Raw genomic sequence first — 71,653 nt, forward strand, 5'->3', positions numbered from 1 at the left:
TTTATTTAAGACTCCTAATCCTAATCTAATACGAGATTAAGGCCTATAAAAGGCCTGTGCCTGAACAGTGAATTGAGGTGTGGCTTGGTTTTATCTCACGAAAATCCGTGAGATCTGTGGTTGCGCGGAAACCAATCCGAGAGAAGAGAGAGAGCATGACGCTATAGAGAGAAGGAGCAGGAGGCTCCTAGACAGCGAACGTCGGTCGCTTCAGGGGTTCAAGGGGGTTTTTCAAAGAAGAGAGCTTTTATGAGGGGAACTTTCTGTGAGAGAAAATTTAATATATGGAGATTGAGGGTGAGATCTTCTCTTGTAAAATTTCTTTTTCATAGTGAAGTTTGCATGTTCCGTAGAGACGAGCCCTTTTGTGACTGATCCACATATTTTTGATTGTTTTTATTTTATTTTTTCTTTCTTTCTACTGCATCGTGCAGTACCGAAAAGATCTCGAAAGATGATATCCTAATCAGACATCCACCCAACAATCTGTATATATCTTTGTTGCCTTACCTGTTGATTGAGGGTGTTCAATCTTAATGCTAGATGATACTGTGGTGTTTCTCTGTGTTGCAAAGAGTTTTTGTGCAGCTTTGAAGGTGGTTCTCTACTTCTTTGAATTAATTTAAAAACTATCCACAAACTTTGAAAGGAGCTCTGTCTTCTCAATTGGATGCAGATTGGAAGCCGAGCTGAAATGTACAGTGTGGCTTAATTTGCCCGCTTCCCCCCTTCCAAAATCAAATGTACAGGCCTTCTTCTAAGTGGTTGTAAACCTACAAAGACAGATTGGATGGTGCTTTAATAAAGATTTGAAAACAAATTTGCAGCATCTTTACCTTAGTGTGAGGCTTGCTTTGATTAATTTGGTCCTCACATCTCTTCCACTCTACTTCATATCTCTGTTCAAGCTTCCAGCTTGGGTTAGGGGGAGAATTAATTGGCATTGGAGGTCCTCCCTTTAGAATCTAAAGGTTCATGGAATCTCTATAGGCTCTCTTACAAGGTAAATTGGAAGATTGTTTGCTTGCAGAAGGAAGAAGGATTAGGTGTCAAAGATATCAACCAGTTCAACGATTCCGTTCTTGCTAAATGGGGTTGGCGATTCTTCACAAAAGACCCGGATATTTGGAGAAGACAAATTGAGCTAGCTTATCATAGAAAAATTAAATTGCCCATATCTTTGAAGCCTCCGTGGAGAGGCTCTTCTCTTTGGAAAAATTGCTTATGTCTGGAAAGCCTCTAAGGAGATGCTCTTCTTTATGGAAAGATTTGATCAAGGCACTTCCGGCTTTTTGGGATAGAATGCACTTTAAGATTGGTACCGATCTAGGACCAAGACTTGGAAGATCAGATCGCCACAAAATCCCTCAGCGGATATACCACAATCTCAATTCTCTCTTCCTTCATCTCTGCTTGCTTTGGTTTCTCTAAACTGGGAGGCAGATCGAGTTGTCTGGAAATTGGGCAGCAAGGGAACATTCGCCACGGCTTCCTTCTATCAGTTCCTCAACACTCGAGGGATCGAATGTAGATTTGCATCATCCCTTTGGAACCTCAGCACACCTTCATCTGGTTGTGTTGGAAGAAAAGTTGGAACTCTCGGGACGTTCTGGGGGGGAGAAATCCGGGTGGATGTGTTCGTTGCCATCATACCTATGAATCTGTAGATCACCTGTTCTCAAGCTGCAATTTCTTTGCAGCCATTTGGATGAAGATCTGTGTCTTACCTGGAGTTTTGCCCAGTCATTCTTCTATTGATGGCCTTTGTATGGCTCTGGCCAAGGAGGAACTTCTCCAAATCAACCCAGCTAATTGTCCTTATGCTGATTGGGCAATGGCATGGGTGACCTGGAAGGAACTAAAGAAGGATCTTCTTGAGCAATCAATCATCTGTCTTCAATTGCAACTAAAGGTCTCCATATTTATAATGAATGGTCTATCCTTTGTAGGAGCCAGCTCCTTCTTGAGAATGGAGGGATTTCGTACAAAATTAAAAGGTTATCCGAGCACTTCGCCAATACCTGATGCTTCTATGTTGATTAGCCAGGCACCGGGGTCTTCGATCTGGTCCCCTCTTTTCTGAAGAGAACAATGTTTTAGAGATTAGTTTTAATCTCCAGTCTTCAAAATGTTTCAGAGCTCTGCATGTGGATTTATGGCAGTGAAGTTTCAGAGCTCTGCTCATTACTGTTGTGAGCTCATCCAGCTAACTCATCAGCCTTTCTTTTTGTGCTGTGCTCTCTATCGTCTTTCAAAACTTCTATTTTCCGACCAGTTTGTAGTGAACTAGTTATTCCTCAAGGGTGCTGACTAACTTTCCTAGGCAGCATCTCTGATACAGTCTCTGTAATTCTTTCATTTTAATAAAAGCCGGGTGGTGTTCCCACCCTGATCCCTTCACATCAAAAAACAAAAGAAGAAGAAGAAGAAGAAGCTGGATGGTATTTCATATCTCCATAATAAGTTTGGGAGGCTCACATGTACCGAGATCGAGTAACAGTTAACTGGGAATTATGCAGCCTAGTTTCCATATGTCGATACTCAACATGTCCCAAGCTCATCCACCACAAGCATAAACTCTGCAAGTAGGACTAGAGGAAGAAAGTTTCTATTAACTCTTAATGGTGTCCACACCAATAGCAGAATCTTGTAGTTAATTAAAAAAATATGTTGACTCATGAATTAATTAGGAATGATGCTCCAGCCTGGTTAATGGACTAAGTAGAATTGTGAATTACACAACATTTGTACTCGTTTGAGCATGTTCTGAAATTACCAGAAACCAAGTTGGAATTCAACAAGTCATCTTGCTTCTGTACATCATGGCACAGCAAACATAAATAAGAAGGTTCAAGAAACTGAACCAAGATAGGAGGCAGGAGAAGTAATCAAGAGGCCCTCCATTTAAGTTATCAGGAATCCATACAAGACGTAACAATTGTCAGAATTAAAGAACTTCTGCTGCTCCTACCAAGAAATACAGAGGTATCTGCCACAATATGCTCAATGGAACTGCCACCTTTTAGTGTTCCAAATGCTCAACCTTTGCAATGTTCAAACACTCCCTCTCCAGCAGTGCTGCCGCCGCCATTGCTCATAGAGATATATGTAGGCCAATACCCATTCTCTGTAGTTCTAAAAAGTTCGAAGATCGGAACCCACATGATAGCACTGATCACATCAAAGGTAGCTAGAAATGCTGGAGGAATGGTGAATGAACCAATGGTTGTGTTGAAATCATTCCATCATTCCCGGAAAAAGCACTTAATGATGGTCCCTCCACCCAAAAACCCCAAACAAACATGGCTTCATTATGACAAACAAATTTCAACGATCTACTAGTAGTCCCCTCATGTTAGTTTCCTCCACCAGACATCTGCTTTATTTAATCTTCCCCTGCCTGATATCTCTCAATACTAGCAACAGATTAACTAATCTAGGAGCATTTTGTTTTCTATAAAGTGGGGCAAATTGACCAATATACTGGGCAACTGAGAAGAATTATATCCAGAGGAGTTGAGTGACTCCTTTCCTTCCTACAAATAAAACCTACTTGCATGGAGCAACTGTAAATCCAATCACATCATGCATTATTCATATAATACTCTAGATATTATCCCCATGCAGAATTGCAAGCCATTGTGTTTAGAAAACCAACCTCGAATTAGTAGTTCTTATTTTCAGAGAGGCCAACAGAGGATGACATCCAAGGAACTCTATAACTTGCTACAGGCTGTTGGTTCTATAAATATAGGGTTTCATTTTTGAGGTCATATATAACTTCTGCTGCTTCTTAGATAAGGTTGTCAATGCCCTCAACATAACCACTCTGACGGATATACTTGGTACTAGTTGATAAAATTGGAAGTTGATGACAGAAAGGTGGATAGGAATCTTTGTTAATGGACTTTGATTTCATGACAACTATGCTGAGCTCCTTAACATGGATAGATTACATCATATATACTGTTTGATTGACCCCTTAATTGTTATTTGTGTGATGTCATACACCACTAGAAAATAAAGGTTTTTGCTCAAAAAAATTAACAATGGTTCAGTTCACCATTTTGCTTACAATAAATAAATAAAAACATTTTCTATCAAAATTTTATTTGCTAGAGTTGTTTTGCCCAACAAGCTGAACTGACCCAAGTTGTTATAAACCAATTGTTCATTCATCACAACAGTACTAGTGTGTGTGCATTGTGGGGGGGGGGGAGGGGGGGTGGAGGGGGGCATGCAGTTTTTGAACACATTTTGTAAGAGAAGTCAATCTTTAGTGATTAGGTGGCAATGAAGATGGAACCAGAAGCTACAAGATCAACGCCTCACTGAGCCAAAAAACTGAAAGACAATAAAAAGAAGTATTCAAATAGCAAAAGGAAAGCAGGAGTGCAATGAATTATGGTAGGAGTGAAGAGATAGTTGAATTATACAGTTTATGGAATAGATTAGGAAGAATATGGTAGGTCAATTAATTGTTGGTAGTTGATGTGTGGCTTATGAAGACCAAAGGCAGCACTGGTATAGAGCAAAGAAACCTGTGAATTCATATGGATAGCCAGCATGAGATCTTGAGTACCAAAGTATATTTCAAGAAATAGCAGGTAGTTTACCAAGAAAAAAAAAAAGAAGCGGGTTAGTTGATCCTAGGCTAATCAAATTTTGGAAAAAAAAATGAAAAAAAGATTGTCAGGATCTTGCAAACTCTTTTCAAACATAAATTCTTTCTGAGCCATGGACTCTACTACCATGTAAAAGCAATGGAATCATGAAGCCTGACATATGGAGGTTCTGTTTGTCAACAGATTACCCTTTGGTGTTGTGCAGCATGTATACACTAAGAATTTAATAATTGCTTGGCTACTTAAACATGAAAAGTGAACAAGGGAGTGTGATGCTGATGGTTGAGGGTGTTGAGAATGGTTTTGTGGTCGATACATTGGATCAGAATTGGCATCAATGATGGCGATCACTAAGATTTAACAATTCAATGTCTGAAATACTGACAATTGGACTGATCTCATCTAGCGTCATACTCGCAATATGTAATGCATAGTAAGTTTGATCATTCTGACTAACTTACTAATGGCGCAGCCTCATCGTTTTTTTCTTACTATATTATATTTTGGACAATAGATCATCGGCTTTTGTGCTTCTCCGATGTGGATTTTCCTTTGATTACACGCATACCATATTTATAAAGTACCCGTGATTCATTGTTTTTTCATGGAATTGGATTATGAATTGGTGCGATAAGCGTCAGCAACCACTAACTTTTGCAACATATTGCTCTATTGAGTAGTCTGCAAGAATTCATTTTTTCTTCTTGTTCTTTCTAGTGAAGACTGTTATCAGTCTATACTTGTTGCTTTCGATATGATTGTGAAAGATTTTTCTAATCACCTTTACTTCTCGAATTCCATCATGTTTATCAGCATTTCTGCCAAACAAAATGGTTTCCTTTCCAAGGATTATTGAATTGAATTGCTTAGTATCTATAAACATAAGTATAGGCATCTTCTCTTTATTTGTAAATCTACTCTGATTACAAAAGGGTTCTTATATTGTCATTTAGTATGAAACATGATGCAACCACAAACACTACATTATCTCCAGTGATCATAAAAACTGGTCAAAAAGCTTGGTTATGTTAATATAATCTAATGCAAACAACTCTTCATCTTTGATGGGGCCTGATAGAATGCCAAATGAGACATGGTGATGGCTAAAATAGTCGTCATGGTTTGCAACTCATCAAACGAAAGACAAAGGCAAAATTAATTGGATGGGAAGTGCAAGATGATATATATATATATATATAGGTGTTGGATTCCATCAATCTTAGTATAGAATGAATTTGAAAGCATGTATCCCTTTCGTCTGAGATATTGAGCCCTTTTCTCTGTACCTAATACCTGAAAAAAAAATTGTGAGAACTCAAAAGGTGCAGCATGAGACTTGCGTAATTTTCACATCCTCTTAAGGCGTATGACCGTCTTTAATATCTTAAATAGCATTCTTCCACCTGACATTTAGTTTTTCTTCTTCTTTTTTTTTTTTTTTTTTGTTTGATGACTAATTAAGAGTAGTTGTTACCAGATCCATTAGAATGGAGAAACAGGGTATGATTAGTTTTATAGAAGTTTTATTGTAATAACTGCAGGAAGCCCTTTTTGATACAGACATGATCTTGCTTCTTTGGGCTTGTCATTATAGCTGCCAGCTTCTCAATTACAAACATAAGCCCTTTCATATGGTATGCTGTTCCCTAAAAAGAAATGGTCTTAAGAGGCAAAACGTAGGCGAACTAAAGTATGTGGTTAGGTATGGTGGGTATTCTGTTGGAATGAACTCAGAAACATGATCATTTTCAGTGGGTCGGACGTAGGCCTCCCAGCTCTCATCAGGCTGAAAGTATAAGATGGCTTCTACATCCAGAAACCCCAACCCTATATCTTAGCCCTAACCCTAGAGATTCGCCTCAAACCTATCTTTTATAGAAAAGCAAAGTGTCTTGGACCGTAGATGTTGCCCACAAATGAAAGGAGCCACTTTTAAGTCTTGAAATTATGATAATGATTTCTTCCCACGGCGTAATACGCCACCAGTATTAATCCTCAAGCCATAAGTTCAGCTACCATGCTTCATGAGGTACAAAATATATACTTGGAAAAAAATATATACATATATTTTTCATGTATTAATTATAATTTAGCGTTTGGTGTCTCGTCCTACCAAATGCATCATCCCGTATATGCATGTTGATTGGGAATTGAGAAGCCTATAGGTTCAAATTTGCATGGGTTGTTGAACTTTAGCTTACCGCCCCAAAACAAGGTGGATAAGAAATTTGGGTGCTGTTTCAAACAAAAGAACATTGATTTGGTGGTCTATATTTCAACCTCTCCCTTAAGAAAAGATGTTCCTGTGATAAATCATTGTCTATGCATGCATGATAGGACTATAACACATATCTTTCAAACAACGTGAAGAGAAAATAACTATTCTCTATTTTACTTTAACAATGAAAAAAAACTATTTATCCCTTTTTGAGCTCACATGTTTTCCCGTTTTCATAAACAATACACAAAAAAGAATAGCTTATATCATTATTTATGTGGGTATGAGAGAGACAGCGAGATCTATGTTCCACCTGTTTGAAAACAATGTATGGCGACAGTTACCAGTCTCATGTACGCCTCTCTTCTCCTTGAATGCATGGAAGGAAGCTAACTGTATATTGCTTTGTTTGCAAGAATTTATTTCCTTCTATGGAGGAGGGTGTTACGTCAATAGTTAAAGTAGACTTTGTACCCATATACCTACAACCAGTTCCTTTGTTGTTGACCATAAATCTAGAATGCCTCGAGCTTAACCATTAATATTTGAAGGGAACGGATAACAGAACCATAGTTCAGTTCCACAGCTGCCGTATCAGGCTGTACTCTAATAAAATGGAAATTATTCACCCTTTGATAAGCCAAAACCGCCACCACCTGTCACCGTCTTGGTGGGAATGCCATAATCTAGGTTTGAAGTTAGGACCTCTGCCCAGCAGCAGATAGGTGCCAGGCTGCTGACCTAAATTCCATCGGCCTTGCAATTAATCTTTGAAACTACTTTTGAACTAATAATAAGAATAATCTCTCCCTCTCTCTCTCTCTCTATATATATATATATATATGTGTGTGTGTGTGTGTGTGTCATATGGGTCAGCATCAAGTTACAGTGATATAACCTGATTATATGTGCATATGTACGTATATGGTCCTTTGAGATAAACAAACTTATCTTCCAGATATGTATACGGTCCCTATTTGCTGCAAGGAGCCAGCACATATCTCGAAGCAGTTTTATATGGCATGCACAATGTTTCCTAATATGTTGTTTCTATAGCTTACTGGGCATGCCTAATCCATTTTTAATTACATTTGAAATGATTCGGTGCTGCACTTGCCACATTCATTGTTGATTCTTCATGTGTATGTATTGGGGGAGGAGGGTGTGGTGGTTGTATCTTTTCCAGTAGACTAGTTAATTTAGACTAAAGCAACCTAGATAACTTTCTCAAATTTCCTTTATTGGCAATATTCCAAACCCTATTTTTTCTTTTTTCAAGAAAGTATATATTCCTGAACTTAATCTAACATACTAGCATAGAAATCTTTGGTACTATGTGCTATGATATTTATTGTTATCCTACGACTACCTACGTAAATCATTTGAATAAATAGTTAGATACAATCACGGTAGGTGAATGTAGAGAAATTTGATTACAGCTAACTATGAAACCCTAGATCCTTAAAGGCTTGACCATAACTTAATTAAGAGAAACATGGAAGTCCTTTTTTTTTCTTGAATGCATCTATAAAATGCCATTCAAGTAATAAAAACGCAAGCATGGGGTGTTTTGTAATCCTAAGCAACAAATTCCCAAACATGTATCCATAACAGCAACAAATCACCTTACACTTGACCATAGACCACATATTAATTGGCTCCAAACTTGAACATGCAGTCATCAACATTCTAGGGCAATTGTTGGTTTCAGTTAGGTCAGCAAAACTAGGAATGGGAAACATCTGATTATACTATTATTATCTAGAACTTAAGCAACTATTATATATAGCACATACCCTACACACACACACACACACACCTTACATAACCCATTGCAAACATTCATTTTAGCTTAAATATGGCGATCTAAGTGTAGAAAAGAAAAGAAGAACATGAGCCCTCCAGGTTCATCTGATCACTTTAATTTGTGATAATTGAAGGAATACTGCAAAATAACTTACATATATATAGACCACCATTTGTGTATCAGACTTTCATATGGTGACTTAAATATCGTTTTATTTATGAATATGTGAGATGAAGGGATCATAGTTGTATCCTTCGTGCGAAAGAAGATCCACCTTCCTTCCAACAATTCACCCCAGGTGGATGCATGATCGAGGTAGGAGTGCTTTCAGAGCTGTCAAATCGGTAATCCAACGGTGCATGGGCGCGAAGGAAAGTGGATCCTTCTTTCACCCAAGTATACAACCGCGTTCCGAGGAGTGAGATTTCCATTTTTTTTTTTTTTTTGTGAGAAAAGAGATGGAATGGTTTTAAGTAGTTGTAGGTTAGAAACATTGCAGAGATGTTGAAACCGGAACCGGAAGAAGGGTATCGACCCCACCAAGCAATCCCATCCTTCTCTCTCTCTCTCTCTCTCCCCCACCTTATGTATAATATAATAAAAATACTATTTGTTAGCCCACACGTACCATCGGTCTCTGGTGTGACAATCTCCTAACCCTCCGTCTTCTCCCTCACTAACGAGAAAAGCTCTTTCTTTAAATACCTCCTCGGATATCCTTGCACTAACCTATGCGTTTGTCTTCTTCTTCTCAATATATATTCCGACACCTGGATCTATGCCCATATCTTCACCAATAGAGATTCTTAAGAGCAGCTAACAAAAAGAACTCCCACCACCTGTTACAATAAATTTTTCCTTTAGCTTCTTGGTCTCTCTTGGCACTTCTCACAGCTGAAGAAAATCTATCAAAACTAAAGAAAGAGAAGCTTTATCAATAGATTGAGGTGTTTTCTTTATCTTCCTTCCTAGCTAGCTCTTCTATATATTCTTCAGATAAGATGTGCAGCAGAGGCCATTGGAGGCCAGCGGAGGATGAGAAGCTCAAGGAATTGGTTGCCCGATATGGCCCTCATAACTGGAACGCGATCGCTGAGAAGCTTCAAGGGAGATCAGGTGCAATTTAGTTCCTTTGTAACTATTTCTTTTTTTCTCTTTTTTTTTTCTTGACAGAGAGAACTACTTCTAACATATTTAATTTCCTCCTAATGTTTCTTCTTCGGGGGAAAAGAAATTAAGAACATATTGTGTAAACTTGAAGATTTGTTGTTTAATTGTTTGCATGTGTTCAAAGTTTTGAGTTCGCTTTTGAAAGTTGGTAACATATTAAGTAAATCTTAAACCAGGGAAGAGTTGCAGGCTTAGATGGTTCAATCAGTTGGACCCAAGGATCAATCGCAGCCCCTTCACCCCAGAGGAAGAAGAACGGCTCCTTGCTTCACACCGAATTCATGGAAACCGATGGGCCATCATCGCAAGGCTTTTCCCAGGTCGTACTGACAACGCGGTCAAGAATCATTGGCATGTGATCATGGCACGAAGGTGTAGAGAGAGGTCGAGACTTTACTCCAAGAGAGCTTACCGCTCTGCAGTCAAAGAAGAGAAATACAAAGAAGGCAAAGAGATCAGGAAATCCGAGGCTAGAAATATTGTTACATTGGTGGAGAAATATTGTAGAGGATGCGGTGACTCCATAGCTAATAATCATCAAAATCACAAAGAGTTTTACTCTGAGATCCATGGTTATTATCCCAGCATGGTTGCAGGTAACTAAATTTGTAAACTTTAGTTTTATTGCATGGTGAATACATTAAAACATATATAGTCCTTATACTATGTTTGGTATGCTAATCATTGCAGATGGAGATAGACATAGAGAGCACTCAATCGAGTTCTATGATTTTCTCCAAGTAAACACTGACTCTACTGATACTACGTGTTGCTCGAGCATAGAGGAACAAGAGGAGACCAAGAAGAATTGCAGCGAGGCTGCTGTTCCTTTCATAGATTTCTTGGCAGTTGGAAGTTCCTCTTAACGATGGGTATTAGCAAAGACAAGCAGACACATTTGATATCTGTGTATGGTTTTAGTGCACATAAACCCTAACATCGTAGAACTTACTATACATAAATCTGTAAATTCTGCATAAGATACCAGAACTTATTTATATAAGTTGCATCAGTGGTGTGTGCAAAACGATCTCTTAATGTAAATGAGGATCCGCTCCCTAATTATGTACTTGGTCTTCTTGGAAAATGGTGATAGGTAATTTGCCAATCAATTGGACCATCTTCTTATGTGCATACAAGCTAGGTTTCGTGAAAGTATGCTCATGATTGGAATATATCTTAAACAAAGAGTATTTCCATATGTACAATTATGATTGTAATTCATGAATACCTTTATGAATTCTTTTTTTCTTTTTCTTTTTGAGAAGAATATCTTCATGATTTGTAAAGCGTGCAACATTTGCATTGGTGTTCAAATCTTCTGAAATGGACTCACAGCGGAGTAACTGCAACAAAACCCAGTTGAACTCAATTTCTCTTCTTCCTTGCAATAACCCAAGAGGACATGTGTGTGTATGTAAAATTTCTCTGCAAAAATCCTATTTGTGCTGTTTTCTTCACAAAGTGGGCACCCCTTTATTCCTTTTTGTGCAGTTTTCTTCACAAAGCCGGTCATGGTCGGCACCCTTTTTTTGGGTAGTAATTGTGCTACTACTTATTCAGCATGTGATTACTCAGTGTGCAAGCAATTATGCAATGTCCAAATTGGTCACTATCTTCTATAGTTATTGGCACCTGTTTTTTGTTGTGGAGATTTTTGATATACTAGGTCTCACATCAAAAGAATTTTTTTCATTATCGTCCTTACTGTAATGGAGGCTAAAGAGTACTGGTCCTCTATTGGATGATAAGCACAAGCAAAAAAGATAATATTCTGAGTGGTAGTTGGTAGTTTGCAGCAATCCTTTGAGCAAGTGGAATGTTCCTTGTTTCTTGTAAAGTTTTAAGCTTTATCGAGCATTTCGGGCACACATCATCTGAGACTTTCAACAAATTAGTAGTAAGCAAGCAATGATGCCATGATATGACATCTAACAACCTCGGCCAGTTATCTCCATATTAATATAGCAAAGCCACTATCAGTGGGAATATTCCCACTTAGTCATCCCTTAGAGATGATGGCCACCTTTTGACATGGGTTTCCATGGATTATCCACGGCCTCAATTACATCTTATTTAAATTCTATCGTTCATTCATTTAGTAACAATCATGAGTTTATGAATTTTGAAATTTGGACTCACCCATATAATCTTATAACACCGTACTGAGTCCTTCCCTAGGGAGTGACAATATTGGATGGTCATTAGCAACTCGATATGCAATTTTCTGAGGTAGGATGTATTTATCCATGTCTTAGTAGATCCTTATATTTTTGATAGATAGTATCCAATCTCTCCAGTTAAAGTGCTTCGCCGAGATTTTTGTTTTCAACTTTGCTAGAACTTCCATCATTACAATTTTTTTTTTATCTTTGAAGTATCAAATGTATGAAATCCTCCCAAATGCTCATGCTTTCATGGGTACTTTCAAGAAATCTAATGATTGCGGCATACACTAGCAAGAGGGGATTATTGAAGATTTATCACAGTGGACATCTACTCTATAGACATCCACCCATCCCTATCAATATAAGAAGCTTTAGAGTCTATAAATATCCTAGTCTTATATACTCAATTTTTCCACTTCAATAAAATCTTGCTTGTCTATATGTCATTGACTCGTGTTTGATCTACTTTCTTTTAGGTGGTAGATTTTATGTCATCCCTAGTGGATCTCAAAGCAAAAACTGGTGGATTTTGGGGATCAACAGCAGTGAGTTGGTGGATGTGATGGATCATGGTCATCTTCAATGAAGCTTGGTGGGTTCCGGTGATGTCAAGTCCTTCAATAGCAAGGCGAGCTACTAGTTATCTTAGCTAGCCTATAGTTTTGCCCAGTAATCTCTTTACCTTTAGCTTTAAAATCAAGATTTGTAAAATCATTATTGGGAATTGTACTGATATATTACCAGTTTAGTACAGTAGATTTAATATAATACAATATGCATTCCATATTGATATAGGCTCTCCACAAATTTTCACACTTCCAGCTATACCATTGTCTGAAGTTAGGCAGTATGACATGGTTTTACTTGTTTCAAATTGTTAACCAGATGATATAGCTCATGCGCACCAGTTCAGTATTGATACAATATATGGAAGGCATATAAATGCTCAATATGCCAAACCAATCTCATATCGACATAATAACAGGTTGGCAATGGTATAAAACTTGATATTAAGATAGTGAATCTTGATTATAAATTTCAATACCAAAGTAGTACCTCACTAGTACAGTATGGTAAGATTATTCTACATGAAATTTTTAATTTACTGACTTTATATGAACATTGTAAGTTAGATTGGAAATGAAAAGGAGAGTTGAAGACCTTTACTTGTCTAAGGATAAATTGTGTCATTGACATTCACATATCTCCAAGCTATTGGTACTCCATCATTTTATTCAAAAAACAAATCTGTGGAACAGATTTATGAGACAATAACGTTTCATGAATTTTGCTACTTAAGGGCCAAATTAAACTTTAGTTTGTACTTTTTAAGTAGTTATTCTTATTAAATGTTACATATAGAGAGAACTCAATTCAATTGCAGGCATTATAAGGAATTTGGGACCTCAAGACTTGTGAGCTATTACAATTTAGTTAGGAACTTGCATGCAAATAGTTTAATGTCCTCCATCCTCTCTTCTCCCATTTCTACCTTTCCTTCTCCTCCATATTCTTCTGCTTAGAATTAATTCATGGCAACTGCAGCTCTTGAATTCATCCTCTCTCCTCATCCATCATGACCCATCTCATGGTGGTACTTATGTGTAGGGTTGATGATGGACCAGGGCTAGAATATATACATTCATTTTCGATCAAATTTCAGACTGTGCAAATTCATTTGAAATTTGATATTTTATACATTTAAGTCTGGCTCATGACCAGCTCTATTTATACGGAAGCCACATGCTTAAAGAACTGACGAGAAGCTAATGAAAGCACTATCACATTTTTTTTTTTTTTTACTTAGATAAAATTTTTATGATCGGATCAATCATGAAAGGAATTATGATCAGACCGTCATCATTTATCACGTCTCTGAATCACGCTGCACGCATAATACTAAAAAAACAGGAATGATATTTGAATAATTTTAATAAACATCACAAAATCCGTTAGAGTTTATCCATTCTATTTTTTTAGTATTTTAATGACGTACTTCGAAGATGTAGTAGTTGATGACAGTCCAACTATAATTTTTTTCATGGCCGATCCGATCGATATTTTATCCTTTTTACTTCATCACTATTGGAGAAATAATATTTTTTTTTTTTTTTGAAAAGCAAAGAAAAATAAAAAATAAAATTTCACCAGGCTTTCAAAAATATGTCTGCTGCCTATCTTGATGTCCTAAAATTCTTTGCTGACGTAGACATAGATGTTTTCTTCCCCCGTTAGTTAATTACTAAATGCCTTGTCTTGCATTAGCGCCGAAGGAATCAATCCAAGTACAGATTTGTGACACGAAACAACTGAATAGGTTCTTTCACTGTATCTTTGGTGGAACACAGAAGCCCGTGATCTAAAAAATGTCAGCTTTCATGTGAGCCAAAAAAAAAAAAAAAAAAAATCTCCTTAAAATTATATTTCTTTGTTTCTTTTATTTACGTCATTGTCTGTGAGATTTCTGAGTGCATCAAATCACAGGGCCACCAGTCATGGACGGATGGTTGGCTCCTCACCAAAAGAAGTGCATGAAAAGGTGGCTTCTACAGCATGGTCCCCTCCCTTGGCCCTCCTTTGGTTGTTCTTGAAAGCATCACTTTATAACAAGAACAACCTTCCTTTTTCATTAGTTTATTTTATTTTATTTTTGAGTGAACAACCTTTCTTTTTTATTATTTTATTTTATTTTTGAGTGAGAACTTTTACACTCTACACGGGCAACAATAGTACTCATGCACAGAAGCACGGCTTCTACCAATTAGTTAAGAATAATAGAATCCATGGAATCAGAGTTGTGATGCCAGTTTTTGCCGTGGTATCATGCTCGGTCCTACTATTAGCTTTTCCTGACCACTTTTGGAGAAATTACGGTAAGCAGCAGGTTTCCATCAGTCACAAATTTAAGATTACATAACTTGTGGCACATATGTGGTCATAAACATATATTTAACGCATGGTGGTTTACTTTACGCTTGAGTTACCCATGATCTTAAGATTTTAGGAAGCAAACCAAAATAAATTAAAACTATAACTACGCAACTCATCGGGAAGGAAGACACAGAAAAATGACCTGAATAAATAGAAAGGGAGTTGGAGTAACATGAACACTAAAATCCACCTCCTAGTTTTGTTAGCAAGCTTGATACAAGCAGGGAGTCCACCTGCCAAAAGATTGAGATATGTGGGAAGAGCAGTCTGTCTCAAAGTTCTAGACTCCATATCCATTGTTTAAACTAAGCTAAATATCAGGTATCTGGAATTGGATTTCCTGTGAAATATATGTTGAGAAGTGTGTATAACAATCCCATTGCTTGATTACTTAGATCTCGAGTAATAGGATTAAAATTTGTTATTAAATAAGTAGACATACTATTGATGAATATTTTGCATATTCTTCGATCAGGATGAAAATGACGATGCACATTATATTTTGCTCCATTTCTTTCTTACTTCAAAAGGTTGGTCTCTATCTATGGTTGTAACATATGTGGCGACTGCTCTAGGTTGGGTTCCGTCTTTTGTACAACATATGCAAAATATATTTTATGCTTCAAACATGTAAATCACTTGTGCGAGATTTCCATATTCTGTATATATTGGTCAAAATACTTAATACACCTACTTTCCACAATAGCATAAACCAATACTTGAAACCCATTGGCCAACATTGTGGATACAACCATCCTGTAACAAGGTACGCTTCTAATGTCTTCAAGTTTTAGGTGGTGCTGCATCTCTGCATAACTATGTGTTTTTTTTTTGTTTAACCTTTTTCGAAAGTGAACATTGCAACTCTAGTTCTTTGGATGCGAATTGGGTCCCATGCTCATCGAACCAAGTGTAGCATAAAAACCTCACTTTTGTTGGATTTAAATGCCGGATCCTGATCCTATCGAACCGTCAAACAGTCCGAAGAAATCCCCAAATCAAACCTATTTGCATGCTTAATTTGATATCTGGCAATTGAATAACTTGGGCGCTTTCTTGAACGCTAATATTTTGGTCGATGCTTGGTTCCAGAAAGCGCGAGTCCTAATTCCTAAATCCCAACGGGAAAAACAATGACGTCCTGCTCTCGCCTTCTCGCCCCTCGCCTACCCCTACTCCTCCTCCTCCTCCTCCTGCTGCTGCTGCTGCTCCGCTGGTAATGGCGCTGAACTGCGCCGCCCACGGCCGCGCGATCATTTCCGCAGCCGTCCTCGAAGGTCGCCGAGCCTCGCTGAATCTCCGCCCCGAGGGAAACCCGGCTCCCTCGATCCGTAAGCCTTCAATCTCCTCCTCAATCTCTCCGTTCAGAGCCCTGTCTTTTCCTTCGGTTTCTTCCACGATTTCGATCCCCTTAGCTAGGGTTTCGGACCGGTTTCTAAGACGCGCTTGAAGCACCGATCTCGAGGGGAATGGGCGCTCAATTTGCGGCACTCGGGTTCGAGAATCGCCGGTTCTAGGGTTTCTTTCCGGAGAAGGTCAGGTTTTGGATGCTCGGATTAGGCTTTTTCCCCTCGATTATGGATTCTTTTGCCTTTTTTCTTTAGGTTTTAAGTTGATTTGAGAAGAAAGAATTGGAGAGCAAGAAACGGATCGTTGTTTGCTTGATTTGCAGGTGATTCGGCCTACTGACATTTGGGTGGATTCTTTGGGAGATGGCGGACTCGGTGGATGTGGTGTTGGAGTTCTTGAGGAAGAACCGGTTTATGAAAGCTGAGGCTGCTCTGCGAGGGGAGCTTAATAGCCAGCCGGACTTGAATGGGTCTCTTCAGAGACACCTTTCTGATGAGAAAGAAGAAGTGAGGGAAGATAGTGGAGGAGGTAATAAAGCGAGACAGCAAGGTACAGGCATCCGGAGCGGAGAGATGTCCAAGGAGTTTATTGTCAAGGAGATTGAAGTAGGTGGCATTGGTAATGGGTCCGAAAGCAAGAAAGGTTTGAGTGCTAATCAGGGCCGAGAGAGTGGCATGACTGATCTACACCCTTGGAATTTTGGTTCTGCTAATAGTGCTGCCAATTCCATTTCAAGGGTAAGTGATGCTACTGCCAGCAACTTCGCAGAGCTCTTGATATCCGAGGAACCTAAGCATCGCCATGGTTTGTTGGCATTAGAAAAGAGGGACTCTGCTCTTGAAACCGATGCTGATGCATTGGCAGAGCAAAGAATTTCTTCTATCAGGGGTAGAAGTAAAACTGTCATTGAAGTGAAGCCTGAAGTCAATCAAATGAGTGTTTCTAAGGCTGACAATACTTACTCCAAAGACCATTTGCTAGATAGCCTGTGGTTGAAAAGTGAGGAGCCATCAAAGGACTGCTCTATGAAGACAGTTTTTCCATTTCCCATGGACAATGCCTCATCTAGTTATGATGGTGCTTCAGGTCATGATAATGATAGAAAAGAGCTGAACGAGAAAGTGGAAAGCAGTGATAATGGAGAAGTCACAAAGGAACAGATAGATAATGTGGGGAGGCCATGCTTCTCAGGGAAGTCTCAAGAAAGTATAGAGCAAAAGAATACCAAGAGTTTTGATTTGGCTCATATTGGTGAAAACCACAGGGAAGAGCTACCAAGGCTGCCTCCCGTAAGGCTTAAGTCCGAAGACAAGTTATTAAATCTTCATCTGGAGGAAAAGGTTGACCATCAGGCATCTGGAATGAAGCTCTCAGGTCCGGACAACACCTTTATGATCGGGTCTTTTTTTGATGTCCCTATTGGGCAAGATGTCAACCCGTCAGGTAAAGTAGTAGTTAAGCCATTCAGTAACTATAGTTAAGATTCATTATATATAAAACATGACATATATGTTATGATGTTCTTGTGGCACTCAAAAGGGTATATTGACCATCCTCTTGATTCTCACGACTCTTACTTCTTTTCTCTGTTATTCTTTTCTTCTTGTGTGACAGTAAATCTAATTTTATTTTATTATATTGCCTTCTGCCTATTCCTTTTTGTACTGCCTTATACCTATGCCTTTTTGTATTCTCAAACTATAGGTGGGACATTATTTCAGCAATGAATGCATCATGCATGAATATGTCATTGCTTTTCAGGACCATAACTAATTTCTCACTGGCACATGATTTGTTGGATGGGATTATGTCATGCATTTCAGGACCTTTTATCCAACTTGAGAAGCATAATGAGGAGAATCCTGGGTTCAGCTCCATCACACATTTGTAGTTCCCCTTAGCTTTGCATCGGAAGACCTGATCATCTACCCTTTCAATAATTCATTCCTAGCCAAAAAGCATTCCATGCTTCAAAAATCTATATAGAAAGTTCCCCAAGTTCATCTTTCCCTAGAAATTTGGCACTTCTTATTTGATGCTTTTCTCCTATTCCTAGCATATCAAACACTAGCCGTGTCATACAAGAACCCACACAGATCGATTGTTACATTGCCAAGCATTTCATCAAGTACCTGTTTATAATATTGGATTAAAATTACTTGCTAATGACTGATGTTGGATGTATCCTACTAAATATTGGAATATAATGATAAAAAGGTTGTTTTGGGTTAAGATTTTGGAAACAAGAGCATACTGGAGGTTTAGGATCAGTTTAGCGAATCAAGGAATGATCTCATGATGGTTAAATTTCTGGGTCATAATTAAATTGTTGACCTAAGCAGAAGTATTTTTCAGTGTTCATTTGATTTACAGTACTTATAGCTTAAAAGTTAGACCAGGGATTAAGAATCTAGTAGTAGTTTCAAATAGAAATGAGACTAGTACCTATGACAGATACCTTAGAGTTTCATCTTTGATATAGTATCAGAATCTTTATCACTATGTTCCCTCTTCCTATGCTCGCTTCTGAAGAAATCAAAGACAATGCTAGATCTAGGTTTTGATTTCGCAATAAACAAGGAAAGTGAGCCTTTGAACTCATAGCTAAAAGCTTCTGAAGTTCCTACTAGGAGTCTGATGCACTTAAAATCCAATATCAAGTAATTTCTTTAGTTTGACCAGCCAGTCACCTACATTGCAGGGTTTATGAAGATGGGGCGAGGGTCAATGTGGACCTGTGCATTGAAAGGACTAGTGCACTCTAGGTAATCTGGTGGCTAGTTGAAAATTTAAATGGGCATTTTTAAGTCGATAATCATGAAGTAGGTAAATCATATGTTAATGCATTCTACAAAATAAAACACATCCTTGATTGCTATACATCTCAAAAGTAAGAGTTTTTCTCCTTGGAAGAATTGTATCTCCCAAGTGCAATCAGATGTCACTAGATAGTTGAACTGCTGAATGTCCTCATCATATACTCTGGATATAGCTAATCTCACCAAAAGTGCTATAACTGTAGAAGGAATTTTGATGCCTTTTCTCACCCTTAGAGGTCTTCTTCTCTTCCCATCCCCTTCTTCTTTATCTTTAGTTCTTCATGCTTAGGATCTCTGAAAATTTATGATGTTTCTCTTTTGTATATTTTTCGTAGATAAGTAGGTTGCATGATTGTTGTTTCTTACATGCATCACTGCAGATTCATGAGCAGTCACTTTTCTTGTGTTTCTTGGATTTCACTATTGTATTGTTGCATCTCTATGAAATAGATATTCAGTCCTCAGTCTTTCCATGAAGAACCAAGCTGCGTTATAATCATCACAGGAGTGTTCTTGGAAAGCCAGGTTATTTGATTTGTAAATTTTTAAGTATCATATGAGTGCAATTTTCCTCTTAGGGTAGCAGTTGATCACCTGATCAAATTAAATGACCAATTTATCAGATTAGAGAATATTCTAAAAGAGCTGGTGAGTCATAGATCCACATCAGGGAGTCAGCATTATTACCACGATCCAAAAAATAGCAAGGGATGGTATGGCATTTGATTCAGAGTTCCCATTTAAATTTTAGGCCCTATGAATGTGACAGAACTTCCGTCATGAATCATCTGAGTTCTCATATGGCTTCTTGAGGTGCATTTGGCTTACTGTGTCACTATTGGTTCATGTTGTCTTTAATTAATAATATAGATGTCTCTTCTTTATATTATTTTCTAACAGAAATATAATACCAAGTCATAAAGAAGCATTCTTCCCTTCTTTTTTTTCCTGGAAATTAGGAACAAAATAAAGGAAGAGGAATTGTCTGTTGTTTTTTTTTTTCTAGTTTATTCTTCAAAAAGGATGATGATAAATCATTGCATGGTCAAATCATCTATTAGTTTTGGGACCTACAATGCATCCAATAGGTGTTGAAGCCTTTGCTGATCCCATATTTCCTTGAACCTCTGATGCATCCAAATAGGCATATGGCCAGGCAATCAAACCAGATGGATGTGCTAATAGTTAACAATTCATATTCTCTAATCACCAAGTAAGGCACAGATCAAGGGCATATGTGCTTGACAGGAAAGAGAGACAGTAAGTCATTTAAAATTAAGTGGATTGAGATATGGGTTTTGATGCAGTAGTGTCTCTCATTTCAAGAATTCTATGATCCCCATCTTTCTATATTTTTAAACAACATTAGGACCTGTATCCTCCCTCCTTATCTTTATGGTATAGAGAGAAGTGTTGTACTCCTTTTCTTTTTCATTAAAGTGCTGTTTCATGCTCTTTTGGTGCAAGAGTTAGGGTTGAGAGTAACCATAGAGCAATAGTTGGGACCTCCTTAAAGGGGCCTGTGCAAATCTATGCAAGAGAAAGTTGTTGTTGAGGTGAAGATAGATTTGTTCCATCTAGAAGAGTTTATCATTATATGAAAATCAAGATTGTTAGTTAGAAGATAATGATTATTCAAAAGTGGTGAAACTGATTGAAGTTGTTTTTATCGTGAAAATTTTAAGAATGGTTTTCTTTCAAGGTGAGGTAAAGAACCCTTTAAAGTAGAGGATTAGCAAATTGGGTTGGATAAGTATCCAGCATAGATGAAGTGTTGGCCTGAGGTAGAGAGCAGATGTTTACATTGTTCAATAATGTACATGATTCAGTAAAGATGATATTATTTTTTTCTTGATCATTTTGATCACGGAAAGACCACTAGTCATGTATGCACATCTATTTTTATTAGCGCAACTGGCCATTTAGAAAGCTATTCTGGATATCCATGCAGCATGTTCTTACATGTTCTTATATCATTTTTGGAATACAGGTTCAATCTTTTGAGTTATGTAAGTCATTTGACTTGGGATAGAACTTTTAAGAGGTGTCATGAATTTTAGTGGTTCAATTGTCCATTGAATCATTAAGAATTGGCCTAATGATTTCTCTTGTGATCTGGATGGATTTATGCCAGAAAAGAAAACCCTTTAGTTTTGTTCTTTGAGTTTATGAGTTAGCCATAGCATCGGGATTTTTAGTCAATGTTTTTTCTTATTTACTTTTGAGCAGTCCCACTCTTAAAGGCTAAATGTGATCACAAATAGACAAAGTAACCTCTGCCTCCCCCATCCAAAAAAAGGAAGCCCCACTCCTCTCTTCTTCTTTCCCCTTCTTGTTTTTGACTCCAAATCTTGGTAGGTTATCCTGCCTTTTAACCTTCTCTTGGTGTTGTTTTCTCGAGAATTCGAGTAGTATTTGCTTCTTTATGTCTCCTCTGCTTATGATTAATTATTCCATTTAACATAATGATTGAGCCCATATCATTGTGTGTTCTACTAGAATTTATGCCCATTCTGCACTCTGTCAAGAATATTTTCAAGCTTTTCCTTGTTGATCTTTAGTTAGAGAATGAACGGTTCCATGTCTGCTGTCACATTTCTTTTATGGCATATCATCAGTTTATGCATTTATTTTTTATTTATATTATCTTTTTGCTTCAAGCTCACAAAATCATAGTGTGACAACAGGTGGGAAACGAACAGTTGGAAACAGCTGGTTATCAGTAAGTCAAGGAATTGCTGAGGATACTTCTGACTTGGTATCTGGTTTTGCTACCGTTGGTGACGACTCAATTGATTACCCAAATGAGTACTGGGATTCTGATGAATATGATGATGATGATGATGTTGGGTACATGCGACAGCCAATTGAAGATGAAACCTGGTTTCTAGCACATGAGATTGATTATCCAAGTGACAATGAAAAGGGAACAGGTCATGGGAGTGTTCCTGATCAGCAGGAGCGGATTCCAAGAAAGGATGAAGATGATGAGCATTCTTTTGCTGAAGAGGATTCATACTTATCAGGTGAGCAGTATTTACATTCAACAAACATTGAACAAGTTGCTGGTTCAGATAGGCCAATGGGGCTGAGAATGTCTGAAATGTATGAGAGAAGAGATGAAAATGATTTGATAGCTCAGTATGATGGGCAACTGATGGATGTTGAAGAGCTAAATTTCATGCGTGCAGAACCTGTTTGGCAGGGCTTTGTCACCCAGGGTAATGAACTTGTTAGATTAGAAAATGGGAAAGTCCTTAATGAGTCCGAACGAGGTCATCCTAATGATCCTTCCATTGAAGGTGATCCGCATGGTTCGGTTAGGTCAATTGGCATGGGCATAAATAGCGATGCTGCTGAAATTGGCAGTGAAGTCCGTGAAAGCATGGTCGGAGGGAGTAGTGAGGGGGACATTGAATACATTCATGATCATGATGGTGGTATAAGTGGCAAACGGCTCTCTCAATATGATACAGACAAGAGCTATTTGAATAGTTCTAAGAAGGATAAAGTAAGGGGAAATAAACAGGATCCAGATAACTTTATTTTGGCTTTGGGAAAGGGTAGTTGCCCACCAGATGTGAGTTATATGGATGGTGGATTTTCTTTTCCACCCCCTACGAGAACCAGAGATGTGTTGGAGGCTGATTCTGGTAAGTCTTTATGGTCAAGCAGGGGTAATACTGTTGTTGATGATGATGCTGATGAGTGTGCAAATGGCATGGTTACAGAGGATATGCTTGCCACATGGAGGCGAAGAAGCAGCAATTCTTCTCCTGTAAGGAGCCATAGAAATGGGAAAACTTCTGATCCTGCTAGATCATCAAGAAATTCAACGGCATCATCAACCTCGAATTATGCTTATGCTGAAAGAGAGGATATTAATGAAGGAACAGAGTACAAAGCAAATGATGCAAGAGAAGAAGACCCTGGGACAACACTCGAGGATGAAGAAGCTGCTGCATTGCAGGAGCAAGTAAGACAGATAAGAGCTCAGGAGGAGGAATTTGAAACCTTCAATCTTAAGATTGTGCATAGAAAAAACAGGCATGTTTAACCTCATATTCTGCTTAGACCATGCCATATTCTGACTTGATTAAAGATTATATTTGCTGTTTTCATGTATGCCAGTTTACTTTAGGGCCAGTTTTGGTTGTCTGACCATCCCCTATGAGATGCATTGCATTTTAAGTAGGAGTTACAAAGTGGAGATAACGAAAGAAGAGAGCTGCAGGAGGAATAGGTCATTGCTCCCCCAATCCTGATTTTTTTGGGGATACTGGAGTCCATCTAAAAGGTGATTTTGGTATCCCATAATTCTTGGGATTGCCAGATCAATGGCTTCTGCGAACCCCCATCCTAAGCCCCAAACAAAGGGGAAAAAGAAAAAGAAAATCATCCTCCTGCCCTCTCTTCACACCTTCCCAAGATATCACAAGCTGGTTATCCATCTAAACAGGCCTGTGATGCTAATGCTCTCTGGAATTTGTTCAGAGGACAACCCATTTATTTTTTCTTTTTCTCTCTTTTGTTTTCAGAAAATAGCTTGTTCTTATTTGCTTTTCTGAATATTCTTTTTTTTACTTTTGGTCTAACCCTGTTTTTGCTCCTGCTTGACTACAATTTACCAGAACTGGCTTCGAAGAAGATAAAAATTTCCATGTTGTTCTAAATTCAGTTATTGCTGGACGTTATCATGTTACTGAATACCTAGGATCAGCAGCATTCAGCAAAGCTATTCAGGCACATGACTTGCACACAGGCATGGATGTATGCGTGAAAATTATAAAGAATAACAAAGATTTTTTTGATCAGAGCCTTGATGAAATTAAGCTTCTGAAATTTGTTAACAAGAATGATCCTGCTGACAAGTATCACATCTTGCGCTTGTATGATTATTTCTATTACCGGGTGAGTATTCTTTTTTTTTTTTTTTAATGTTCTGATACATGTAAATGTGGTTCCAGTTCAAGTTGCATGTTAGATCTCAATCAGTTTCTTACTCAATATTTGTAACATAATGAGTCTCATTTATCCAATTAAAATAAGTTCCATCTGTTTGTTAATTTGTCATTATTATGCAATACTTAGTTATGCTCCACAAAATTCTGAAAAGAGGCATTTTGTAGGGATTGATTTGTAGGGTGTTCTTTTGTTAATTTGAAGAACTTCATTTGTTTCACATTTTGTCAAATGTAGGTTGTATTACTTGGATATTGACGTCATTCTGACTCATCTTGTTTATTTTATATAATGGACTCTGGCCATGCCTGTGTCTTCTAGGACATTGTCTTAATTATCTTAAGATGAAACATCACAGTCTCCCTTCTATCTTGTTGTAGACTTTTGTTCTTTTGTTACATGGGAAGCCCATCTCTTGCCAGAAGTTTCCATGGTTGTTAATGCTGCACCAACCCATCGAGGGTTAACAACATCTTATCTGGTCATGAAAGTTATGAGAATTTGATGGTCATGCTTTGCTTTGTAAAGTTAGAACCCATTTGGATGGAAGCCTGTCTGGTCAACTTTTATTGAGGTCGTCTATAGGCCTGTCTTACATTATTAATATCTTTAGTGGTATGATCTGCTGGTAAATGAATGAAAAAGCTGGTAGAAAGATATAGATATAATTTCTTTATATGTATCACTATGTGTTTTAGTCAATCAATCGGTACACTACAATATAGGGAGATACCAAGCATATGCTTACCATATGTATTATTCTGCAAGATATAGTCGATTTCATAGTTCAATGCATGTGTTTAGAGTTATCAAAGTGTCCTTGCTGCATGCATCTTAAGTGACCTGCATCTTTAATTTAACTTTAGCTATTAATTGTTCGTATAGTGAGTGAATAATCATTTTTCCTTGCTTGTCAGCTTTCATTGCACTGTCAGCAATTTTACATTATTCATCCTACTTCTCATCATCATGTCTTGAAACTTGATCTTTCACATAAATGCATTTGGACCTTAAATCCATTTTTTTTCTTTCCATTTTTTTTGTTATGTTCGTTGCTGTGTACTTGACATAATTTATCATCATAGCTCATAGACAGCAAAAACATATATAAAAGTATAAAAACACCAACTAGAGACTCATAGCTTCCAGATAAACAACCAAGATTTGCCATACCGGTCGTTACTAGTGCGTACCGATTGTATTGGGATAAAATGATATGTGGTATGGGGGGCTTATCATGCTCACTATGCCGAACCAATCTCCACACTAGGCATATCAATACTGTAATGGGATGGTACCAGTATGGTTTCTAACACCGAAATGGCATACCTTGTAAATAACTCAACCAAAAATAGCACGGAGCACTATTTGGCACTCATTTGCAAAGCAAATGCTTTATGAGTTTAAGAAAATTGTATTGGTTTCCTTAACACAATTATCTACCAAAGTAATTTCAGCTTGCTAGCATGATATGTACATTAGGACATTTTCAAAGCCTCAATCATACATGCCACCGTGCCAAGGTTTAGAATATGTGGATTGTGGAAATATTGGTTCAAGCATCATAATACGATGTACCATGTCATGCCATGTCTATGTAACAAACTGGTAAAACATGTGGATGAGATACTTTATAGACCAATTTAGTTTATCAAAAGTTGTTTGAAAGTGGTAAATAAACATGTTTTAAGCATGTAAACTTCTCCTTTGACTTATTAGAACATTCCAGAGTTTTGAATTAGGTTGAAAAAAGTATATTTGTCTCGGTGTGCATGATTGTTAAACAACAACTATCGAACCGAGTTGAACAGGGTGCTTTGGCCTGTATAGAACCAAACTGATATCAAGTCGGGACAGTTTGGTGATATGGCTCGATTATAAAAGCCCTCCCTCTGCCCTCTCCCTCCGCCAAATGGTCGCTCCCCCCCCCCTCTCGACATGACAATGTCATCAGCCAATAAGTGTTCCCCCTCCTCTCTCTCTCTCTCTCTCTCTCTCCCCTCTCCCTCTCTTCCTCCCTCTTCTCTCTCTGTCTCTCTCTCGCCCCCCCTCTCCTTGTCCCTCTCCTCCCTATGGATCGGTATGCCCCAGCTTGGTATGGTATGTTCTGGTACCATACCTAACCAATCGTGGCTTGTATGAGCTTTGTTACCGATCCGGCTGACCTAGGCTTCTAGATATTATGATTGACATGTTCAACACAATTGCATTACTTATGATTCATTGGAATTCCTTTTCATTTCTGCCTGTGAAATTTGATCTTCTGTCTTGCTGATCTGCATTGGTATTTCACTTTACTAACATTTGATTTGCTGATTCTATGAATGAGCAGGTGACTTTAAGCTGTGAAATGGCATACTTTTGCTACTCCTTTGTTAACTCTTTTCGTGCATATTGACGTCGGTTTAACATTGTGCTTCCTTTTTGCATATTATGCAGCTTGGAATAAGTTTGATTGGTAACGTGTTTGATTATTTTAAGATCCCATAGCTCATTCTCATTGTCAAGGTTGTGCATGCTTAAAGTTGGAAATGTCTTTGCAATCTAAATATGACTCTTTATAGGAGCCTCAATCTCTCTCTCTAGTTTACATCTAATCTGAATTTTGAAGTTCATTTAAATGGACAGTGTTAGCCTCTGTCTCCACTTCTCCATTAAAATATGCTTATGAATTTGTTGTTGCCTTTGAAGTATCTCAAGTAGAATGGTCAATACTTTGATTCAAGTTATCGAAATTCAGTGTGCTATTTGTTTTGTCTTCCTTGGCTATGGTTGTTTTGCTTATTCTCTTGATTTTTGCAGGAACACTTACTGATAGTTTGTGAACTTCTCAAGGCAAACTTGTATGAATTCCACAAGTTTAACAGAGAATCTGGAGGGGAGGTTTATTTTACAATGCCAAGATTGCAGGTTGTATGCCACAAGTTTATTGCTTAAACCTTGAAATTCATTATTTACATTTTTATTTCTTGTAATATGTACTAATACTCTTTTAAATTTTTTTATGCACACAGTCAATAACTATCCAATGCCTGGAGGCACTTCAGTTTTTGCATGGTCTTGGTCTTATTCATTGTGACTTGAAGCCTGAGAATATATTGGTGAAAAGCTACAGTAGGTGTGAAGTTAAGGTTATTGACCTTGGTAGTAGTTGCTTCGAAACGGATCATTTATGTTCTTATGTGCAGTCACGATCCTATCGTGCACCTGAGGTTATTCTGGGCCTCCCTTATGATAAAAAGATAGATGTATGGTCACTTGGATGCATTCTGGCTGAACTTTGCACAGGAAATGTAAGTTTCTAGATTTGTTTACTTTCAGTTTTGTATATATTTCAAACATTCTATTTGATTGTGTACTGTGTAGGTCAAAAAATATGTGTAAACTTTAAATGTGCCATTTTCATATTCTGTCCCATTACTTTTTCATAGTTTGAGGCAAGTATTCAAGCCCGGCAGGACATCTTGCGGGACACCGAGACGGGTACCATCCCATGTGTCGGGATATGACCATCTCTCAAGCATCTTGAATGGCACATCTTGAGACATCCCTTGTCCCAAGTGTTGGGATGGGGTAGAACTTTCGTTTCATAGAAAAATCGGGACAGCCCAATCCCATGGGATTTAAGATCTTACTTTGAGGCACTATGTGAATGTTGCCTTTCGCATTTAACCTTTCTTAGGGCATTAAGAAGATCTTAGCTTTGAGTAAAAAGTTAAACTTCTTGACTTACCCTGTTGTAGCCCACTTGGCTTTGAGTAAAAGGTCACACATCTTGACTTACCCTGTTGTAGCACACTTTTGAGGAAGAAAATGAACTTTTTAGCATGTATGAAATTTTAGCAACCTTATGTTATTTATCTCTGCTTGCTGTCCTTATTCACTTAGCTGAATTTTGCTGCAAATCTGTCTCCTGAAACAATTAACCCTGTGGTTGATGCTGGGAATCTACACCTGGCTTACCATGAACTACTACTATATCATGGTTTTCATCACATACTGTATGAAGCTCTTGACAGCAAAATCAAGGCATTTTGTCAGGAAAAAGTGGTCTCTTTTACTGATGTTTTGTATGGACTTTGACAGTTTGCTTTTTAAAGAGGAGGTCCAAAAAGGAAGGTCTTTATGATGTGACCTCATTTAAAGCTCTCTTTTTCTCAATCCAGCTACCTCTTGAATGCTCTTGTTCATCTTTTTCAAAATTATTCCTTCCATAGAAATCCTGCTTTGAATTGCTCTTAGAGAGTGGAATAGAAAATCTAGCCACATGATGACCTAGATAGTAAAGAAGATGATCTAAATTTTAACCCAAAGAATTATTTTAAAAAATCTTGATTATATCAGACATATTTATGTTTGGTCTCTTAGCAGACCTGTTTATATATTAGTTGTAACTGCGGGTAAAAGAAATTAATTATTCCTTTTTTGATAGGTACTCTTCCAAAATGATTCTCCAGCAACATTACTTGCACGTGTGATGGGAATCATAAGCCCCATCGACCAGGACATGCTTACAAAGGGGCGAGATACATACAAATATTTCACAAAAAACCACATGTTATATGAAAAGAATCAGGTTTGAATTCTTTCTTAATAGGTGATCTCTTTATTTACTAAGAATGGACTGTTGCAAATTATTTTCTTCATGTGTGTCATCTGATTAGCTGCAACAAGAGTGCATTAAAAGTAACGGTTTTAATGCCTGAATAAGTTATTATTAAGCTTCAAAATAGCCTATTGCTTTGTTGTATATACAGTTTCCAAAGACAAAATGCCAGGAGCATCTCTTCCAACAATTTTCATATCATTTCCGAATTGTTTTGACATCACATGGTATATCTAGGGGCTCTAAAAATTGTTGTATACTTGTATAGTTTCTCTAAAAATAGACTAGTGTCGTTGATGAAGCTATTTGCATCTTGTGGAGTGAATTGTTGTCCATCTATGTGTTGTCTCAGAAGTGGCCATCATTTTGTAAAAGCTTTGATGGCTACCACTATTGTCAAAATATGCATATCAGTCACATCAGGAATCTCACTTCATGAATAAAATTCTTTTCCTGTTTCTTGATATTATCTAACAATAGAGTTGTTTGGACTTCTTTTCAGGAAACCAATAGGCTAGAGTATTTGATTCCAAAAAAGACATCCTTGCGGCATCGGCTGCGTATGGGTGATCAAGGTTTCATTGATTTTGTTGCTAATCTTCTTGAAATAAACCCAAAGAAGCGTCCATCGGCATCTGAAGCACTGAAGCATCCATGGCTCTCTTTTCCTTATGAACCAATATCATCGTGAACTGTCTTCACTTGTGAATGCATTATACTGCTGGAGAATGTTTTTGTCTGCCTCATCAGCACATGCTAAATTATGACATTAGGATTGCAGACCTATAGGATTCTACCGTGACTGGATAGGCATATCGGAGAAGCATCAGCTGCCTCAAGAAAAGCTGAGGGTCTTATCTTCTCATGGATTTGCTGCTTCTAAGGTTGTTTGATCACATTGATAGTGGGCGCCGGCAGCCCTGTTGGTTCTGCGGAGCTGTGTTGTAGTCTAACTTTTGTTTGTTGTAACCCAGAACGTAATTGGGCATGCACTGATTTGTGTCTTCGCCTGGAAAAGGACTGTACTGTTGTATATGATGTGATTATTATTTGAGGCCTTTCAGTGTTGGTTGTGCCCCGGTTCTGACCTATGTTTCTTTCGAGGTCTTGTTAACGGTTGTTTTTCGAACGTTGGCATGGAAAAGAATTAAGAGTCAAGTGTACCATCATCCATGCTATTATTTGCTTCTGTGCGACATTTTTAACTGCAACAGTCATAGGATGAGCGCGAGTTTTATACATTTTTAACTGCAAATGGGTTGGGTTAGATTGGATTATAAGTGATTTTGATCCAATTCAGTTTTTTGATTCAATCTTAATATTGGATTCAGATCCAATCTAATAGAAGATTAGATCAGGTCGGATTTATGGTCAAATTTTATTCTATTGAATTATTTTGATCTTTTATCGGATCCATATATAATTTAGTCTCAACTAAAGCTGGAAATGAGCTTGGCCGTCCAATGGGCTTCGAGCTGGCTCGACATGGGATGAGCTAGGTCCGAATAAAATCAGGCCGGTTTTGGGCTTGAATCTATAGTCCATTCTCCTTTTGGGCTGGGTTGGGTATATCATTGGATCAGCTTGGGCTTGAGCCCAAGCCCGATTACAAGTCCGTTCCTTGGTCCACTTGATTCTCCTCTTCCTCTCCCATCCCTTAGATGCCATAGTGCCATCGTCTCCTCCACCCAGTCTGACTGAAATAGGAAGAGGGAATCATGTGCCCCAGATCTTTGCCTAAGTGGTGGGAGACAATAGCTTCACTGACCTGATGGCCATCGCCGTCATTTTATCGATGGCCTTAGGATTCAACTCCTCCAATCGCTAACTGATCTATGTCGGATCTCAGCAATCATCGCTGAAGGCAACGGTGATATTGGAGGAGAAGATCAGGATATAGGAACTCATGGATCAGATGACCCCTGTGGATCTACCAACCTTTCACGGGTTGAGAGGGAGAGCGGGGAGGCTGCCGACAAAAGGGGCATGGAGGAGGAGGTCAATGCAGCAGCAATCATTGGAGAGGGACTTAAGAAGGTAGAGGGCCCTATGATTGTGGATGGAGTTAGGGATGGTGCAAGCGACGAGCTTAGAGTGGAGGTTAGTGAAGGTCGGGGTATCGACAGATCATCCGAAGATGGGGAGCTAGTATTTAATTGACTCGATCATGACAGGTGTGTCAGGGGTGGGGAGGGGGACATGCAGCTAGAAAGGAGGTGGGGCATAGCGAAGGGCTTAGGGGAGGTTGATGGAGGGGTCCCTAGAGGGAGAGGGGGAGTGAGAGGAGAGGAGGCGAAGGATTGGTCTAATCCAGCTCGAGCTGGCCCAATCGGGCTCGAGCTTGGGCTTGGACCGATTTTTTTTTTTCAAAAAAATTAAACCTAAGCCCAACCCAAAGTCCAAAAAATTATTTTAGGCTGGGCTCGGGTAGGGATATGGCCTGACCCAACCCGATCCAGTTCCACCCTAATCTCAATCCAAAAAATTTGGATCCAATTTGAGCCCAAATTTGAGTCGGGCCTGACTGGTATGATAAACCAACGTACGAGAAGTTACGACAAAAAAAATAAATATTACTTTACCTTGACTATTAATTTATAAGTAATTCATAATTTATAACCACAAGAGCTCAATCATTATTTAAGAAAGTTTTAGCACAAAATTTTGCAAATGAATCGATCCATCAAATGTTATAATAACTTTGATGCATTGCCATAAAAAATCAACTATAATATAGCTACAATCCAAAGGAGAAAAATGAATACAGAAACCAACTTGAAGATCATATTCCGTTCTCTACAATATTTCCCTATCTTTTCTTGACAACTAAAATGTTATTTCTAATTTTGATAGTGTTTGTTCGTAATCCATGCAAACAAATCATAATAAACAAATTAATTAATGACCTTCGCCTTGATAGCATGTATAATACAAACACAATATATACTATCAATTGACAAAGACCAACAATCTAAGTATAAATATAATTTCTCAAATCTCACAGTCAAATTGAGAAAAACTATATAACAAATAATAATGCTAATAAGAGCATGTAGAATTCTAATTTTACTCTATTTGCTCTATGGTTTACATGTTGGATCTGATATTAAATTCGGTTCGGATCAGATTGGGTTGGGTTATTAAGAATGAGATCTAACTCAAACCCATAAAACTAAGCAGATTGGATCGGATTGGGTTCGAATTCAATAAATCCAAACCTGACCTAGAAAATTGAATGGATCCAATTTCAGAACTAACCCAGCCCCATTAATCCTTTAAAATGAAGCGGATCGGATCTAAGTGGATCGAGTTGTGTTGGATCATAGGTCAACCCGATCAATTTGCAGCCTAACCAACAACTAGGAGATCTAGTCAATAGCCAGACCCACACAGCTCTCAGACAATGAAACAGGATATGCTCCACCATCTCATCATCTAACCCACAACAAGGAAAGAAAGACAGGAGGTCTATCTCTCGAGCTCTCAACACCAATTTGCTAGAGGTGGCTCCATGCATCTTCCAAACAAACAGGCTAACTCTCGAGTGTCCCTCGGGTCTCCAAATCCAAGCTCCATCTTGTCTCCTAGCTAGCTCCCCCTATACAGGTCATAAAGCTCTCCGACTGCCACCCTCAAAATGCAAGATGATCTTCAAACCCTCGTATCACAGCCCCCATGGATAGGAATCATATGGGTCAACACCCTCTCTATCAGCTGGTCTCCAAAGAGACGGGTCACCAACTCAACATTTCAACCCTCCCTTTAGTTGGAACAGGTGAGAAAACTACATCGACTCTCAAATCTCTATATTGACAAAGGCTGCCACTAACTCAATGAGAGATCAGCAATCAACAGGTTTTGAATAAGGTCCATAGTCTGCCAATCTCCCACCAACCACCTAATGCAAGCCATCATATCTAGAGTGCGGAAGCAGATCTCTTTCCATATGAAGAAACTACTCCAACTAGTATGAATATCAACACTAGAGGTCCAAGAGTCACACTTGGCCTTCATCACTAAGCTCCAAAGACTATCAAGCTAGGGAAAAAATCTCACCGCATATTAGGCAATCAGGGCATCGTGCCTAACCAGCAATGATCGTATATCAAGCCCCCTCATTGATCAATCGACCAACTGCATCCATGCTATAAGATGCACCCCATCTCCTTCTTGGTGCAAGCCCCATAGGAAGCTTCTGAAAAGCTGCTCGACCTCACTAGAGAGATTCTCAATGGGATAATGTTGGATGGCAGATATATATGTATAGAGTTGAGGACTGGTCTCACCAATGTAATTATGCCCACTATAAATAACGATTTTGCCTACTGGTCCGAATCAATGACTCCACTTCAAAGTACTTATCCTTCGAAATCTCTGCCCCATGATGGGAACACCCAAATAGCACCAAACCTACTCTACTCCATAATGCTCGATCGCTCTCAAATCTCCTACCTATGCTGAACCTTGGTGTTCGATTGAACTATACCATTGACTTGAGAAGGTTTACATTTTGCCCTGAGGCTATATGATACTCCTCTAAGATTCTTCTAAAGATAACAGCATTCTAGATAGACATCTAGCCCACCAAAAGACAATAATCTACAAAGAGCAAGATGAAATTAGTTGAGATTTTTGGAGCTGGCACATAGAGGTCTAAGGCCTATCCTAATGTCACTGCTCACAAAATATGGGAGAGAGCATCAACACAAATGAATAGATAGAGGGATAGGGGACAAACCTTGACAAAGACTAACTATATACTAGATGAAATCCATCGGAGCATTATTGATCTGAATAGCAAAAGATGGGGCACAGATATAGCCCATAATCCAACTAATCCATCAACAATAAAACTCAAAGCTCTCTAGGGCATGCTAAAGGAACTCCTAGATCATGCGGTCATAAGCTCTCTTTATGTCAAGTTTGATGGCTATGAGACATCGACAGATCAGAGTTCTCTACAGGTCATGTATAAACTTCTAAGCATTATTATATTGTTAGAGATATTATGGCCACCAAAAAAAGCTTCTTACTTCAAGCTAATCAGATGAGAAAGAACATGCTTCATTCTATCCACCAAGATCTTAGCACAAACCTTATATAAAATAATGCACAAACTGACTGGTCTGTAATAACTCGACTTTGAAGCATTCCACCTATTCAAAAATAGAGCGATGAAGGTCTTCTTTCAAGACATTGGCATCGATCTTATAATAAAGAATTGCTAAGTACCTTCACCACCTCATCCCAGACTATGGTCCAATGCTATCTTAAAAAGAGTGTAGAGAAGCCATCCGAAGCAGATATTTTGTTCTCTACCATGGATCAAATCATCCCCCCCCCACAATCTCATCAGTAGATACCACTCCAATCAATGAGACATTCTCTTGAGCCAAGATATGACTGGCAGATGGGACATGAAAGGACCGTAGCCCCCTAACCTAACCTAAAGATTGAAGAAGGTCAGAGTCCCTTGTTTGACATCCTCTTTGCTATCAATCCAGTGTCCCTCAGCAACCCTCAAAGTCCAAATTCAATTCCTAGGCCTCTTGATAATGGTTGACTGATGAAAGAATTTGATCTTCCTATCCTGATTATGGTTGACTAACGAAAGAATTTGATATTTCTATCACCCTCTCTAACCCATTGGATCTTTAACTTTTGTCGCCACAACACCTCCCGCTACTATAATAGATAGTGGTGCATCGAGAGCTTACCCCAGAGCTTGGCTAAGTTATTATTAGTGAGCCTGCCCTCTCTATCCTTCCTCAATTGAAGCTCAGGGATAGAGGTCTTAGCATTCTCCAATCTCCTGAAGATGTCACCAATCTCAACTTGATTCCTCAATAATAGCTCAATCTTGTTAGTGACCGGATACATTTCTTCACCTCGCAATAACAACCTCCAAACATTATGCACAATGTCTTAAGAGTGGAGATAAGATAGCCAAAATTTTTTGAATCAGAAAGGACATCAATAAGAGAAAGCAGTATCAATGGTGATTAAAACTAGATAGTGATCAGATGCAATTCTTAGGAAGTGAAGCATGTGATGGCTGAAAAATTACTGAATCTAACTGGCCGTGACAAAAGCTTTATCAATCCACTCCCACATCCTGGCTCTATCCAAATAGTCATTGCAAGAAATAAATATAGGCTTGAAGAAGTTAAGATCAACTAGTCCATTCCTCGTAATAAATTTTCTCAACTTCCTAGTCTCAATACTATCAAAGTAGGATCTATTCTCCCCTTCTCCTAGGACCCATCAATATAGTTGAAGTCGCCAGCAACTAAGAAAGGAACATTTTGATCAGCCAATATACAAAACTCATCTCACATTACCCTCCACTGTTTTTACTCAATACTAGTATAGATACCAAACAAAAATCAAGAAGTTTCATTGTTTTCAAAATGACAATGACAACTCACTAATTGCATTACTGGAATATATCCACATTGAAAATCCTGCTCCTCTATACAACAATAATACTATCCGCAAGACCATATGACTCAATGACATAGAAGCCCCAAGAGACTGCAAATTGTTGTCGAACATGAGCTAAACTCATACCTGATAATCAAGTCTCCAAAAGCACATATAGATCTGAGTCGTACTGCTGCATTAATCTCTTAAATGTAGAAGTAAAGGAGGGCTTCCTAGCCATAGGTGTTCCACAACAAAATCTTTATTGGTAAGTGTCAATTTGGATTAGAGGGGCCAACTCCCCCAAACAACTCGCTCGATCTTCCTGCTTCGCCTCTCCCCCCACATTCATGTCATACTAAGAACCACCACCATTCTCCTTCAAAGCTGCCTTCATATGGCCCACAACTACCTTGTTCACATCGCCACATTGACAGGCCGATCCATTTGAGTCCACATCTCCATGCCTATCAACTGATCTCGACTCATAGTGCCTTGGTGAGGAAGGGCAATGGGTATCAAAGGGTGGCCTATTCACCGCTGGTGGACGCTCTCCCCCTAGCATTGGCAAGGGAGGGGGACTAGGCAACCCATTGCCAACACCTTCTAGCTTTTTACACCCACCTCCCTTCAAATTGCGAGGTAGGGATGGCAGCGACCATCATGGCCGTCAATGCTAGGTCCATCCCAAGGAGGACAGTCATTGGCAATTCCTTCCTTGGGCCGATGACACTTTGGACAAGTTTTGTAACTCTCTCCATCACCAGTGATAGTGCCAGGGAAGTGTAATGAAGCTCCAATTGACCAATAGCTCCACTGTGCTCCTCCGATCTGGCCCCGATTTTAGGCATCGGGCTCGAGCATGGGCCCGATAGCCTAGAAGCACTTGGGCCATTGCCTGGTGTTCGAGGCTTTGCCACTGGGCCAAGGCCCTCCATGGGAATAGGGGCCGCATCGCTTGGGCCTGGGCCTAGCCGAACCAACACATCAAACATGAAATTGGGGCATGCCGATTTAACTTGGTGTCCAGGCCATAGGAGAGCTCGAACTCCTGGCCCATTTGAAGTGGGCTAAAATGGGCCTTGCCTCAGGCATAGGCAAGTTCATTGGAGTAATTTCTCCTCACGGCCCACTCTCATATCACTTCCATCTATCCCGAGTCAAGTAGAACATCGAATTATGACCCAATCCGAGTCACAAACTCATCAATCTTCAGAAGACTTAAGTCATGCCGACCATGTCATTTGTCTAGTGATCGCTCGCAAGCAACTTTAATTGGCTTCTACCACCTATCAGAATCAAGTGGAGATCTTGACAATCTTGGTTGTTTCGAAGATGAGTTGGAACCAGACGAGTCAAGCCGAAACTCAAGCACCTTCCTCCCCTTCACTCTGTCCTATTAGCCCTAGATTGTTGCAACTTTGATGTGACCAACTATAGATCAAGCTGGGGACAAGCCATGGTGGCCTGGCCTTCCTCCCCACCGACCTCAATCTCTAAACCACACCTTCATAAACGTGGGTAGAAGGTTGCCCTTCGCCTAGCTCTAATCACCTTGTTCCACCTCCATGAAGTTCTCCAACTGTAGTGGGCAATCACTTCCTTCCAAGTAAAGATCAATCGGTGGAAAATGACAACTATTGTCAGAATGCCCGATCTAGCCACACTAGTAGTAAATTGTCAGTATGCTTTTGTAGACAAAGGGTTACCAAAAAATCCTATTCTTTCCCCTAATTGACACCCACGACTTCAGTAGCTCCATCGAATTAATCTCCATCTTGATCCTGACATACCAAAGATTCTAAAGTTGATCTGTGAAATCATCCATCATGATCAACTTTCCAGCCTCCTCTACTATGCTTAAGATCCTTCTCGTGTTCCAGTATTCAATTGGAAGTCCCTGAAGCCTCATCCATACCACAATTCTTTTAATTACACTCACCTGCAAAACAAAGTCAGACACCCAAGGTTCCATGGCCAGTAGTTGGCCGATGACAAACCAAGGGCCATTATTGAGAATAGTGTCATGTTTTTGCTCTGACCAGAAGTGGAAGGGCTAGTGATCCTCGGTTAAAGAGCAACCCTCAACATCATTCAACAGTTTCTCCCTCTCCTTGAGATCCTTAACGATTCATTAGATCAGACCATATTTTACATATCTTTCAAAGTATGATAAACCCCTTCCATCTATCCGTATTCAAAATTCACATCATGTGTGTAAAATATGATATTGGCGTTGCAAAAGCAGATCAATCATTCATTCGTGTGAATGATACAACATGGTTCATAGGACGTGTCTCCTCCTTTATGAATTAAAACCATGGTTAGTAATAATTTATAAACCTGCATCTAAATTCCCCTCGATTTTCCGCCCAAATCAACAAGCAATGAACTGAAACGGAAAATGATCACACTAATAAAAAATTAACGAGAGAGAACGAGAAAGGCCTACCCAACCCCACCCGGGGTACAGAGGACGAAAAAGAAAGAGAATCCGAGGGCTCCATGCAACCCTGACACGGTTCTTGATTCATTCACCTAGTCCTTTGTTTTCGTTTTGGAACAGCAATGGCAAAAAGAAATCGGCCGTCCCAATTCCCATCGTGTGCGAGGAAGACGTCACAGAAAGAAAACAGAGAAGCGAAGAGAAGATCTTACACATCACGGGCCGTCGTCCAAGAAATCGACGACCTCGGTAGCCACCTCACATTCGACTGAAGCGCCGCACGGCCCCTTCTTGTCTCCACAGATCCCGCCCTTTGCTGCTACCGCAGACGGCTGAACCGGCACATAGAGGTGCGGGAACGGCAGGAAGATGCTATGGACCGCGATCCGGGCGTTGGTCACCACGTCGGGAACCTTGATCGGGACGTAGTTGATCCGGAGGCCTGAGGCGGGGCCCAGTGCCGCGGGGCCGACGGCGACGACGGCGGCGTGCGTCACCACCAGGTGCTGGCCTTGGACCAGCGTCGGCAGGATGGCCCCCGGTGGGAGCCGCAGCAGGTCGGCGTGGGTCAGAAGGCGGTTGGGGACGACGTGGAACCGCACCTCCGTCACGTACCCGTGCCCGCCGGCGAAGATCGAGGGGTCGTCGAGGGCGAACACCGTCATGTTCTGGAGACCCGACAGCTCCGCGTGCTTGACTCGCATCGCCAGGGCGAGTATGCTGAACCCGCTGTCTCGGAGGCGGGCGACGGCGTCGCGCAGCATCAGCTGCACGATCGCCGACCCAGGGCAATCGGAGGCACCGGCGGCAATGGCGGGGTGAGGGTCCCCGTGACTGCAAGAAAGAGGGGACAGCGGGGCGACGAAGCCGCCGATGCCGTGGATCACGAAGCGGCCGTCGTTGAAGAGGTCCGGGCGGGTGACCTCGACGCCGTCGACGAAGATCTTGACGTCGGAGGAGTTGGCTATGGATCGGGGGCGGAGAGCGGCGGCAGCTGAGGAGGTGACGGTGAGGCAGCGGCCAGGGCTGGCGGTCTCGAGCTTGGTGCCGAAGGCGAGCGTGGAGAGGTACGGGAGGGAGAAGAGGCCGGGGACGAGGTGCTCTCGGAGGAGGCGGAGGGGGGAGCAGGAGGGACAGGAGTGGAGGGTGTCGTCGGATGGGGCAAAGAGGGTGAGGGGGCCGGACCAGGCGGAGAGGACCGGCGAGTAGATGGCGGGCACGGCCATGGCGAGCTCCTGGAAGCCGAGGTTGGAGAGGATCGGGGCCAGGAGGAAGGCCTGGTGCGGTTCTTGGGGAGGCGGAGCTGGCGATCCGGAAGCGGTCGACGAGAGGAGGGAGGCGGCGATGAGGGCGAGGAGGCCCATGACGGAGGACGAGGAGGAAGCCATGGCCTCTTCAAGAAAGAATGAGAATGTTGGACGAGCAGTGGAGTGAAGGTATCTATATGCAGGCGAGGGTGGGAGAAAAGAGTAAGAGGGGGGACCGGGTGGGCTGTGGAGGACCAGAGACGGCGATCGAGCCCTCGAGTTTATGAGGTTGGGCTGAAGGACTTGTGGGGCTCCGCCTCCAGGTCTCGTGGAGCGGGCGATTCCATCCTGAAAGGCGTCTTCATCTCATGAACCAGCAATGCATGCCGAGAGGAATAGTGCTGCACATCCGCTGTAAGTTCTTTGCTCGCAGAACAAAACGGAACCCATCGAATAAATTGCGGTGGAAATTTCGGTCATATTGCGTCCCCCGGGGTCAAGATTGTTCCACTGTATTTTCAAACGGAGGATGGTGTGTCTTTTTCCATGAGACCATGAATGCGATGAGCTTATTAGGGCTTCCACAACCGGCAGGTGCAGCTATGAAACCGGCTCCTTTGTGGTGCACGGATGCACCGCAACGTGAGGTGCATCATTCACGTTTACGGCGCGCGTCGTTTGCTGGCCATCCCTCACGCGATGGACGGCTAGCACAATGCACCACATGCTGTGTGTACCGTAGAGGACCCCCGCTCGCTGCTACAGTGCCGGTGCACATTCATTTCAACAGCCACCCGTGATAGCCTGACCCACCAAAAATAGATTATTCAACCCCATAACAAAAATGGGAACCATTGAGGCCATGAGAAAGAGTCAATACACCTGAAACTCCTTGCCATAGTTCTGCACGCACGTTTATAAGCAAAGTATCCTTTGTTAAGTGGCTCTGGCATCTTTATCAAAAAAAAAAAAAAAAAGGTGGCTCTAGCATTGCCAATGTCCATCAATCAATTGCTACTGAAATATTAAAAATAATATGGCGAAAATTGAACCTAAATTAGATGCCATTTCAAATCCTCGATCAAGTAAAATAGCTCAACAAGAGGACATAAAACTTGGAAAAATTGAGAATTCACTTAAATATTGGAGAGGAATGGAAAAAACAAGATAATTTTACAGAACAATCAGAGCTATAAACCATATCAGGATCATTGCTGCCAATTGTACAGAATGTTTTTACTCATTATATACATTGGCTGATGCAGCAACATATACCATAAGTCATTTCACTTTCTCCAGTTAGTGCCTCGGCATTCATTCTCCAGGGCTAATGTCAGCATTTCTGTACAAAACTGGTCATCTGGTTTCAACCATAGAGCCTGAAAACATAGCGAGATTTTGGTGATTACTTAAGCTCAAGCAGACGGAACCAAAAACAGCACAACAAACGGAGAAAGATCCAGCAACTACCAGGGTAAGGACCTAATAAGATGATACAGAAGTGGATGCAGAAAAGTACAAGCCATTCCCTTGGTGCACACGCATTCACGTTGTAGTACAAAAAGATCACATTCCAAATCAGTCATTAACATATTCTGATGACATATTATATGTGGGCGGGATATATAGCCTACGGCCACCGACTAGCTCACTGAGAGCAAGGGAAAATACAAAATTACAGATGTGGACCTCTCAATACAACCACTTCTGGTTAAGTAGATAATGTTTTCAATGGAGTGCTCTTTATCTACTTAAACATTAATACAGTTAATCAATGGTGCAGTCGGACAGTCCAACCTCAGCTCTACCACCATGCACCTACCCCACTGTCCTTGCCATTCCTTTCTCCCTGCATTCCAAGTGATTATCCTTTCTTTATCAATATTATTATGCTCCTGACGAGCATCATAGCAGGGAAATACCCCCTAAAATAATAATTATTCCATGTCCAGGCCCAACAGGCATACCCTCGGTCTACAAAATGCTACTTCCTCACAGATGAATCTCAGTCATATCCATGTAAGATTATTTTTTTACTGACTTCTGTGACATCACAATTATGATCAGAAAGTATTCATGTTACTTTACCTTGTGATAATACGTAATTGCAGCATCAAAGTTATCCTGCAAACAGAAAATAAAAAATTGTGAGTAAACTACCAAATACAGATCTCTCGATAAAAGAAATTGTTCATTTAAGTGTTCAACATTCCAGGGCCTGTTTTGCAGATAAATTCTAAAATCTACTACTGGTGTTTTAGGATGGAGCTTTTGATAGGTTGTGATCATCGTGTTCTCTGGTGCATAAAGTTGGCTGTACAGCAATCACAGTAGCCCCCAGTTTTCCACCCCTGTAACTTCTCTAATTAGCGGATGTCTCAGTACAGCCTTGTTATTCAATTCACAATGCCATGACACGTCCGAGCATGCCACAAGAGATGAGAATGCAGTAACTGATGAAACTTTATAAACCACCGCTGTTCTCTTTCATAAAGCTTCTTTTTCATGACCACTAAGGGGAAAAATATATATAATACAAGGCAAAGTAAAATAAAACAAGAAGCTTTGAAGATACCTGCAGGTGATAAGTGTATGCCAGACCTGCAAATGCACTCAAATTTCGAGTTGAAAGAGTCAGAGCCTTCTCATAATAGAAGATTGCCTTATGGTACCTCCTGTAGAATTATTTATCCAAGTATCAGGTCTTTGCCATAAAATTAATCTCTTTCCTTTTCAAATTTTACAATCAATCTCACAGCATCTTCATATTCATCCTCCATGAGGAGAATTAAGCAACTAATGATGTAAGAGCAAAAAATAAGTTGTACGGGATCCCTAAAGTGTACAACAATTATTCAGAATCTTTAAAGAAGAGAGAAAGAGAGAGAGAGAGAGAGAGAGAGAGAGCATCTTTAATATATTATATTGATTTATCAAGTATTATTCAGCAAATTTTTTGATTGTAAATGATTTTATCATATGACAATCTCACAAATGCACACTTCATATAACAAGCCCGTGATTTTTATCCTAGGATATTATATGGTTCTAAACTTCTATAATGAACTAGGATGATCAGAAATTTCATTACTAGAATTATGCAAAATCTTAAAGCAATAGAATTAGAACATCAGCCATCAAAGAAAATTGAAGCTGTAGCTTCGATGCACGTTTGATGAAAGGTATGACACGATATCCTGCAGAGTCATATGTTGACATACTTTAGCTTCCTCTGTGCATGTGCAAGATTCACCAAAGTTGGTTCCCACAGTCACTTAACGAAAATGCAACATGGTCCAATGTCAGCTCAAACCATTGAACAGCTTTCTGATACCTATAAACACAAGAAAGAGACAAACTTTCAGATGCATGTTATGCTTGAACATCTAGACTAAAAGGCTTCAAAAGGACTAATAAAAAGTATTTTAGCTGCAGACCATCGAAAACAGTCAAGCGATATGACTGAATAAGAAAAGTAATGCATGCACGTCCATAAACAGATGCATGACTGTTTGTATATCTCACTGGGAGATGCTTATCAGACATCGCTATAAATTGTGTGCATCCTCAATAAAAATAAAGTTCTTAGTGGTAACAAGAGCACAACCTCACTAATTCTGAAAAACCTCCTAAACTAAAAGTCATATTAAAATAAATATGTTCATAAGCTAGATGATAAATCAATTACCACAATGCAATGAATTCTTTCAGAAAAAAAAAAAAAAGCATGATGGGAAATTTTCTTACTCTTTCATGTGATAGGCTACAACTCCAAGCTCATTGTAAACAAGTGGATCAAAAGGGCAGACTGCTTTTGCCTGCAGGAAAACCTGAAGAAAAAGCACATAGAAAACTTCAACAAGTAGTTTCTATTGTTAAGTAAAATGAAAAAAGATAGTATCACTTTCTAATTCAATATTTACATGGTCACATATCTGATAAATAAAAAAATTAATTCACATAGAATTTAAAGTTCCCTTGAACAGTTTTAAGGTGACTCATTTGGGAAATACAAGAGTGTTTAACTAATTGAGAAATGGAGAATATGGGTCATCCATCACGCATCATGAAGGAAAAAGTTAAATTAAAAAGAGAACTTACAGAGTTACACCATACAAGTATACAACAACGTGATCTCTGTAAGATGCTAATCCAAACTGAAATAAACATAACAAGGAAGCCTCCTAGGTCCCAACACTCGGTTGCCACCTTCACCATATTATGATGCAATAACTTATATCTTTTAGTCCCCATCTTCAACTTCACCACTCCTTTGATAGTGAAATAGGACAAAACATGATCTAAATTTCTAGCAGTTTTTTCTTCGCATCTTTATTTTAGGAATTACACCCCAAATTGAATTTCTGAAGATTGAAATCACAGCCAATATATTTCTTTGATTTACCTTGGACATAGTTTACTCTCAATTTGATATATTGTTAGCCATGATTTACTGGAGCATTTTTAAAGAGACTCAAAGACAGAATTCTCTCATGTAGATTAGATTTTGCAGGGTAACAACAGAATCATCAACAACAAGCCATAACCCACCGATGTGGAGCAGCTTTATCAATCCTTTTCACCATTTGCTCAAGTCGAGGGCTGAATTCCCTGCAACATATGCTTTCTCAAATCCTAACATTTTATCCAGGTTTATTACTCTCAAAAACATTTTATCCATATTTATTGAGATCTTCTCTCTCCCTTCTGAAAGTCTTGCAAATAGGAGCCCTTCTTACCAGGCACCTCCTCCAATATACCAAATAATCACAGTAACTGAGTAATAAAAAAAGTAACTGAGCAATGAATATCCTAGAACAACAAAATTTCTGATAAACCATCCAGTACAAAAAGTTACATATACCTGTTCTGCAAGTTTGAAATTGTGCGAGTGCATGTATTCCATCCCCATGTATAATGCTGGCAAATGGCACCTGTAATTACAGAACATCAAGAAGTTACCTGCTAAACATAACGGATGCCTATAAAAGATTTTCCTCTCAATCAAAAGCAACAAAGCCATTAAATCCATTATGTGTTAGTTGAAATGCAGCCTATGACCTAACTGTTGCATGCCTTGGAGAATTAAAAGACAAGATTCACCTGCAACAACCATGAGAATTTAGGCTGTACTGTATTAAACAAATGACAAGATATAAAAGGTAATAACAGAGAGACCTACTAAAAATCGTTGGATCACCAATCCTTGTACTGTACCAGATCAAACTTGGTATAGAAAAAAAAAAAAAAAGGAAAATAGAAAATTTTGATTTCACTTCACATGAAACACTAGCAAGCAGAAATCACAACTTATATGTGCAAGAATTTTACCCAGGAAACAAACGAGCAGCAGTGCGAAATGCAGACATTGCTTGATCAGTCTCTTGTAGTGCAGTATGAGCATTACCACTACCTATCCAAGCAGGAGCAAATGTCCCATCTAAACTTGTAGACTTGCTGCACAATGAAATGCCATTGAAGGAATAATTAATAAGATAAAAGTTTCAGCCCCATGACATCCAAACAAGCATTCAGTTTGTTCTGCATTATGAGGTAGCTGGCTTAATGGCAAGAAGCTGAAGTGAATATTAGATATGGGGAAAAAGCATATAAGAAATCATATTGAGTGACTAACAATAAGACCAAAAAAAATCAAAATAAATATTAGAAGATTATATTTACAATATTATAAAGAAACAAATGCTTCATAATTAAATTTTACAATAGAATAATTACATTATCAATAGTCACATGGCATCCAAATAATTAACATACAAATGAGCAAGCCAACTTTGAATTAAATCACCTAGCAGCTGTTGTGGCAAACAAGCAATATTTGCACCATCATCAAAATCAAACATCAACTCTGATTCCAAATTAGTATCTGCAAGTGATATTTGTATGTGTTGTCTTCTCACACATCAATTTTCATCCAACCTATGTTTTGGTGTAACTGCAGGTGTGTCTTCAACAGCCCTTAAGCTATGGCGATGCAGGCTTGGTCAAAGGGTCAAATATCTCAAGCATGATGGTGTCATTAGTTTTGTACCTTATCTTTATATGTGCAAACTAACAAACTGTGAACACTTTTCTTTTCCTAGAGATTGCTTCTATTGGCCTTTATGTAGTTTGATATTTGTAGGCATGCTCCTGTTGTTTCTAAAGAAGATGATAAGTACTATGCTTTCCATGTGGATGTCTATTTGGAGATGATCTTCTTGTATTTCTATTTAGTGCTCTAACTAAAGATATCAGCAATTTACTATATTATATACCCAATTTCAGAAATTCGCTGAGGTCTTGCATTTAGATTCTAGGAGTGAGTCTTTACCAGGCAAGTTTCTAGTATTCCTTAACATATGCAGCATTAGCAGTTATCTCCAAGAGTGCCTTAGCAAAATTAATTTTTAGGTACATTGACAACTAGATGAACTTAACAGGTAGACAGTTTTTTTGTTCAGAAACTTAGGTTTCAATGTTTCATGCTTGTTAATTAGAGGACAAAAGGTCCAAGGTGTGAAACTTTGAGTTTATTCTGTCCAAAATTACAGCAACAACTCTCAGAGAGATGATGTCAAGCTGTCAAACGGTCATAAAAATCTGCTCAAAATGCTTCGGAGCGGGATACTATTTTGATAACTTGCTTGGATGATGAGATATAAAAGCACTAATCAACACTTTACTGCTTTTAGACAATCACATGCCTAACTGATGTTGGCTATCATTTCATCGACCAACATCCTTCCTTAGCCTTTTGACTAATCTCACATGAAACCTTTTGCAAAACAAATAAGCATGAAGCAGAATGGACTGTTTTTGGTAGATGGCAGCATCATGATACAAGTTTTTTTTTTTTTTTCCATTTCTTTCCTTACCAAACAGGGTCAGCTTTTTATCAGAGTTCTTCACCAGTCTCTAGAGTTGCGATTAATTCAAGTTATACAAGCACCTGAAAAAACACAAGCAATGTTTTTCACAGAACACAATATGCAAGACAACTGCATGGAACTGATGGAGATAATTAGACACAACTGGCATTTCACAATCACTTTCAAAAGAAAAAATGGAAGAAGGGAAGGACAAATGAAAAAATGTAAACACACAAATGACAAAATAGTTGCCTTTTGAAAAAAAATGCAATGGAGAAAAAGTAAACAAATTTTATGGATTTCTTTTAAAAAAAAAAATCATCCTAAGAAGCATGCAGTACTTACCAAAAATACCTTCGTGCTTGGTCATATTTCTTGATGCAATAGTAGTAGCATCCCACAGCAAACCAAGATAGAGCTCTAGAAAACAATGGTGAGTTATGATGTCAAGAAAATGTGCATCTCAAGTCAGACAATGTCATTGTGAAAGAACAAAATTTATAAATATACATGCGACAATTTCATCCATATTTAGGCATTTTATTTTCAGCTGAACTAGTTGTTAATGATATATTTTAGAACATCACTGTATACTTGAAAGGCTTCACTCGTGTACGCTAATTTGTTTTCATCAAACTTGAAGGAAACACTGCAATTCCTTCAGTTGAACCTACAACACTAAGAGGCAATCCTCTGAAAAGGCTATTCATAGAAAATCAAATGTGAAAGCTAGACGAACATCACTCTCTTCAGTTTATGGATTACCTGTAGATTGCAACATCTTTCCATTTGCTGAAATGTGAAAATGCCATAGAAAAATCAGAGAATGCAAGATGGAGAATAAAGAAAGATTTTCCCAACCTATTATTACTGAAATGTAGGGCTGAAATCGGATCAGATATGGATTGGATATCAATATATCCATATCTATATTTGTTTTATTTGAGGAATATGAGTCGGATGAAAAAATTCTAGAAGTATGGATATGAATATGGATATACATCAGATAATTAAACTTTATGACCATATAATCAAAGATATAAATAAGTGGATGATAAATCAAGTTAAAAGCATATTAATATAGTTACATATTTTCCTTAAAAGTTCATGGTTCTATATAAAATGGTTACCAGTGGAACGGATAATCAGATACAGTTCGGGTGGTTGTCTATTGATATTAAGATAGCCATTTTTCTTTGACAAATATGGATACGAATATGGATATACGAATATAGTCAGATGCTTAAATTTCCATCCATATCTTGATAGTTTTGGATATAAAAAGGATCCGGACAGATAATATCCAGTCTACTTTCACCCCTAACTGCAATGATGTGTGAGGAAGACCCAAAATGAAAGCAAAAATATATAACAATGGATCCCACTCCAAACACAAGAAGCCACTCATTTCCATCAACCAGCAAATGATAGAGCACATGTCACTCCAAATATCATTTAAGATTCAATCTTTTGCTAGATTCTTCATCCCTCTTGCCACATTTCCCACCAACCTGCACAAGCAATAATGATGCACAGCTGATGGTGTATGTGTGTAGGTAAGATCATTCTTCGTTTTGATGCATGTCCTACATAGGTACATCTAGGTTATTCACAGGAGCAAGTGGCAAATCTATGTATCTCAATCTCTGCCCAGGAATTGGAAACCTGCAGTAGATTGATTTAATTTACAAATAAATGAAATATATGAATTGGTAGTATCTATCAGGCTGTCTTATCATGTAGTTACTAGTCTTAACACATCAGAAGACTTTATTGAGTAACCCACTGGATTCTGGGCAAAATATGGAACAAGGCAACAGGTGAACAAGAACAATGAAACTATAAAGCAGGCAAACACATACTCTTGAGGATAATCCTTGACAAAATTGCATGCCATCAGATAGATATCATTTGAGTGGCCAAGTTCCACAGCAGCTGCCAAATGAATTAAGATGCATTTGGAATGGAAAGGGTCTCTTCCTAGTAACCTGAAATAGATGCAGATTGGAACGAATTTGAAGAACCTCAAATCAGTAAGTTAGTCACAATGGTCAAAAATTATTGACCAACTTACGCAGAAGTGAGTTCAAAACATTTGTGATACTCTCCACATTGATGGTAGTATTCAGCTTTGCAAGCCACTAAGTCAGCATTGTTTCTTAATGTGTGACCAAAAGATGAATCTGAAGAAGCAACAGCAGAAGTTTCTCTGTCAAGCTCCCTGAACTTTTCTTCTACAACCTGTTCTTTGTCATGCTTTAAAAAAATAATAAAAAGTAAGAAACTCATATGTGAAGAATAATAAGCATCAAGTTTTATGGACTATGAAATCTAGTCATCATTCTTTTCATTATCAAATACTATATTCACAGACAGAACACAGTACATTACCTTCTTTATCAAGCATGAATAAAATGTTGATAGCCACCTATCATCTTTCCCAAATTGCAGAGATGACAACAGTCTCGATTCTGAAACACCCACCATGTTCAGGATAATAGGCTTTAAAATTCCAGATTTACACAGCTGCAAATTTTAAGTATAATAAAACCAGCAACTATTAATTAACATATAAGAAAAAAATACAACCATAAAGACAATATTGAACATATTTTCCCATGATGCATTTTAACTAGTATTGCTAGAGATCCCATTGCTTGTTTAGGACAAAAGGTCTGGGCAAGCTACCACCTAATATGGGCCTAACTCTTCAAATTCTCACTCAAAGCTATATTAATTAGAGAAAGTGAAAACCGAAAATGAGGGTACAGGTACTATTTACAAGATGTAAAGATATTAATAAAATGCTATCCTTCTAGAGATTTTTCTTGTAAATCATAATGCACTAGACACATACATGTGGTTATTCATAAAATACATCTTAGCCACACTAGCTAACAGAAACCCTTTTAGCTTGCCAGGTAAGGTGTAGCCAAACAACTCATGTCATCCTCCAACTCAAGCATTTTTTGTCCATGCAAGATTGGAGTTGAGAAAATCAAAATAATTACTCCTACATCTTTTTTAAAATGTCAAGAGAAGTAACTATAAAACAAAAAGATTTCATATAAGTAAGGTTAATTGTGATAATATCATAATATATCAAGTTTCTCATGGAGCAGTGAAAAAAATTGTCAAATTTAAAATTATATTATTAATCTACTTCTTGCAGTGTTTTATTTTTAGTATACATTTTTTTAAACTAGAGTAGGTAAGCCTTGATATGACGGTAAGGTTGCTCCACTGCGACCTGGCAATCATGGGTTCAAAATAGAAAATACCCTCTCCACATGCAAGATAAGGCTACATATATCTAATCCTCCCCATACCTAAGGGTGGCAATCGAGTTAGGTAAGTTTGGTTAAGAAAATATTAAATCTGAACCCGACCTATTTATTAAATACTACAATCCGAATCTGCCATATTTAATAAACAGATAACTCAATCCGACCTGTTTAACCTATTTAACAAATGGATAATCTCAGGGTTCGCCAAATCGGTTCGAACTGGATGGTTCAGAGCGTGACGAACCATACCAGCAAGTAACCGATGTGGTTTAGATGTTCGATTTGGAACACCAGTGAAGACGGAGCGAGGGAGAAGGAAAGAAAGGAAGAGAGAGAGAGGAGGGAAGGGAAGGGAGGGAAAAGTCGGAGGTGGCCGGCGATGGCCTGACGAGGCCGCGAAGACTCTAGACTCGTGGTCCTCTACGAGATGCGAGAAGAGAGAGAGAGAAAAGGGGGAAGAGAGGGAAGAGGTAGGAGGGAAGGTAGCAGAGAGGCCGCCGAAAGGCCACCAGGTGGTTGTTGTGGCCGTCAGGTGGTGGTCATGGCTATTCGGATGGTCAAAAACTCTGCAACCACTACGAAGAGTTTTTAGGCCATCCGATGGCCTCTCAGCTGCCTTCCCTCCTTCCTCTTCCTTCTCTTCCCCCCTCTCTATCTCTCTTCACTCTCAGTTTCTCTTACAATTACTGATGAGTCCGGAAGGCCTCAACGGCCTTCGTGCCCTCTGGTGGCCACCACCAACATCTTCGCTGGCCTCCCTTTTCCTCCCTCCCTCCTCTCTCTTTTTCTCTCCAGTTCAACCCCCATTTCTGTGTTAGCTCAGGCTCAGTACAATCCGATATGGAGATGTACCAACTTATACCACTAGCCAGCTAGCACAAGATCCAATGCCAAGTCAACAATCCTTAGCTAATCTGTTAAGCCAACCCGACCCAATCCGACCTATTTAACTAATATGTTTGTCTCCTCTCTTGTCGCTTCTAAAAACTCCTTCAATAGGTGATCCGGTGTTGCTTGATGAAGTCGAACCGTCAAAGCAAGTACAAGATGGGCTAGAGCTGGCCGGGGATGCTAGAACGAGGCAGAGGCAGTAGACAACAGCTTTCCAAATTTTGACGGAAGGGACAGCAACAGGGCCGAGGAGAAAGACAATGGCATCCTTGTTGCAAATGGAGCATCACTAGGAGGAAGAGGCGAAGGCGAGGCGATAGGCAAGGAACTTGTTGGTGGCAGCGCATATCTCGATGAAGGGTTGAATGTGGGGGTCTCTCGAAGGGGGTCACGAAAGGCAGGGAGGGAAGCGAAGGAGGAGGCCTTGGAGTCGAAGGAGATGGCCCATGAGGAGGATGAGGATGCAGTGGTGCAAGAGATAGCCCACAGCCTCGTAGCCATATCGTCGCCAACGACAGCCGAGGTGGAAAAGAGGATAGTCAGGGAGAGGGGCTGAATTACCGGAGAGGGGTGAATGCAGCACAAGCAAAAGGAGAGGAAGGAAAAGTGAAAAAATCCTAATCATCACAATAGGTTATGGGTATTGCCGTATTGGGTGGGTGGGATTGTGGGAATCAAGATAAGGAACATGACAAGTGGGTGATTTTAAATTTTTATCATGAATTTGTGATGGGAATCGGCAATTAGAATTCGACCATCAACCTAGCCTGTTTAAACATGTCCATTTAATCTAATCTGACCCAACTCAAATATTAAACGGGTTAAATAAGTTAGACTCCTAAAACCTAAATTCGATCCAAATATTAAACAGGTTAAATGGATTGACCTATTTACGATCTGAACCTGTTTAGCCCAAATCCAAACCTGCCTAAGGCGGGTCGAACACAAGTCGGATGGGTAGGTCGGGTCATATTTTGCCACCCCTACTCATACCTGTAATGACGGAGACCTCATGCACTAGGCCGCCCTTCTGGATACATTTTGTTAAACTAGACAAATCAATGGCAAGGTTCAGATGCATGTTTTAGTACAATGGCAGAAGATATTTAAGTACATTTTCTTCTTGTCATTTCAACCAGAATGCACTAAAAGTAAAACATGATAAATTTCAATTAAACACTGCAAGGTAGCAATCTAAGGTATTTTGATGCATCTTAGCATAATCACACTTAATTTCCACATAAGTGACAATGCTAGATAATTTCCACATAAGTGACAATGCTAGATTAATGTATAATGCCATAGTAGTGCTATTATTAAGCAATAAAGATAAATATTTAGAGATGCACAAAACAAATTAAACACCACACTTTGAACATAACCAGTGTAAGATATATACTATGGATAATAACTAAACATCAATTAGGTCATGAAACTTGGTCCAAATTTGAACAATTTAATCACAATAAATCCATTTTTCTTTAAACCCGTGTATTTAGAGGAAATCTGGAGTGCTGGACATGGTCTGTCTGTAAACATGCAAGCAAAGTGTCAAATCACATCCATACACCCTTTAGACTGGTTAGCTAAAAATTAAACATTTTGGACATATTATAAATATCCAAATGTAGTTCCAGAGCACTACAAGTTATATGATGCAACATCCAAACAGAGATAACAATAATAATTCTGTCAAAATAATTTATAAGTCATTATTAATTCATATAATCATAAAGCTCAAATATGCTACAAGCATGGTCAGTTTTCTCATATTACCTTCCTCACAAGTCAGCATGTAATTGTCGACCAAACATTCCAAAGCCTGAGAGACACAATAAAAGGACATAAGCCAGATGTGGTGAAAGAAGACAGCTTTCTTTAGAAAGAAACAATCATATAAACATTTCAAGGTCCCTAGATACAGGTTTCCAAAACAAGCAAATCAGCTTATCTCAAAGTAGATATGGCAGCTCAGACTGACCTTGGCCAGTTAATTGTGATAATTAAATACATTAAAAAAAGTCACTATTGTATAATTATGTGCACTATGGACTACATGCAGATAAACAAAGAGAGTAAGAATTTTGGAGTAAAGTTGAGTGCAAGGTCTGTCATACCAACCCTTATCAACCTATACCAACTATACCATATTGTATCGAAGGTATCGGTATAGTACCGTGGTTTTCGGAATACTTCTTCAACATCATACAACCCAATAGATGCAACTGTATTTGCAGTTTTTGTTTACAAACAACCAAATAGACAGTTTTTTGCAACTACAACTACAATTGTAATATTTAAAGTGCAGCCTGTATCTGATGCATTCAATTGAATTATGGGCAGACAAACAGCCCCATAGTAAAGGACCTAAGCTGTTGGCAAATTCTCAAATGTTGGATTTTTGCTTCTCAAAACTTGCTTAAGATAACTAGAACTAATAGGATCACAGCACACCTACCCATCTATAATCATGTTGGAGAATAACTAATGCTAAAAAAAACTACTAGGTATTTAGCATGTTGGTTCTATGGAAATTATTTTGGCCAGTGAATCATGCTTTCATCTTCTTCTGTCTCCAGACTGAGAGACGGTATCTTTGGTCTATCACCTTCAGCCTTCCTGTTCAATAGATGCTGATTAAAAATATACTTCCACAAAAGCCAACATCTCAGCATACCTCATAGCATAGGGGATCTGCCTTAACGGCCGCTTTGTACCTGAGAACCATCAATAAAGCAAACTAGATAAGCATATTTGTGCGAAATGAAATGTCAAAAACTCATGATAAAACTAAAATTAGCAGCCTGGAGAGGTGGAGACAATGATGATATTTCCCAAAATTGTATGGCATTGCATCAAACAATTAATGTAATAACTAAAGCACTGAATGTAAATCAGATAAAGCAAGCCGCACATTTGAACATGCCAATTAATCATTGAAGAACATTAATCCATTTTTCAGCATTTAAACAACTACCAGAAGTTACCTAGAAATGTAAACAAGGATGACAATGTAAATAATAGATAAGCAAAGATAGCACAATAATAATACCAAAATGAGGAAAACCATTGATAAAATATGTTTACATGTTTGTATGCCATCATTCTGTCGTAATCCAAAATGCGCTAAAGCTATCAATTTCTACTCCAACAGGATATCCTTTTTCAGCCACGCATGGTCTGCACCAAATTTAGAATAATTTGGAATAGGGGCGTCAACCCAGACCCTGTTTCTACAATAAGACACCCAAGATATGTTAATCATGAGTTCTAGGTACTGTGGATGACATTCCACAAAAAAGCCATGAAACAACTAGGAATTCAGCTATGGTCAGTTACTCCTTTTGGTCACCATTTGAGCCTATCAACAGGAGTATTGGTTGGTATTTTACCTACAGAAAAGCAGTCAGAGAACAATGAAGATATGCTGCATGTCAAACAAACAGAACAAGAACAGGCCTTTAGTGGGGTGTAGATTATTAATGAGATAAGGCTAGAGAACCAGATATTTTACAAAAAAAAAAAAATCAATGTAGAGACTCCACTATGTTTCCTGCTTATTTGTAACTTCATCCTTTTGTACTATATATGCTATGAGAAATAAACATTTATGTACCATTTTTTTTTAATTTAATGATTTTCAGGAATTATCTCCCAAGTCTATCTAAAAATTGATGGTGCAGTCCTAAGAGTCTTTTAAAAGCAATACAAGATAACTTTGTTATACATATATTCTTGCCTTTAGGGACCATAAATTTCCGTGTACTTGCCATTCTCTAAGCATAGCTAATATGTTAATATTAAACTGGGAGTATTCATTCCAAGATTTTGGTCAAATAGATGTGAAGGCTAAAACCAACATGGCTGAGAATCAAACACCATACTGTTGGTCAGGTAACTGTCAATGACTTAGCTAACCTGGTCCTACATTGAAATCCGCAATATTTTTACTGCTGTCACTCTCAGTCTATTGTGTCCAGTTACATGTAATGCAAATGTAAATGAAAAGCTTGATTAGCCATGAAATACCACAAGAATCATGCATTTTAAATGTGAAAGAAAGATGCTGCGCCATTGAAAGAGATCAAGACACTGACAATCAAGAAAACACAGCAGCTCAAAGTAAGAATAACAAGAACAACAACTACTACTACTACTACTGCTACTTACCATAGTCGGGCTTGGGCACGATTCTCCAAAGCTTCATATGCCTTGCCACGTAAAAAACAAATGCTGCTGTAATCTGCTGAGACAAATGAGGAACCTCAAAGTGAAAATAGTTTTCACTTGGATGGAAAAAATAAAACAATCGAGCATAACTGAAATTGATGCAATTTAAAACAAACAAACCATGAAGGTATGAGGAGAACTGGTTTCATAAAAATGGAAAGAGATAACAGGATAGAATACAGAGCAGCATGAGCATTCTACAGATGCAAATGACAAAGAAATACTTGGTGGATGCTTTTTCACCCATATACATTATTAAAATGCATGTGCTCGAGAGTTTGCTTAATCTGATTCAGGGTTATACTTTCCATCAAACAATAAATCTTTTCACCAAAATTGCGTAATCAAAAAATGAAAAATATAAGAAAGAAGGAAATATAAGTTTGAAGAAACTGGTTTTTGCAAAACCGCATCAGCATTATGTAGTCAAGGATGGCTCAAATTACACAAATACATCCACAAAACTTGGATCAACTATTTTTGTCCCACATACTAATGAGAAATCCCATTAGTCATAAATTAAATATGCTTTGTATTATAGGCTGGAGAATAAAGTAATGTCTTACATTGATTTCATGATCTTCACCATCTTTATCCAAGTACCTTGTGCTATTATCTGTTTGGGCATGAACATTCCCATGTTCATCGACGATAGCATCTCCAAGCATCCATAAGCATTGATGCCATTCCTTCAATTCCTCCTAATCGAACAAAAAATTTGGGAAAAGGAAGGAAAAACATCAGCCTACAAGCTTCATACATTCCAATACACAATACATTATATCATGATATTATAATGCTTCGGTAAAATTTACTCCAGGATATGACCAAATCAAGTAACAAGATAGTAAAAACTAAGACTTCCACCTAATAACAAAGTAAAGACAATGTTAGATTTTCAAGAATCAGAATATCTATCATACTTTTACCTTTTTTTGCTTCATAAGGAACGAAACATGGCAGAAAATGTATAAATGTTTCGTTCGGAGAAGAGGTTCATAACACATTCATGGATTTTTCAAAACCGGAGATATCACTTTGTCAAATTATCTTCAGATTGTTATGAACGAAAATCAGTTAAAATTTTGGTAAACTTCCCAATAAAAAGAGTTCGAATGATTATTTAATTTCACGAATAGTCGTATGTTAGTTTTGGTGCCCATACATCCATAGAACAACGCGGTTACCAAGAATGGTGCCCTTCAGCCAATTAGACAACACGTAGTGTGATCAAGTTCACATGCAAGCCACGTATTCGAAAAAATGCCCAGAAACAAATGACATCCGGAATCAAGATTCCGGTACGGAAAGCGAATAAAAGGGAGCGGGAGCGAGAGAACGGGTGAGGGGGTACCAGGCACTTGGCGGCGAGGTAGCGGAAGCGGAGGTCCTGGAGGAGGACGTGGGGGGGACTTAAGGACGTGGAGGGCGCGGTGATAATGGCGGCCAAGGAAGAAGGCCTGGGCCTGCATGTAGATGTCGGCGGGGTCGCCGGTGGCCGCCGCTACCTTGTCCGCGAAGAAGATTGCCGACGAGTACAGGTGCTTGCTCACGCAGTCCCGAACCACCCCTCGAAGCCGCTCCACCTCCTCCTCCCTCATCATGTCCTCTCCTCCCTCGAGAAAGAGATTCCAAAAATAAAGGAGAGGGAAAAGAAGCAGGAGAGCGAAGCGCCCACATCCCGCTGCGTAAAAGGGTTTAAATAGCGTGCATGTGGTCACCGGGAGGTGACCGGTGAGTAAACAATATTGCATCAAAGGCTGTGAATAAATAATGTTGGGCATTTGGAGAAGGACGGCCGCTCTAATTTTAACTTTCCATAGGAACGGGCATTTTTGTGATTTTACAGAAAATAGTCATATGTTTTATTCTAGACTGAAATTTCTTTATGATGTGCCATGATAATATAAGAGCATATACGAGGAAGAGTAAAGAACCTATAAAACCTTCTTCCTTCTCATTGTCTACCTTGCTCACCGTATTAACCATCTCCATCATCATGCACTATCAGTCTACCAATATGATATACACCACCATCCACCATCATCTAATATTGCTAATGATTTGGTATACTACCATTCTTAATGTTTCTACCATCAATAACCACCATCCACCACTACCTATAATCTTTATTACCATCACTACATTCTACGATCTCCATATTATCTATCAACATTGATAATTTTCACCCATTATTGCTGATGATCTTTACCATTATGATCTGTCTCATGTAATATTTGCTATTGCACACTATCATTAAAAATTTCTGCCATCACTTATTGTCTTCATCATTGTCCATCATCATTGAAATCTTCACTACTACCTACAACTATGATAATAATTACGGTTGCTATGATCCATTACAGAAAATCAACTTAAATATTGGATGACAGTTAATGCACATATTTATATTGATAATATAAAACATATTAAAGTAGCTGATTTGCGAGAATGTGATGCGTAATTTAAAAAAGAAGGTGATGCATATATTATAAATTCCATATATATAATTAAAAAAAAAAAAGGTGATTTACACATGCTCAATTTCACTATATGATCTATTTATCATCTTTCAGGTCATGCAAGCGGTCCGGTTCCCTAATAAAATATTCACGCCAACACTTAAGCATGTGTAGATCATTTATTTAATAATATGTATTTCAGCAATTTATAATGTGTATATCCTCCTTTAAAAATATGTGCAAGACCAATTGAAGCAAGTACTAGCTGTCATCTAAGAGTGCATTGCTTGTTTAAAATGTGTGAATCTTTGTTTAAAATACACGCATCAATAATTAAGCATGTTATAAACCAACCATTTTAAATATAGGCATCAAAAGTATATAACGTGTGCATCCTCTGTGCACCAGATTTTTGTACATCAGTTATTTGAGATGCATATATTGCCAATTTGAAACATGCACACCGTCTGCTTAGAATCTATACTTATAACTATTTTAGATGCATATTTGTGTGCATCTCCCATTTTATCATATGCTCATTATTCCACGCAAGGAAAGCAATACTCCCGTGCGGTGGCATTTATGAACGGATAAAATGTATCTGGGTAACCAACTAATTGTTTCAGCATAAGTGACTGAAGCCTCTCCAGTTGCAAGTTACTTTGTTTGCAAAATATATGACCATTGATTGTAGACAGAATGTTCAGAGTCAATTGCTGCATGGAGTCTAGCTTACGTACAAGAACACAGATAAGTGAAGCAGAATTTTGGACCATTTAAGCTCAAGTCCAAGTATCACAACAATGATCAAGATTGATTTAAGCTCGAACTTTTAACTCAACCAAATAATTTCAATCTTCACTAAAGAATTACGTGCACGAAACAATTCTTGGGTCTACTTAGGGCTAGTATTAGCATGTATTAAGTTTTTCTTAGCAGGTTAGTATCGTCTGTTTGTGAACCAAGTTTATCGGATTTAACTTAAGCCCCAAAACAAGTTAGATGAGCTCATGATCAAGCTAAATTGTCCATGAGTTGCCTGGCTTATCCCACTTTAAAAGGCTTTCTTTCCCACATAGACCAACTAAACTGGTTTGATATTTTCAAATGAAATGATCTTGTGGAACAATAAAATAATGCAATATGTTCATCAAAACTGCCGAGCAATTGCACAAGATTTCACTTTTTATATGAATTTCTTTCTGGAGTCCTAGTGCCATCTTAAGCTCCTTCTTTTGTTCTATTTTATTGAATATTGATGTTGAACTTGTTTAATGCACATGAGAAGTGTTGCGGCCAATCACCTCGTCGCCCGATCGCGGGAAGCGTGCACCTGCAAAAGGAAGTCCGCACTGACCGGAGGCGGCTCCGGCGGGGACCCTCCGACGGTCAAGTCAGAGAGGTGACTGGGCAACAGTGAAATGCAGACAGAGAGCTCTGAGAAGGAGAGAGGAAGAGAGAGAGAGGGAGGAGCGAGCCTGCGTATGTGGGAGAGACGGGCGGATCGACCCTTTGCACTGTTGCCTTCCCCGGTATATATAGTGGAGCTAGGTATGGCGCCGTCATTAATGGCGCGGACAAGTGAGGAACTGTCAACTCACTGTAGACTGTCAGAGCCGCCGTGGAAATGTCATGTCGCCGTGTGGCCGTCTAATCACCAGGGTTGACCTCGCTCTCGGCGGGACAATGCCCTTGGGGAACTGTGCCGCATGTCTGTGTCAGAGCTGACAAGGTCCGACGGCTGTACGGCGATGGGAGGAGACGGCCGACCCTTGGTCGGTGGCCAGCAGAGTGGCGTCGGGTTCCCCCGTCAGTCGGCGAGTTTCTTGTGAGTCGGCCTCTGGGTCTGGTCGGTCGGGAGGGATACGCCCGACATACCTCCAGTCGGCGATTGGGCCATTGAAAAGCCGTCAGTAGCGTCCATTAGTCGGTCACTCCCGGCTTTCAGTCGGAGACGGTCAGTCGGCCAGTCGGAGACGGTCGGTCGGCCAGTCGGAGACGGTCGGTCGGGCCGCCAGTCGGAGACGGTCGGTCCGGTCGGGCCGCCAGCCGGTCGGGCCCTCCGATAGTCGGTCGGTCGGTCGGTGGGTATCTCCCAACAGTTGCCCCCCTCCACTCCTAAGTCGGGTGATGAGCTGGCGACTATGAGTGGATTTGTCGTATGCGAGGATCCGACCGTACCGCCGATTGATACGGTGTCCGGCGCCTTGTAAATGTCGAGAGGTTTACCGGCGCCCGACATTCAGTCGGCGCCAGGCGTCTCGTCCCATCAGCATCAAGTGTCGGTCGGCGCCGGACGTCCGCCATGCCGGATGTCCCGCTGGTGTCAGTGATAAAACCGGTGCCAGGTGTCATGTCCCATCGGGAAGTGGAACCGTCGTGTCCCATCGGGAAGTGGAACCGTCATTCCCGCCGTTCCCTCGGGAACTCCAAACGTCGCGTCCCGTCGGGAAGACAAAACGTCGCGTCCCGCCGCGACACATGGCGTGTGGCCATCGGTTCGCGTTCGGTGGAGCGGATGGAGGCGACGTGGCGCAATCTGAAAGGGGGGTGCGTCGAACCGTCGGACCGTTGGACGGCCCTGATGATGCCACGCGGCGAAATCTGGGGAGTCTTTGCTGTGCGTGCCTTCATCTCGACCGTTGGAGAGCACTATATATACAAAGTTACCCCCACATGGTTTTTTACCCCTCTCATTTTTACAGTCGAGACTCTGCCCGCTTGAGCCTCCGCTCCAGGTACTTCTCCGCTCTGTCTCCCATTTTCGACTCTTTCCTTCCAAGGGCTAGAGTAGCCTTCCTCTTTTTTTTCCTTTCTTCCTTGCCATTTCTTTGAGCTCATGGCTAGGACGTCCCCACGAGGTAGTCGGTCGGGAGAGCCGACCGAAGACACTCGGTCGTCCCCGGAGGTGGAGGCTTCTTCACTTTCGGGGCCGAACGTCGATCGGCTCCGGGAGCAGTACTGCGTCCCGGAGCAGATTCGGCTGTTCGCCCCTGGCGCCGATGGTCGGGTTAATAGCCCACCCGAGGGTCAGGTGGCCTTCTATCTGGAGGATCTCCGGGCCGGCCTTCGATTCCCGATTCCGGAGTTCGTCCGGAACGTTCTGGACTATTACGGGTTATGCCCGGCACAACTTGCGCCGAACTCGGTTCGGCTGATAGTCAGCTTCGCCCTCCTGTGTCGGCTTTTGCCGACCGAACCTCGGATCTCTCTTTTCCGAGTCTTCTTTGTCCTCCGCCCTCACCCTAAAGCCCGAGGGTGGTGGTATTTCATTCCTCGGAAAGGGCTCTCTTTCATTACTGGTCTTCCAACATCCATTCACGGATGGAAGAACCAGTTCTTCTTCTCGTCGTCCTCTGCCCCTTGGGGGTTTCCAGTCCGTTGGGGGAACCCCCGAACCGATCCAAATGAGAACAGTCGGGTGGAGGCCGATGATCGGGAGGACTTCCATCGGCTAAAGGATATCTCGGTGCCGAAGCAGAGCGAGCTCGTCACCGAGCAGGCCTTGTACGACGCCGGCCTTAGCCCGGTCCCCCGTTTAGGTCGGTTTGCATTCTTCCGACATCTTCATTTTCTTTTCTGTCTTCTTCTTTAGCTCTAACCTTTCGTCGTCTTTTTCAGATATGCCGCCGAGGATGCGACTGTCGGCAGCCGACATACGTCAGCACGCCGTGAGGAAGAGGCCTGCGGCAGGTGCCGGACCGTCGCAGCCTCCCAAGAGGCCCCGCGTGGTTCCGCCGAGCGAACCAGCCGGGTCGGAGGCGGAGCCGGTGATCGCACTGTCGGTACCGACAGTGCTTGTTGATGTCCCGTCCGAGGGACCGTCAGTCGGGGGAGCTGCTTCGCCCGACCGTCGAGCGGCTGACTCTGCCGGGGGCACGCCGACCGCCCAGCAGATTCTGGAGGTTCGGGAGGAAGTCCGCAGCCTGAGCTGCCGACGCATGCCACCGCCGCGCCGTCTGCCGAGACTCGGTCGGGCTCGAGCTTGCCGTCTATCTCCGACGTCAGGGCCTGGACGGCAAGCCGAGGTAAGGCCCCAATGGCGTCGGGTGACGAAGGTCGGTCGGCGGGCGGGTCGGCCGACTTTTCGCTTCCCAAGGGTGCGTCAGGCCTGGCCAACCACGACTTGGCCAGGAGACTATGCCAAGCACTCCTCCTTCCCGCCGACATCGAAGCGATGAAGAACCAGCGTGTCTCCGACATGCTGTCATCCTTCTATCCGATGATGATCCGGGTAAGCTCCTCTTCCCTCTGTTTTTACTCGTAGCATCGCAAGTTCGGCTTACTAACAGTCGGCTCTTTTTTGTGCAGCTGGTCTTCAACATATCCGAGCTGGAGGCCGGATATCGGAAGTTTGGGGACATGCGCGCGGCCTGGAGAGATAAGGTCGCGGGCCTCGAAGCTGAGAAGGCCATCCTTCTCGACCAATTTCAACAGTCGGTCGACCGGGAGAACCGACTCGAGGGGGAGGTCTCCCGATTGTCGGAGGAGATCTCCGGACTCAAGGAGGCCAAGGCGTCGCTGGAGTCGGAGCTCAAGTCGGCGAAGGATGACGCGGCCAAGAAGTCCCGGACCATCCGTCGGCTCCGACACGAGCGAGACAGCGTCGGCAAAGAGTTGGAGGGCGAGCGCGAGCAACTTCGGGCGAGTCTTGAGAATCTCGCCAAGGCTGAAGAGGGCCATGCCGCCGCTCAGGCCGACGCAGACGTTGCCAAAGCCGAATCAGAGTCGGCGAAGGTGGCTTTGGGTCGGGCGGTCGAGGTCTTCCGGGACTCAGAGGAGTACCGCGAAGAGCTCCTCGAGAGCGGCTACCTCTCGTACCAAGTCGGGTACGAGGATGCCCGGGAAGCCGTTCGGAGCTTGTACCCCGAACTTGACCTTAGCAACGTGGTTCTGCCAGGGTCGGAGGCCCCAGCCGCGGAGGAGACGGCCGGACCAGCGTCGGATGGTCTCTCCACCAGGGCGGAAGCCGAAGACGTCGCAGAGCCGGTTGCCGAAGACCAGTCGGCTCCGATGGCTGAAGTCGGAGCAGATCTTCCGACCAACTCGCATCGTCGTCCAGTGGAGGACGTCGACTCCGATAATTAGTCGATTTTATTTTGTCTTCTATTTTGCTTTGGATTGTAATCGGGCTCCGGCCTTTACCTTGTAGACTTTCCTTTGTTTATGGAAAAAATTTCTTTAAGTCTTGAATGAATTCTTCTTTTGCCTTCTCCCCCTGTTTGTAATGCCAACATGTCTGCAATGTCGAACGTTAGTCGCTGACTTAGTTAAGTCACTAACTCGCGCAAGTCGGTAGGACTTCAGCGACTTGTTCAGCCCCGAGAGTAAAATGTGTCCCGACTTTAGGTCGGATTCCGATAATCGAAGTCGTCGTTCGGCGCAGTATCGGAGAAACGATAGTAAGTCGGGTTCCCATACCCCTGCGTCGGGTTCGATGTTTTCCGACGCCCGGTGGTAAGCCGAATGTCGTTCAGCCGGCCGTTGGTCGGTCGGCAAGTCGTAGATGCGACAAAGGTCGCGTCGTGTGATAGACGGTGGTAAGCCGAATATCCCTCGACCGGCCGTAGCTAGGTCGGAAGTCGCGACAATAGTCGCGTGGGCTTTTTGCCTTTCTTCGGTCGGGGCCCGATCGGCCTGTCGGCCGACGGATTCTACCCGAAAATTCGACCGTAGAGGGAGCATGAACTCCCGTTCATAAAAGTCCGCCGGCCTTTGTGAAGGTCCGACGAGTCGTCGAAGGAGTATTGACTCCCGTCGTTGTAGATGCATCGGTCCGTGTAAGGGGCCGATGTGTCGTCGGTGCCAGATCCGCGTCGGCGTGTCGGGGTTGAGCGCCGACCGGTAGTGGAAGAGTTAGAACTCCAATTTTTCAAACTGAAGATGTATTCCGACAATTGAATTACAGAATTCACTGGCAATACAGCTTCAAGTTGTCGGCGTTCCAAGTCCGGGGAATGATTTTTCCCTCAAGGGTTTCCAGCCGATAGGCTCTCAGCCCGAAGGTGTCAGCAACCCTGTAGGGTCCTTCCCAGTTGGGAGCCAACTTCCCCTGGTCCAAGGGCTTCGACACCTCCGCCTTCCTCAAGACTAGGTCGCCAGGCCTGAAGAGCTTTGGTCTGACCTTGGCGTTATAGTACCGGACGACCCTCTGTCGGTATGAGGCCATTCGGATTTGAGCCTCATTTCGCAGTTCGGGGAGAAGGTCTAGGTCGGCCCTCCGACTTTCGGAGTTGTCCGGCTCGTGGTACTGCTCGACCCTTGAAGACGGCAGGCCAATCTCGAGCGGGATCACAGCTTCTGTCCCGTAGGCCAAACTGAACGGCGACTCTCCGGTCGGGACACGGGGGGTCGTTCGGTAAGCCCATAGGACGGAGCCCAGCTCGTCGACCCAGAGACCTTTGGCTTCGTTCAGTCGGGTCTTGAGTCCATGGAGCAAGGTTCGGTTCGTCACCTCAACCTCACCGTTGGACTGTGGGTGCCCGACTGAAGTTAGTCGATGACGGATGTGGAACCTGGCGCAGAAGTCCTTGAAGTCTTGGTTGTCGAATTGCCGTCCGTTGTCGGTGATGATGGTGTGCGGCAATCCGAACCTGAAGATGATGGACTTTTGGACGAAGTCCTCCATCTTCCGCTCGGTGATCTGCGCCAAGGGCTCGGCCTCGACCCACTTCGTGAAGTAGTCGATGGCGACAACGATGAACTTCCTTTGGCCCGACGCCGGTGGGAAGGGGCCGAGAATATCGACTCCCCACTGGGCGAAGGGCCATGGAGTGACAATGAGAGCGATTTGGCTGGCCGATTGGTGCTGAATATTGGCATACTTCTGACATGGCTCGCACCTTCGGACCAACTCTGCCGCATCCTTCCTCATGGTCGGCCAGTAGTAGCCCTGTCGTAAGACCTTGAAGGCTAAGGACTTGCCCCCCAAGTGATTCCCACAAATTCCTTCGTGAACCTCTCGGAGGGCGTAGTCAGCGTCGGTCGGTCCCAAGCACCTGAGCAGAGGGAGGGAGAACGACCTCTTGTAGAGTCGGCCGTCCATGATCACATATTGTGACGCCGACCATCGGAGTCGCTTGGCCTCCGTGGGGTCTTCGGGACTGGTCCCGTCGGACAGGTACTGGATGATCGGATCCATCCAACTTGGTTCAGACGTTAGCTGCTGTACTTCTTCGACCCGATCGATGCTCGGCTGTTGGAGGTTTTCGACAAACGTCCGACCCAAAGAATCATAGGCCGACGTTGCCAATCTGGAGAGAGCATCGGCACGGGCGTTCTCCGTCCTGGGGATGTGGGAGATCTCGAAATGCTCGAGGCGGGCCACGAGATCCTTTACCTTCTGAAGATACTTGATCATGGTCGGATCTCGCGCCTCGAAGTCGCCCTTTACCTGCCCCACGATCAGCTGAGAGTCGGAGAATGCCCGGAGGCTGTCGACGCCCAATTCCCTCGCCATCCTCAAGCCCGCGAGGAGTGCCTCGTATTCGGCTTGATTGTTGGAGGCCTTGAAGTCGAACCGGAGGGCGTACTCGGCGACTACCCCATCCGAATTCGTGAGTAGGAGCCCGGCCCCGCTTCCCTGAGCGTTGGAGGCTCCGTCGATGTGAAGTACCCAGGTGGAGATCGGGTCCGGCTCAGAGACCGAATCTCGTCCCGGGCCTTCAGCTCCCGACCTTTGGTCGGTCGTTGGGCATTCGGCGATGAAGTCGGCCAAGACCTGAGCCTTCAGGGCAGGCCTCGGTCGGTACTGAATGTCGAACTCGCTGAGCTTCATTGCCCACTTAGCGAGTCGTCCGGATGTGTCGGGTCGGCGCAGTACGGCCCTCAGGGGCCGGTTGGTGAGTACCACGATGGCGTGGGCCTGGAAGTATGGTCGGAGCCGTTGCGCGGAGACGGTCAGGGCGAAAACCATCTTTTCCGTCTCCGAGTATCTTGCTTCGGCGCCGTGGAGCACTTTGCTGGTGTAGTAGACGGGCTGATGGGTTCGGCACTCGTTTTCCCGAACGAGCACCGAGCTGATCGCCTCAGAAGATGTGGCCAAGTAGAGATACAAGGTCTCCCCGATCTGCGGCTTTACGAGCAGCGGCGGGGAAGCCAAGTACCTTTTCAGGTCTTCAAAGGCCTGTTCGCACTCATCCGACCAAGAGAAACCGTTCGCCTGGCGCAGGGTCTTAAAGAACGGGAGGCACCTTTCAGCTGATCGGGAAATGAATCGGCTAAGAGCGACGATTCTTCCATTCAGTTGTTGGACCTCCTTCTTGGTGTTCGGATGACGCATGTCGAGGATCGCCTTAATCTTCTCGGGGTTGGCCTCGATCCCTCTCTGAGAAACGAGGAATCCGAGGAACTTCCCGGAGGTCACCCCGAAGGCGCATTTGGTCGGGTTGAGCTTCATTCGGTGTCGTCGAAGGGTGCGGAAGGTCTCTTCGAGATCCTGAACATGGTCCGGGATCTGCGTGCTCTTTACCAGCATGTCGTCCACGTATACCTCCATGTTACGCCCGATCTGGTCTTTGAAGACCTTATTGACGAGTCGCTGGTAGGTGGCACCGGCATTCTTCAATCCAAAGGGCATCACCCGATAGCAGTAGAGGCCCTTGGGGGTCACGAACGCGGTGTGCTCCTCGTCTTCAGGCGCCATCCGAATCTGATTGTACCCGCGAAGGCATCCATGAAGCTGAGCAGTCGAAATCCGGACGTCGCATCCACCAGCTGGTCGATCTTCGGGAGTGGAAAGCTATCCTTCGGGCATGCTCGGTTGAGGTCGGTATAGTCGATGCAGATCCTCCACTTCCCGTTGGCTTTCTTGACCATGACGACATTGGCGAGCCAATCGGGATACGTGGATTCCCGAATAAAGCCTGCTTCGAGCAGCTTGTCCACTTCTTCGTCAATGGCCTTCTGCCTCTCTGGGGCGAAGGACCTTTTCTTCTGCCTCACCGGCTTCATTGTCGGGTCGATGTTGAGTCGGTGAGTAATCGTTTCTGGAGGGATGCCCGACATATCTGCTGCCGACCATGCGAATATGTCGGCGTTGGCCGTCAGCAACTCCGCCAGTCGGTGGCGTTCGGTGTCGGGCAATTGAGACCCGACCCAAACTTTTCTGTCGGGATTTTCTCCTATGGGGATCGCCTCGAGCTGCTCGGCCGGCGAACCCCGCTCTTCCCCCTCCCGTTGGTCCAGTTTGTCGATTGTCAGGGGATCCTTTGTCTCGCCGCTTTGGGCGGAGATTTGGAAGCATCGTCGGGCGAGCTGTTGATCTCCGCGCATCTCTCCGACTCCATTTTTGGTCGGGAATCGAACAAGGAGATGGTACGTCGAGACGATCGCCCTGAGGGCGTTCAATCCGGGTCGCCCGAGTATGGCGTTGTAGGCCGAAGGAACTTGGACGACCGCGAAAATGAGGGAGGCCGTTCTTTGCCGTGGTTCGGTACCGACCGTCACGGGCAGGGTGATTTCTCCTTCTGTCGTGACGGTGTCTCCGGCAAAGCCGATCAAGGGCGTGGAGACCCTACTAAGTCGATCAGTCGGTAGTCGCATTCGGGAGAAGGTCGAGTAAAACAAAATATTTGTCGAACTTCCATTATCAACAAAAATTCGTTTTACATCATAATTGGCTATTGTCGCCGACACAACAACAGCGTCGTCGTGGGGAGTCTGGATGCCCCGAACGTCGTCTTCCGAGAAGGTAATCACGTCGTCCGGGCGCGGCTTTTTCGTCGGCTCTCCTCCTGCAGACGTCCCCGGGCCCAGCCGCTTGGAGATCATGTTGATGACTCCAGCCGTCGGCTGGTTAGTCGGTGCCTCTTCAGTCGGCTGGGGGCGTCGATCGGCAGTCGGTCGGGTCGGCGGACCCTTTCGAAACTTGCCGAGATACCCTCGGCGGATGAGATTTTCGATCTCATCCTTCAACTGGATGCATCGCTCGGTGTCGTGGCCGTGGCTCCGATGGAACCGGCAGTACTTCCGATGGTCGAGGCCCTTTGCCTTCAGAGGCGGAGGCCGTCGCAGGTATTCTTTCCCTTCGATCTCCATCAAGATCTGCGCACGGGGAGCGGAGAGAGGAGTGTAGGAGTCATACCTGGGACGCACCGACCTCGGAGTCTGCCGGCGGGGTGATTTTTGGATCTGTCGGGGTGGAGAAAGCCGACTACCGGTCGGGGGCCTGCTTGGTTCGGCGGGCTCCCGACCTTTTCTTCGCTTCTCCTTCGGACCCCTGGGCTCGACCAGGCGTCGGTCGGACGCTCCTTCGTCCGCGCGCATATACTTGTATGCGCGCTCTAGTAGCTCGGCGTACGTTCGGGGGAGGGACTTGTCCAGAGAATAAGTAAATCGGGATGACCTCAGGCCCCGCTTCATGGCTGAAACCGCCATGTCTTCGTTGAGGTCCCGGACCTCGAGCGTGGCCGCGTTGAATCGCGCCACGAAGTGTCGGAGCGCCTCGTTTTCCCCTGCTTGAGGGAGAAAAGGCTATCCGACGTTCGCGGCGGCTTTCGGCTGGTGCTGAAATGGGCCACGAATGAGTGCTCGAGCTGCGCGAAGGAATGGATACTGCCCGATCGAAGACCGGAGTACCAAGCCCTGGCAGCCTTGCGAAGTGTGGCGGGGAAGCCGATGCAAAACAGAGCGTCGGTTGCCCCTTGAATTGTCATGAGAGCTTTATAGCTCTCGAGGTGGTCGACTGGGTCGGTGGAGCCGTCGTATGGCTCCACGTTCGGCATTTTGAACCGACTGGGAATCGGCTCATCGAGGACCAGCCGAGAGAGAGGCTGGGCGGTCTGGAAGTCGACGTCGTTCGAAGACTTCTGGCCGTCCATCTGCAGTTGGGCGAGCCGGCGGTCGATCTCCTCGAACCGTCGCTCGTAGTCGTCCGCTCGTCGATGCTGGGAGACCCCAGGAGTGGAGCCTCCGGAGGACTCTGAAAGAGAGGCCGACGGTGTGCGCGGCCGCTTTTCCTTCCTCGCCCGTTCCAACGGGGAAGGAGAGGGCCGCTGAGACCGTCGGTCGTCGCGCCGTGGTCGCCCCTCCTCTCCGTGGGAGCGCTGTTGAGAGCGCTCGCTTGGAGGCGACAGGGGTCGGCGCGGCCGTCGGCGGCTGCTCCTGGAAGGCATAGGTCGGGCCGTCGGTTGTTGCTGGAGGCTTTTGACTGCGTCGGTCAGTACGGTCATCTACCGTACGATGGCCGCAATCTGGGCCTCCGTGGTCACTGCAGGATGCGGAGAGCTAGGCTCCGCCGTCGGTGGTGGAGAGGCCTCTTCCCGCGGGAAGAGCGCCTTGCCGACCCAGTGATCCTCGATCGTTGAGCTCTTGTCTTTGTCATGCTGTCCCCTACCTGGCGCGCCAATCTGTTGCGGCCAATCGCCTCGTCGCCCGATCGTCGGGAAGCGTGCACCTGCAAAAGGAAGTCCGCACTGACCGGAGGCGGCTCCGGCGGGGACCCTCCGACGGTCAAGTCAGAGAGGTGACTGGGCAACAGTGAAATGCAGACAGAGAGCTCTGAGAAGGAGAGAGGAAGAGAGAGAGAGGGAGGAGCGAGCCTGCGTATGTGGGAGAGACGGGCGGATCGACCCTTTGCACTGTTGCCTTCCCCGGTATATATAGTGGAGCTAGGTATGGCGCCGTCATTAATGGCGCGGACAAGTGAGGAACTGTCAACTCACTGTAGACTGTCAGAGCCGCCGTGGAAATGTCATGTCGCCGTGTGGCCGTCTAATCACCAGGGTTGACCTCGCTCTCGGCGGGACAATGCCCCTGGGGAACTGTGCCGCATGTCTGTGTCAGAGCTGACAAGGTCCGGCGGCTGTACGGCGATGGGAGGAGACGGCCGACCCTTGGTCGGTGGCCAGCAGAGTGGCGTCGGGTTCCCCCGTCAGTCGGCGAGTTTCTTGTGAGTCGGCCTCTGGGTCTGGTCGGTCGGGAGGGATACGCCCGACATACCTCCAGTCGGCGATTGGGCCATTGAAAAGCCGTCAGTAGCGTCCATTAGTCGGTCACTCCCGGCTTTCAGTCGGAGACGGTCAGTCGGCCAGTCGGAGACGGTCGGTCGGGCCACCAGTCGGAGACGGTCGGTCGGGCCGCCAGTCGGAGACGGTCGGTCGGGCCGCCAGTCGGAGACGGTCGGTCGGGCCGCCAGCCGGTCGGGCCCTCGATAGTCGGTCGGTCGGTCGGTGGGTATCCCCCAACAAGAAGAAGCACGGATTATGTCCAATTTTTGTTCACCATTCATGTATGTAGCTAAATACATCATAACTTCTAATGTTTCTTCTTCTTCTTCTTACTAATCTCAAAGATGCCAAGAGGAGTATGCTCATGTATGAAGTTTTGGAAAGCAAAGTCATCGCTCATTTTAGTAAAGAACAAAAAGAACACACTTGCTTGGATGCAAAGTATATATTATGTAATAATTTATAGCAAATGTTGTTATAGATTTGGGTTCTTAACTTATTTTGGTATACCATGACAAACTAACCGTTCATGATCTTCACTTTCTCCGTTCGTTGCCATATATTATACACACTAGTGGAAGAATGGATGATGGTGCCCTCATATGATTTAATAGTTCTATAACAGTCATATATTGCACTCTTAAATATTAATTACTGGATTTCTCATATTTTTCTTTTAAGATCTATATTTTTATGGATAAAAAATATCATAAAAAAATTGATAAATTTTTTCATTAATTAATTTATTCATATTTTCATACTTTTTAAGATGGATAAGTTACTTTTCATTGGATAATATTTATAAATGAAGAAAAATCTTATCCATTTAGGAGGTGATTAAATTATTTTTCTATTCCAATAGAATAGATATTTTATATTATTTCTAAAATATTCCATCCTCATTTTTTTATCATTCAATGTCCAATAACTCAGTTATTCATCTTTTCCAAATTTAAAAAATATAAAAAATATTATAAAAAATATAGATAAATTTTAGTAACTTATTTAAAAATATAAAAACATAAATAATAGATTTTAAAATTACTGTAAAAAAATATGAATAAATTATTTTTATCTAAATATTATTTAAAAATTATTTAAAAAATATTTACTTTTAGATAAATTTTTTACCCACGAAAGAACATCTCTTAAAAGAGAGTATCAAATTAAAAAGAATGCACTTTAAAGATAAATATTAAATTAAAATTAGTCGAAAATGCATGTTGTATGGATCAAATTTATGAAAATAATTTTTCTTTTATATCTAATCAGATAAAAAAATTAAATAATAAAATAATATTTATTTAAAATTTTAATTTTTTTATATTTTTAATTATTTATATAAATAAATTTTAATTATAAAAATATAATAAAAATATATATAAATAATATAATTTAATATAATATAATAAAATTTATTTAAGAAGTTGAATCGATAACATCCAACGTACGCCCGCGCGAAGAGTGCACTTGTATCAAACTTTGAGAGGACATGCAAAAGGATAGATAATATACGTTTGCGTACGTGTGCAGTTGGGCTTCTTATACCGAGGGGCTCTCGCTATTATGGTGCACGGAAGAGGTACATATCTTCACGTAAAGGGTGTGGAAAGAGAGATGAGGAAGAAGGCGATGGCTCCGGCGGCGGTGGCGGCGCTGCTGCTGTGTTTCGGGATCGCCGGAGTCGTATCGAGCGCCTCCGACCACCGCTACAAGCCGGAGGATCCAGTCCCCCTTTATGCCAACAAGGTCGGCCCCTTCCAGAACCCTAGGTGAGACCGCTGCTCTCTTTTTCTCCTCTTCTCTTTGGCCGTAAGATTCTCAGATCTTTTCTTTTGTCCTTCCGATACGGGAGATTTATAGGGTTTAGATGAACCGGTCTCCCAGATATGCTACTGTTTTGGATCTTATGCGGTAGAGGGAGCGATATTTCCTTTTTTTTTTTTTTTTTTTGGGCTTTTTGGTAGAATTGTTCTTTTCTTATTGGAGTTTAGAGATCTATAAGCGCTGTGAAATTTATTGTATAATGATTATCTTGAATCAAGCGATCTTTGTTCCAGATCTGCGAAAAAAATGGGAGCTTTGGAGCATTTGATTCTTGATTTCGAGGTGGAGTACTAATTGGTGGGTCTTATGTGGATGTCTTGGGTCCTAATCGTAGGTTTATATTCTTCTTAAACTCATGTGATGTTTTGGACAGTTTTGATAAAAGGCTAATTTCGCGGGAACTACATTGCTGTACTTTAGTTGATGTTGTTTTTTTCTAATAGTTTGAAGTGAGTACCTGGGGAAGTATGAGGATAAAGGAACCACCAATTGTGATAATATGTTATCAAATCGAATTCCTTAATTGCTTACCTGGATATTGACTGAAATCCTGCAATAAGAAAACAAAGCAACCAACTACTGAAAATTTTAATAGATTTAAGAAAATGATGGAACAATCTTATCCCATAATTGAAAATCATTTTATTGAGCTGATTTAGGTTTAGAAGTCTTCGGATTATTGTGATTATTTTTATTAATAAAGCTCAATTGTCGGGTCATATGTTGTTCATTTTCATTATTTTTGCTTACATTGCCCAGATGACATTTGCTTATGTTTTCCAGTGAGACCTATCGGTACTTTGATCTTCCCTTCTGCACCCCAGGTTAGATTCTGGTTCATAGGCTACAACTCTTCATCTCTTTCTATCACGTTCTTTATGTATTTTTCCCATGATTCATAGATAAACATTATCAACAGAGCATGTGACTGAGAAGAAAGAAGACCTTGGTGAAGTTTTGAATGGGGACCGCCTCGTTGTTGCCCCATACAAGCTTGATTTCCATGTCAATCAAGATTCCAAAGTGGTCTGCAAGAAGCAGCTAACAAAAGAAGATGTGGCAAAGTTCAGGAATGCCGTAATCAAAGACTACTATTTTCAGATGTACTATGATGACCTTCCTATTTGGGGATTCATTGGCAAGGTTGACAAGGAAGGCAAGGACCCAAGCGAGTACAAGTACTTCCTTTACAAGCATATCCACTTTGACATTCTCTACAATGATGACCGTGTGGTCGAGATTAATGTTCATACTGATCCCAATGCACTGGTGGATGTCACGGAGGATGGCGATATTGAAGTCGAGTTTTTATATTCTGCGACGTGGAAAGAGACAACCACACCCTTTGAGAAGAGAATGGATAAGTA

At 41.7% G+C, this 71,653-nt stretch overlaps 5 protein-coding genes across 8 annotated transcripts in view; 3 read left to right on the forward strand and 2 right to left on the reverse strand.

The window, feature by feature from the left end:
• Nucleotides 1-9,371: 9,371 nt before the first annotated feature.
• On the forward strand, nt 9,372-12,729 carry LOC105058663 (transcription factor MYB52). Of its 2 annotated transcripts, XM_073249398.1 has the most exons (4): nt 9,372-9,766; nt 9,997-10,416; nt 10,511-10,729; nt 12,465-12,729. In XM_073249398.1, exons 1-3 carry the CDS (start codon nt 9,652-9,654, stop codon nt 10,684-10,686), a joined length of 711 nt encoding a protein of 236 aa, XP_073105499.1. In that variant the 5' UTR covers nt 9,372-9,651; the 3' UTR covers nt 10,687-10,729; nt 12,465-12,729. The 2 variants fall into 2 exon arrangements, with proteins under 2 accessions (XP_073105499.1, XP_010939961.2); XM_010941659.3 differs by lacking the exon at nt 12,465-12,729 and having other exon boundaries at nt 10,511-11,127.
• Nucleotides 12,730-15,911: 3,182 nt separating this feature from the next.
• LOC105058664 (uncharacterized) lies at nt 15,912-29,745 on the forward strand. 2 transcript variants are annotated; one of them, XM_010941662.4, is made up of 8 exons: nt 15,912-17,712; nt 21,776-22,741; nt 22,820-23,135; nt 23,720-23,999; nt 26,853-26,960; nt 27,065-27,343; nt 28,483-28,626; nt 29,159-29,745. In XM_010941662.4, the coding sequence occupies exons 1-8, from the start codon at nt 16,632-16,634 to the stop codon at nt 29,345-29,347; spliced, it is 3,363 nt and encodes a 1,120-aa protein (XP_010939964.1). In that variant the 5' UTR covers nt 15,912-16,631; the 3' UTR covers nt 29,348-29,745. The 2 variants fall into 2 exon arrangements, with proteins under 2 accessions (XP_010939964.1, XP_010939963.1); XM_010941661.4 differs by having other exon boundaries at nt 15,913-16,454; nt 16,592-17,712; nt 21,776-23,135.
• Nucleotides 29,746-37,581: 7,836 nt separating this feature from the next.
• LOC105058666 (fasciclin-like arabinogalactan protein 21) lies at nt 37,582-39,564 on the reverse strand. The gene has a single exon (XM_010941663.4). The coding sequence runs from the start codon at nt 38,911-38,913 to the stop codon at nt 37,741-37,743; it is 1,173 nt and encodes a 390-aa protein (XP_010939965.1). The 5' UTR covers nt 38,914-39,564; the 3' UTR covers nt 37,582-37,740.
• A 257-nt stretch (nt 39,565-39,821) lies between these two features.
• Nucleotides 39,822-55,709, reverse strand: LOC105058667 (anaphase-promoting complex subunit 6). The gene is given in 19 exon segments (XM_073249621.1): nt 39,822-40,151; nt 40,861-40,896; nt 41,348-41,447; nt 41,994-42,045; nt 42,048-42,106; nt 42,520-42,602; nt 43,637-43,706; nt 44,104-44,229; nt 45,987-46,061; nt 47,504-47,629; nt 47,716-47,897; nt 48,033-48,112; nt 51,596-51,641; nt 52,497-52,536; nt 53,990-54,053; nt 54,056-54,065; nt 54,616-54,750; nt 55,404-55,451; nt 55,453-55,709. Coding segments are annotated over 19 exon segments (1,626 nt in total). The 5' UTR covers nt 55,654-55,709; the 3' UTR covers nt 39,822-40,058.
• Nucleotides 55,710-69,997: 14,288 nt separating this feature from the next.
• Nucleotides 69,998-71,653, forward strand: part of LOC105058668 (transmembrane 9 superfamily member 3) — an 8,398-nt gene continuing 6,742 nt past the window's right edge. Inside the window, exons 1-3 of one of the 2 annotated variants that reach the window (XM_010941666.4) lie at nt 69,998-70,231; nt 71,070-71,110; nt 71,206-71,653. The exon at nt 71,206-71,653 is cut by the window's right edge and continues 135 nt beyond it. In XM_010941666.4, the coding sequence (XP_010939968.1) occupies nt 70,026-70,231; nt 71,070-71,110; nt 71,206-71,653 (695 nt within the window). In that variant the 5' untranslated portion in view covers nt 69,998-70,025. Of the gene's footprint in view, nt 70,232-71,045; nt 71,111-71,205 lie in introns of both variants that reach the window. The other variant, XM_073249293.1, reaches the window with a different exon arrangement.

Source organism: Elaeis guineensis, chromosome 15, assembly GCF_000442705.2.
Source record: "Elaeis guineensis isolate ETL-2024a chromosome 15, EG11, whole genome shotgun sequence".
Lineage (NCBI taxonomy): Eukaryota > Viridiplantae > Streptophyta > Magnoliopsida > Arecales > Arecaceae > Elaeis > Elaeis guineensis.

Bases quoted from the DNA above. Each gene is read 5' to 3' on its own strand.
- LOC105058663 (XM_073249398.1), top strand. From the start codon at position 9,652: ATGTGCAGCAGAGGCCATTGGAGGCCAGCGGAGGATGAGAAGCTCAAG. The intron at 9,767-9,996 runs GTGCAATTTAGT...ATCTTAAACCAG, and splicing joins GAAGCTTCAAGGGAGATCAG to GGAAGAGTTGCAGGCTTAGA. The intron at 10,417-10,510 runs GTAACTAAATTT...TAATCATTGCAG, and splicing joins TTATCCCAGCATGGTTGCAG to ATGGAGATAGACATAGAGAG.
- LOC105058664 (XM_010941661.4), top strand. From the start codon at position 16,632: ATGGCGGACTCGGTGGATGTGGTGTTGGAGTTCTTGAGGAAGAACCGG. The intron at 23,136-23,719 runs GCATGTTTAACC...ACAATTTACCAG, and splicing joins ATTGTGCATAGAAAAAACAG to AACTGGCTTCGAAGAAGATA. The intron at 26,961-27,064 runs GTTGTATGCCAC...TTATGCACACAG, and splicing joins TTACAATGCCAAGATTGCAG to TCAATAACTATCCAATGCCT.
- LOC105058666 (XM_010941663.4), bottom strand. From the start codon at position 38,913: ATGGCTTCCTCCTCGTCCTCCGTCATGGGCCTCCTCGCCCTCATCGCC.